General features: G+C 39.9%; 1 long non-coding RNA gene across 1 annotated transcript; it reads left to right on the top strand.

Moving 5' to 3' along the window:
* The first annotated feature begins 29,532 nt into the window (after positions 1–29,532).
* LOC138884309 (uncharacterized) lies at positions 29,533–30,538 on the top strand. The gene is made up of 2 exons (XR_011404476.1): positions 29,533–29,756; positions 29,864–30,538. It is a non-coding gene; the product is annotated as an uncharacterized lncRNA (long non-coding RNA).
* The last annotated feature ends 41,551 nt before the right edge of the window (positions 30,539–72,089 follow it).

Here is a 72,089-nt window from a genome sequence, read left to right as displayed (position 1 = left end):
CTCTTTCTTCTTCTTTCCAATTACCCCCCCCAGTTCGCTTTGAATGGCCTGGGTGGTTGCCTTAATAGTTGAATAGCTCATGATTTTGTTTGTCTTGAGCCTTTCTTCTACCATACCGCCCATCTTTACCACTTCATTGAAGGACTTGCCTATAGCTGATACCAGATGACCGTAATAAGTAGGTTCTAAGGCCTACAGAAAATAATCCACCATTTCACTTTCTTTCATTGGAGGGTCAACCCTTGCTGCCTGCTCTCTCCACCTAAAACCATACTCTCTGAAACTTTCATTGTGCTTTTTCTCAAGTTTCATCAAAGACAGACGATCCGAAATAATTTCGAGATTGTACTGGAAGTGACAAGCAAATGCCTAGGCTAGATCATCCCATGTGTACCATCTTCCGTGATCCTGCCGAGTATACCATTCCAGCGCTGATCCACTCGGACTCTGATTGAAATACGCCATTAGCAGCTCGTCTTTCCCGCCATCTCCCCTCATTTTTCTACTAAAACCTCTCAAATGCGCTACTGGATCACTGTGCCCATCATACAAATCAAACTTGGGCATCTTAAATCCTGCCGACAATTGCACATCTGGAAACAGACATAGGTCTTTGTAGGCCACACTTACTTGACCTCCCAACCCCCTCATGTCTCTGAATGACTGTTCTAGGCTTTTAACTTTCCTGAACATCTCCTCCTATTCGGGATTTTTAGATGGTTTTTCGGTTTTCGTAGGGAGGTCAAAATGAGGAGTGTATTGAAAGTGGGCTCCGAGGGGTAATATTGGTTGTCGTGAGTATGGAACAGAGGATCACTGGAGGATCTATGTAATGCAGCAGGTGGGTGCGCCACAAAAACAGGAGTGACTAGTGGAGGAGGGTACGAGACTTGTTTGGGTGGTGGAGCTTGTGATGTATGGGAAGTGGTGACGTGGCATTGTTGGTAGAGGGGAAATGCCGGAGATGAGTTCACAGTGGGAGGTTCCTGGGGCTGAACCAATGGCGGGATAAAAGCAGGGTTGGCGAGGTAAACTAGCAGTGGTGCCCTTTTGCCCATGCTTGGTACATTTCAGTCATCTACTGTTTCAGCTTATACAACTCATCTTTCAGATTGACCTACGATTCTTCCATCTCTTTTGACGGATCGACAATACTTGCCTCAAGTTCCTGGTTGGCCATGTTCAACTTGTTTTTGGACCGGGTGTTGTAGGAGTGAGTTGCCAGAATGTCAATCAAACTAACCACCTGTCTGAACTAAAATTTCATCAATAACAAACTTGTTAGCGATTAGGGCTTTAACAGATAGGCAACCGCACATTTGAGGAGTGAATGCACCTAATCAGTTAACCATTTCTATTATGCATTTGATCGGTTGCTTGCGTCATCTGGCTTTTCCTTATTTCCATTTGCAACTTCTCTTTTCTCTCCTTTTTTCTCTCTTTTTCATTCTTGCCTTTCCTTGCTTGATCTCTCTTTGTTTTTATTCTCTCATGTCTCTTTCTTGTTTTGCCATTGTTCCCTTCTCACGGATTCTTATTTTCTCTCTCTTTTCCTTTTCTTTTTTCTCTTGTTTTTCCTCTCTCTCCTTTTTTTCTTCTTTTATCTTTTTTTTCTTTCTTTTGGTTATTGTCGAATCCTATGTAGATTGCCTACATATCATGACCCTGCATGAATCAGACCGAGCGTAGTTCTTTGGGGGATAAGTGTAAAAGTAAATGATAAACACATTTTGGGATTTTTAATTTTTTCCATAAAATAAAACAGTTTTGATTAGAAAGACTCGTCCTAAAAACTAACAGACTCGATAAGGGAAATTGACAGACCCTGACTCAAAACAAGACCGACAGGCTCTGACAGAAAGGTGAAAACAACAGAATCAAAAACCAACTAGCAGACTCCAACAAAAGAAAGTACAGACTAGCAAACAAACTAACGGACTCCAATGAAAATCATGAATACATTAATGCCTCAAATGCTCCTAGGGCCCGTGGGACATCATTCGGTCTCGCCACGGGCCTATATTCAAGATCCCTTTGAAGCCTTTCCAAGTCACTCATTATCTATCGGACAAATGTCATCACTGCCGCGAAGAAGGTGATGTGAGTCATATCCTCACATGCTTGGAATTTCACAACAATGTAGTTGGCGATGGTTCTGATCCTCTCTCGAATTCTACCTTTTTCCTGAAGCAGACGCCCGACCTGCTGATTCCGGGCTTCCAACACCTGAGTGTCGTAGAGATCTTGATTTTACAGTTGTTATATTTCTTCATCCATCTGAAACATCAAATCATAACAGTGTTCCCTATCAGCTTTAAAGTCCTTGGCCTGCTTGGCTGCCTCATTCTCGAGGGTAGTCATTATTCTCTTCAGGCTGGCGATTGTCCCTTCATACTTTCTTTTCATTTGTTGCACAAACTATGCTCGCTCTTTCTCCTTATTAACCCATCGTTCCTGGACTTTTGCTAGGATATCCTCAGACTTTTCTAGGTCATCTTGACACTCAAGGGCTTTCTTTTTCAGACTACTTATAAGCCTTTCATCCGCTCGGCTTCTTTCCGGGTTTCTAGCAGCTATTATCATTTTCTGAATTTGAACTTTGAGGGCTTCATTTCACTAAGTTAACTTCTTCTTCTCACCTTCATCTGCGGCGGCTTGCAACCTATTCTCAAACTGAAGGTCCATGACTTGCTTTTACAGCCTGCTTATGATGGCTTGGTACTCATTTTCTTTGGCCAGCCAGTCCCATTGCTCTTGTGATGTCTCGACAAATTCTTGAAGATGGGGCCTTTTGGCCAGCCTTCCAAACTCAACTTCTCTTTTACACCAAGCAAGGTACCCTGGTGAAACGTCACATCTGGATAGATCACGTACTCGAGTGTTTGCCATCAAGTACTGACACTCGCTCCAAATCTGGCGAACCGCTGCTTCATGAAACTGACCATCGGGACCAATCTCGACCACATGACGACTAATGTCTTCATCCTTGGGAACCATTTGACATCTCCCTAACTGTCTCAAAACCCGATATATGGCATAAGGCTGGATACTCCTGAGACCTATCAAAAGGAAGTGAGGCCCGGTAGCTGGCATGTATATGATCTCATCTACGGGAATCCACCCAAACATCCACTCTATTTGACTTGCACTGATGGAACGGAGATGTGATACCCATTTTGTGACCCCCTCTGGTAAGCTAAACCCATCAACTCTTGTATGGAATTCCTCTATGCAGCTCTTCTCTGTCGACCCATAACTCATGAATTGAGGATGATGACATAGATTTTCAATCATCCACATCTGTAACAACAAGTTGCACCCTTCAAAGAAGTCTCCTCCAGCTTTGCAGGCTGTGAGAGCGCGGAAGATCTCAGACACTATCATGGGTGCGAGGGTACTTTTAGCCTGAGTAAGCAAAGTGCTGACAACCCTAGCTATCCGTATATCGATATTTTCGTCTTTCCAGGGAAACACCAATAAGCCCAAGAAAACTACCATAAATGCAAAACATCTGTGTTCTTCCCATTTGAGGCAGTTCCCTTTGCTACAGATTTTTTTTTCTGGATTGTTAAACCACCCTATATGACCATATCTCTTGTATATAAACTGCAGAGTACAAAAACCAGCCGCCAGATCTGGGTTGTGGACCCCTTTGCTTATCTTTAATGAATCTAGGAACCTGTGTACGGCTACGACCCTTGGAGAAATCAAGTACTGGTGTCTCAGAGGAACTTTGGGACCCCCAATATATTCGGCTATTTCTTCCAAGGTTGGGGTAAGTTCAAAATCTGAGAAATGAAATACGTTGTGGGCCAGGTCCCAGAATGTAACCAATGCCTTTATGATGTCTCCGCTAGGATTAATCTTCAGCAACCCGGTGAGGCCTCCCAAGTATAGATTGACCGTATCTTGCCCTGATTTACCCAGATCGTTCCACCACATGTGCAGCTCCAAAGGAATCTTGTTCATGACTGTTATTGGCAAATTTTGATTCGTGCTCATTCTGCACATTTATTAGGGTGGTAAAGCAAAATCATGATTCATTTGACTCCAAAAACAAAGTTAACACTTTTATTTTCATGTCAGAAATAAAAACCTGACTTTACAAATACGGCCTTTCAGCACTTCCGTGAGAAGATTTTAAGGTTGTGTTTGATAACCGGCCAAAAATTTAAAAAAGAGACCAAAGGTGGCTGTTCTTGCAAAAATAACCTTCCGGTGTCCTTTTAGAGATATTCGGCTAATTTTGACGAGAATGGCGTCACCTTGCTTGTTCACCACAAAAAACAATAAGATTTTTGGTTCTTTTGGGCGATTTTTGCAAAAGGAAAGTTGGACCCGAAGGGGGTTGCCTACGTATCCCACATCCGGTGAGAATCAAACTGGCGTAGTTCGGGCAAATAAAATAAAATCAACTATTTTTCAAAACAAAACCTTTTCTTTTTTTTTCATTTTTCTCAAAAAATTCGGCAGAGTTTCAGTACCATTTGGACATTGGTTTTTCCAAAACAGGTGATTTAACTCACTTAACCCTCACATTGCTATTCTCTTTTTTCCAACTTTCTCCCATTATTCAAAATCCAGTCAGCATGCAAATCCAAATCAAATAAATGCACAAGTAGCAAGTAAGATGCATCAGGATAGTTTCTACTTATTTTTGGTACACCTGTCCTAGACAGACCCAACCCCTGTGTTGAGTCTCCAAAGTCAAATGCACGTGATGCAAGCAAACGTTCCTACTAGGGATCCGACATGAGGTCTTGTTATACTAGATTTAAAATCTGGGTTTATTGTTCTAGACCTGGCTTACCCGAGCGAATAACTCGAGCCGGGGGGGGGGGAGGGGGGCAGCATACCAGGAATACATAAGCTTCACCAGCTTTGCAATTTATCCGAACCTCATTATAAAATTTGGGATATGACTCTAATAGAAGAGAAGTCACACGAAGTACGAAGTGCACACTCCTCCATGATTTAGAAGACTCAAAGAGAAGAAGAGTTTCGTAGCAGTTTATATACAGTTCACAAAATATCACAGTGGTAAAAGCAACACTTAGCACATTAGGCGCAAACATATAACAAAATCAGATAATTAATAAATCCAACTATAACAATTTATCTGAGCTCGAATTCTGAACCCTGAACCAAGTCCCCAGCAGAGTCGCCAGTGCTGTCCCACCTCCCTTTTTCCTACACCCGGAAGGGGTATAAGGGGAATTTTTTCGATTAAAGTGACAATCGAAACATGATTATTTTATTATAAATTCAAAGTCGCCACTTGGGGATAATTTTATGGTGTCCCAAGTCACCGGTTCAAATCCCGAATTGAGGAGAAGATTGACTCTGTATTACAGTCTGCGAACACAGAAATCCGGGTAAGAAATTCTGTTAACCCGAGAGAAGGTGTTAGGAATTCCCGAGTTCCGTGGTTCTAGTACGGTCGCTCAACTGTTATAATTGGCCTATTATCCGATTTATTACATGTTTTAAACCTATTGTGCATTTTTATTTTAAAACCGCTTTTATTTATTTTAAGGAAGATTTTAACGTCGAACATGTCTTTGGACCGCGCCACATGAAATGTACCCGCAATCCGAAACACATTTTTGTTCAACGTTAGTAAGATTTGGATTTGGGTCACATGAAATGCACACTCGAGTTTAGGAAAGTAAATTGTTAAAATAACACGCCTAAAGCAACTACGCATTTTTACCTTTGCGAGGGCCATGGAAAATTCGCTAAATGACACGCCTCGAGTTCTAAGAATTTTAAAATAAATAACTAAGCGAGGGCCACGTAATTGTCATTTTTGTTTGGCATGACGCACCTCAATTCTAATTTTAAAAGGTATTCAAACTAGATTTAGGTGGGCCATAAACTATTTTATTGTCTAATACGGCGCACCTCCAATCTACTTTATGACAGTCTAGCTTAATTAAAGAAAAAGCCTAATGGAATTCAAAAGGGTATTTTGTGTTAAAGCTTAAACCCAGAAAGCGGAATAAGTAAACAAAGTTTCCATTTCTTTTAGAACCTGAACCCAAGAACTTGCGGTGACAAATGAGCCATTGATTTCAAAAATGATTTGGGCCAATCCTCGATAGCAGGCCCAATTAGTAAACATTATAGCGGAAAAACAGAGACTCAGGATCGAATCCTTGTGAGTCCATATCAACTCACATAGAAGTTAGGTTCCCCATTATTATGCCAACTCCGAATATTCGTCAACTGATACCACACTGGAAACATTGAGATTGATTTAACAAAAAAAGAAACTTTTGTTTTTATTTTTAAAACGATCAGACCCCCAACTTTCATCAGCCACTTACATGATTTCTGATTCAACCAATTATCCAATTAACAATTTGAAAACCAGTCTTCACATATTTAGCATGACTTTCAGAAATAAACACAAGGAATTCAAACTTATACAGACCGTTTAAATGGTACTTCTAATTAAGTATAACAATACAAATCCAAATTGCAGAATAGACAATACTTCATCATAACAGCCCCTAATTTCGAGCTACAGAAAACCAAATGGCATACTCAAGCAATCTACAGCATGTTTAACAGTCCATTCACACATGAGCTTCCATTTACAATTACAGAGCCAAGAATCCAAGCATTCATTCCAAATGACCAAACAACCCTAAACCATTGAGCATGAATAAACAGACTAACATATTTGAAAGAAAAATACTGAATTATTTCAGAACATGGGAAATTAAGGACATAAAACAGCAGGAGCTAATAGAAGTTCAACATTAACCAATGCTTCTGTTCAAATTCCAACTCAAATTCTCAACTCTGTACACAGATTCAGTCTGGTTCTAACTTGTAGCACCTCATTTATAACAATGGTATGAGGAAATACCTGGAAATTGACAGAGGAAACAAAGGTGAAGAAGCAGTAACTACAGCCGAGCAAAGAGAGCATAAATCAGCAGGAAAAAGCAATAGAACAATGATTCCCAGCAAAAACCAACTCAATTCCAGAAAATAACATGCAATAATAACAAAAATCAACCAGAACTTCAGGCCAGACTCTTAAACTAACCAAAATCAAACCCTTAACCATATGAATTAGAAAATGTTTCAGGGCTTGAAAACTTCAGAAATCACAAAGAGAAAAAGAAATTTCAATGGAACAGTAAAGCTTTAGCCGTTTGCTTTTCTTTATTTTTCTATCTCTTGAAAATCCTCCCTTGAATGGCAAGGAAAAGATACCTTTATAGGCAAGGAATCTAGGGCAGCACCAGATAATCAGTTTTTCCTCTTAGGCCCTTTTCAAATTTTTGTTTTTGCTTAGAAAACCTTAGCCAATTTTGTGTTTTGCTCAAAAATCCCCAATTCAAAAGACCTAATTCACTTCAGTCCCTCAGCCAGCTTCTGAGAAGCTTTTATTTTCTGTTACAACAAAGATTCTTTAAACCAGATTCCTAAACTACCCCCATAACCCCTGAAATTACCCCCAGCCATTTACCTGGGTCAAGCTGACCCAATAGCCCAATGCAATATGAACGGGCTGCTCTTTATCAACTGAATCAGAGGTAGCCCAACTTCCAAACAATATACTCAGTTAAAAAATTTGCAAACTCTAAAATGGTTTAACAAATCAAACAACCTAAAACAACTCAATAACTAATTGACTAAACTAACGAATCTAGATTAAACCAATTAACAAACCAAGAACCAGTTAAAACACTAACCTAAAATTAACATGCATAGGAAAGCAATCCGGGAAAACAAAAATAACAGAGGGGTTGAGAAAACGAGAAGAAGTAGAAAAATAGAAAAATAAAAATGAAAGCTAGATAAAATCAAAGAGAAGAACAGAAAAATACCTACTAAATAAGAGCGATTTGAGGAAAAGAGTTTAAACCCTTGGATTCTTGAATTTTCTGGTCAGTTATGGCATTAATCATGTGTTCTTAATAAGAACACACAAATAACATCAAAGTCAACCCCAAAACTTCAAAACAGACCCAAATCGGTAGCCTTTGGGAATTAGGGTTCATCTCTTCGATCTAAGATTCGAAGGATTCGGGAGAGATTCGATAGAAGTGGGGTTGGGATTCGGAATGAGGGAAGGGAAAGGGTCCTAGGGTGTTAATTTGATGGCATTTGGGATAGGCGTCGCCGGTGGAGAACGGTGGGAATTTCTGGCGGCTCTAGGTTTTTTTTTCCGGCTCATCTCTGAGACGAGAACGAGGGAGATGAGAGATGTGGGGGTACTATATTCGGATAGTTAAATATTAAAGCCCTCCCCACTTCTCCACCGTTATATTAAATAACATAGACGGCTTGGATTAGAGACGACCAAACGAGGTCGTTTGGTCATTACCTAGTTTGGACCGGATTTTGGGCTGCTGGGGCGGGTGATTTTGGGCTTCAGGGAATTGGAGGGGAATTGGGCTTGAGAAATTAGAATTAAAGAAGACCAAAAATTGGACTCTCTTCTTCTTTTATTTTCATTTCTTTTCAATTTTTCCAAAAAATCTTTTTCTTCCAAAATTAAATTAAAATTTAAATTAATTCCTAGAACCTAATTAACCAAAAAAACACTAATTAAACCTAAATGATAATTATCACAATTAATTAAAAAGCAAATTAAAAGAAAAACTACTCAAAATCAAAGTTAAAATTAAATGTGCAAATTAAACTATTTTTGTGATTTTCCTTTTTTATAAAATAACTTAATTACTAATTAATTTTTATAATTCAAAGTTAATCCTAAATGCACATGCAACGTATTTTTTATATTTTTTATTGATTAAATAAAATAAACGTGCACAGACAAATACAAACAATTGACAAAAAAATGCCACAAAAATCCACAAAGTTGCAAACAATGGAAAAATTGTTTTTGTTTTGAATTTGTGGGAGTAATTCATGTATGGAAAAAATTACGTGCTCACAATAACTACTCTTAGAAAGGCTTGTGACATGTACCACCGATTTTGGGAATTATAATTTGTTCAGAGTAATTTAATTTAAAGTTAGTAAATATTAGCGTTATTTCAGTTTATGTTAGGCTTACCTAGTTTAGAGACTAGGTGCCATCACGACTCCTTCGGAGGGATTTTTGGGTCGTGACAAGTTGGTATCAGAGCTCTAGATTTATGGGTGCTACGATTCACAAGCAGGTTTAGTAGAGTCTTGCGGATCGGTATGGAGACGTCTATACATATCTTCGAGAGGCTACAGAACTGTTAGGAAATTCCCCTTCTTTCATTCTTTATCGTGCGATATTAATTCAGCTCGAAGTATATAACTTATGTTCCTTTACATCCACTCGTGTATAATATTATGCTCTCAGTGTTTGCCATGTGCCAGTGGTTCGTGATGCTACAGACGAGCTACAAAGGAGTCAGGGATGCTCAGGCATTGCCTCGACGTGTTGTCTAGACTGAAGATACAAAGGTATTAAGAAACTATTCAGTTGTCTACATAGAGGCGCAGTGAAAGCGTGGTGGGTGTTGATTGAGGATAGTTGGCGGTATTAGAGTACCTTGTGATTTGTGTTGTATGATCTGTGAAGGTTAGCTCTGCGGATCATCAGACGTTATTTTCTATGGCTTCGCGCCAAATGAAGGAATCCATCAACGACATTCGGATTGCATAGTCAGACTTGCGTCAGTTTCGGCCTGAGGTATATGTATGTATGGTGTTGGTAGGTTCTCAAAATTTGTATATGACTAAGGTCTGAGATCTTGCATGAGATGATGTTGGGGCTTACAGTATTTCTACGTTATTAATGGATTTACATTTCAGCATCAAGGGGAGTCGGAGGAACAACTTCAGATTTACAAAAGATCTATTTAGTATGGGCGTCGTGGGTGCGGCAGGATGGGGTGCTTCAGAGGAAATATGGTGGTTTATGAGCTTCTGGGCTACATGGTTCATGCTAGGGTTATCTTTGTATGGGGCTTTGATGGGAATTATTGCATATCGACTGTCCAAAGAAATGAGTCAGTTCAGTAGTGTTGGGTTAGCATAGCAATGGACGTAAATGGTTCTTTTGAATGGGAATTCTCTACTGGCATTTGTGGCAACACTCTTGAATTGGACGGTTTGTGCGACTCGGCTTGAGTTGGGTGTCTACTATGGGCATAAAGAATATGTTGTACATTGCAATTTCTCCTGAATCAGTATCTGAAGCTAATAGAGTGTTGGCATCATTGGCTACCATATGTGAAGAATGTGCATTTTTGGAAAGGACCTTGAGTTTTGGTTGCAGTGCGTGGCTGGTAGCATGGTGATTACTGGGTTTTGAGGCTTTTGAGGTTCAGTTTTGTTATGCGGCCGGAAATCTTATATGGGTGCTTAGACAGGATGATGGAAGGTGAGTGATGTATCAGCCATTTGATCTACATAGTTGAGTCCGGGTAGGGAATTTTTAGTATTCCTGAGGTTTTGGGACTAGGTGTCCCCATATGTGGGCTATTTCTTGTTAGTGGATTGTGAAGAAATGTTGAGAATGGGGTAATTAATAGCATGTATTATCGATATGTTGTTGTTTATTTTCAAAGAATATTTACCTAATTGGGAAGGATCAGGATTTGGTTTGGGCCTATTTGGAAGGTCAGCGAGAATATGCAATTTGTATCAGGTCGAGTTTGTGTGCTCTTGTGAATTGTCATTATGGTTATGTTATCAGGCAGAGTGAATATTGTTTGCGCCCTTAGTCTATGTTATGTGCTACTCTTCTATGATGTGTTAGGCGGTGTGGTTGTATGATTATTTCCCCTGCATGTTGTAATTCTGTTCAGGCCTTATGGCGATACGGGTGAGATAGCCCTCGTGATGTTGATTTGCTCATTGCACCTTATATGTGCTTGCTTCTCTCCTATTTTATTACTTCTATTCATTGTTCCCATAGTTATACTTGTGCACAATGCTGTGCTTGATATCAATATTCATATGATCAGTGGACCCGAGCATCTTGGCTTGAAGAGTATTTGGGAGCGGGCTGCGCGCCGCAGTGGATGTTATATGAGATACCCTTTCCTTGTGTTTATTTGGAGTTCTGTTTTTCCTCTGTAGAACAATTTGATGAAAACTATATTTTTGTTGTTGCACATGTTACACTTGTTAGAAAATTCTTCTACTTTTCTTTTCTTTGTTTGTGTTACGTAATTGAGTTATTGTTGGTTCGGTGTACGAGCTGTGTAGTGTTAGAATTTGTATGTTTCTGTGATGAGTCATCAGTTGGCTACTTGTATTGGACGATATGTGGTTCTTATACCTGAGAGTGGTACTATGGTATTGGGGGTGACGGGTGTTTGGAAGTCAACGAGTGTTTCTGCTAAGATTTGGGTAATGGTCCTGACAAGCGAGAGGTTTTCTTGACTTGTTGACTTCATAGGCGGCTATGAGTTCCCGCATGTTTCTTTATCATGGGCAGTGTTGTGGAAGTCTGGAATAAGGTTGTATTCAATGTGAAGTATATTGACGGCATCCAGTATGTTATTTGAGCAGCTATGGTAATTAGAGGTTATTGCTTTGAGTATGTGAGTTGTGTGGATTAGCATGTGATTGTATTCTAGATTGGAATTTGTGGCTCGATTCAGCTTGTTTGGTGTGTTCAGTGTGATGACGTGGAATTCGGATCCTATGATGAATTTCAGATGTTGAGGTTTGGGTACTATTCTAAGGTTATGGACTAAGGAGGAGATAAGACTTTCAATTAAGTGGCATTGTCAGTTCTGCATGGGTTGGGTGATAGGGAATCACCCCCAGGTGTATGTATGAGGAGATCATGCAGTGGTTCGATGGCTTTGGAACGAATCCGGGCACAACGTATGTTTAAGTGGAGGAGGATGTAACGACCCGACTGGTCGTTCTGAGGAATTGCGCCCAGTTCAAAAGTTTGAGGTCAAGAGCAGCTTCACATTATGTATATCGACTTGTGTGCATGGTTGGATTTAGTTTTCGAATGAATCAGAGTCAAACTAGAAAGAAGGAATATAGTTCTGGAAGTTTAAGCGGAGAGAATTGGATCGGAATTTGACTTTTGAGTAAACAGCTCCGGAATAAGTTTTGGATGATGTCAGTAGCTTTGTATGGTGATTTTGGACTTGAGTGTGTGTTCGAATTTAGGTTTGGAGGCCCATAGGGTAATTTGTGGCATTCTGGTGAAAGTTGTTAAAGTTGAAGTTTGGAAAATGGAGAGGTTTGACCCATAGTTGACTTTTATGCAATCGAGGTCGGAATGCGATTCCGAAAGTTGGAACAGCTCATTTGTGTCATTTGGGACTTACCTGCAAAATTTGGTGTCGTTTGGAGTTGATTTGATATGGTTCGGATGCTTGGTTGCAATTCTAGAGGTTCTTGAAGTTCATAGTGATTTTCATCCGTTTGGGCATCTGATTCGTGGTCTTAGCAATGTTTGAAGTGATTTGAGAGTGGGGCTAAGTTTGTATGATGTCATGAGGTGTGTTGGTACATTTGGTCGAGGTTTCGAGGGCCCCGGATGAGTTTCGGGGTGAATGTTGAGCGAGTCCGGACATTTCGGTACTCTAAGATGGTTCTGGCACTTTTGGGAGTGCGGACCGCAGAGGAGAGTGCGGACCGCGCTAAAATTTCGCGGACCGCACAATTTGGTGTGCGGCCGCACATCAAGATGTTCTGCAGGATTGCTGGTCCGACTTTGGAAGGTTATATCTTTTGATCTACAAGGAATTTTGAGATGATTCAAAAACAACAGTTGTATCCCTTCGTGTCGAGTTTCTAAAAAGGTAAAGAAATCACATTTTGGACATCTGTAGAGAAAGTTATGGCCAAAATACTAAAGCATATCGCTGCAGCCAACATTCTCCGCGGTCAGCGGTGATGGACCTGGACCGCGGTCAGCGTGGTTTTTGTGCAGTCAACAGTGATGGAAATCTGGGAGGTGCACTATAAATACGAGGTGTAGAGTTTTATTTCATATTTTGACCTAGAGAGCTCGGATCTTGGCAATGTTTCGAAGGTTTTTCAAGAAATTCATCGGGGTAAGTGATTCTAACTCGGATTTAGCTAGAATACATGAATCTATCATTGAATCCATCATTTGATTCGTGATTTGAGATGGAATTTGGGAAAAACTGTGAAATCTTTCAAAAATGTAAAATGATGATTTGAAGGACCAAATGGTATCGGAATTGGATAATTTTTGTATTGGTGAACTCGTATCGGAACAGGTATTCAATTTTTGTAAATTTTGTCGGGCTCCGAGGTGCAGGATCGGGGAGTTGACTTTTGTTGACTTTTTACAAATTGTACAAGAATCATAATTTTGTTAATTTGAATTATTTTCTCTTGCATTATTAGATGTATTCAAGTCGTTTTTGGCTAGATTGAGCCGAGCATTGATGAATTGGTAAAGGAAAAGCTAAATTTAGTATTAAATTGGCCAGATTAAGGTATGTATCTTGCCTAACCTTTTGTGGGGGACTTCCCTTTAGGAATTGAGTCTTCTATGCTAATTGTAGTCCATGCATGCGAGGTGACGAGTGTGTGCTCGGACTTATTTGTGGAAAATTTGCCTCTAGGGTTCTTAGGTCCTTATGTGGAAAGTATCTCGTTATGATTGGGTTTCCTAGTTGCTTAAATTGCCTCTATATGCTCCATATGACGTTGTTAGCTCTCCTTTAATTCTTACGTGTTACATAGACCCTTAATTGCCTTAATTGAAGTGATTGCCTTCCTTATTGTTTTGATACTTCTGGATTGTGAGTTCCTCTATGACTTCGTGCAAATATGTTACATGTCCAATTGTTGTGGTTAATGGTGTAGTTATCACGTGCTTATATGTCTTGTTGTTTGTTGAGGTTATCGTGCTTCTTGGTTTTTCCGTGACTCTTATTATGTATATATTGTTTTGCTTGCCGGGATATTGTTGTGATACTATTGTTCCTTTGCTGGGATGTTATTGTTTACGATATTGTCTCCCTTGCCGGGATGTTATTGTTTATGATATTATCTCCCTTGTCGGAATGTTGTTGTTATACTTGTCACGACCCGGATTTCCCACCCTCGAGAGTCGTGATGGTGCCTACTATTGTGAGCTAGCCAAGCCAATTATTGAACAGATTACCTTTATCCATTTTTATACCCTTTTAGCATTTATAAAGCAATAATGTGAAAAACAGTGGAAATTTCATTAAGCGAAAGAAATATAGTAAAATATCTTAATTATGAATCTAATACAACTCTTTAAGCCTTAATCACCCAGAACTGATGTCACAGTACCACAGACGATCTAAGAGTGCTAAATACAAAGTCTAAAAATAAAGATACATTGTTTCCAAATCAAAGAAATGAAACGGGAAATAAAGGATAGAGGAGATGCCAGGGCATGCGGACGCCTGCAGGTCTACCTTGGATCTCCGCGTGGACTAAGAGTAGCCACCCAAATGCTATGGTCCAAGAGTTGCTCCGGGATCTGCACATAGTGCAGAGTGTAGTATCAGCACAACCGACCCCATGTGCTGGTAAGTGCCTAGCCTAACCTTGGTGAAGTAGTGATGAAGCTAGGACCAGACTACCAAATGAACCTGTGTAGTTATATAATATACATCGGAAAATAAAATAGAAATAAACAAGTAAAGATGGGAGGGGGTAAATGCTATGGGGGTGTATCAATATCAACAGTAAATCAAGAGTAACGACATAAGGACCGCTTAGAATTCACGGCAAAACAATAAGAAACTTATGTCCAATCTATAAACACTTTGTATAAACAATTGTTGTGGCGTGCAACCCGATCCCAATATATATCAACACTGTTGCAGCATGCAACCCGATCCATATTATTTATCACTGTTGCGGCGTGCAACCCAATCCATATATATCATTATTTCGGCATGCAACCCGATCCACATATATCATTGTTGCGGCGTGCAACCCGATCCACATATAATATTATTGCGGCATGCAACCCGATCAACATATAATATTGTTTCAGCGTGCAAACTAATCCACATATAATATTGTTGCGGCTTGCAACCCGATCCACATATAATATTGTTGCGACGGGCAACCCGATCCACATATAATATTGTTGTGGTGTGCAACCCGTTCCACATATTATATTATTGCGGCGTGCCACCCAATCCACATATACAATCAACAACAATCATAACAAAAGTCCCGACAAGGGAAAAATAAAGAACTACATTATCTCGACAAGGGAATCGTCAGTATAAGTAACTACGTCCCGGCAAGGGAGAAACGGCTATAACCAAACTTGTTCCAACACCTATCTACCTCAGCTAACACCAATACTCAGTCATAAGTAATTTCCACGAGAATAACCATAATCCTTGCTCAATACAGAGAATCATCAACTTAAGCATCCGTAGTATTATTCAAGAACACAATAAATCACAATCTAAGACTCACGGTCATGCTCGACACCAACGTATAGATACTCATCACCATGCCTTACGTTGTACTCCACAAGAAACAAGTATCAAATAGGACACAACTCCTAATCCCTCAAGCTAAGGTTAGACCAAACACTTACCTCGATGCCACGAACACAATTCACGTCTCAATTATCGCTTTACCCCTTGATTCCACCACCAATTCGCTCGTATCTAGCCACAAGTTACTTAATTACATCAATAAACGCTAAATGAATCAACCCCAATGCATAAAAATGAGTTTTCCATAGTTTTACCCAAAAAGTCAAAAATCGCCCTCGGGACCACATGGTCAAACCCCAAGGTTCGAACCAAAACCCGATTACTCATTCCCCTATGAACCCAAATATATAATTTATATTGAAATCGGACCTCAAATCGAGGTCCAAATTCCCAATTTTTGAAAAACCTAGGTTCTACCGAAAACACCCAATTTCCCCCATGAAAATCATTAATTTTGAGTTGAAATCATGTGAAAAGATGTTAATGATTGAAGAAAACGAGTTAAGATTGACTTACAATCAATTTGGAAAAAGAGTTGTTCTTGAAAAATCACCCTAGGAGTTTGTGTTTTGAAAAGATGTGAAAAATGATTGATTTTCCGCTAAGTATAAAAATTGCAGGTTGTAGGTATGGGAATTGCGAACAAGGTTAGCAATTGCGAACTTCGACCTCTGATAGGTTCGCATTAGCAAAGGGAGTTCTCGCATTTGTGAGTTGGGAAATGCGAACAAGGGTTCACATTTGCGACTACTAGCTAGGAGGGGAGGCATCACATTTGTGATAGATTTTCTCGCAATTGCAAGGTAGATGGCCTGGGCCATTGATCACATTTGCGACGAGGCCTTCGCATTTGCGAACTCGCATTTACGAGCCTGCAGGCCTGCAATGCACAGCTGAAGTTTGCGATCCTCAAGTCCAAAAAGTTACCCCGTGGCCTATCCAAAACTCACCCGAGCCCTCGGGGCTCCAAACCAAACATGCATACCAACCTAAAAACATCATACGGACTCGCTCGTGCATTCAAATCACTAAAATAACATCAACAACTATGATTTTAGCATCAAAATCATGTTATTTCCTTAAGAACTACAAATTTCTAATTTTCTCAAAAATGATACGATTCACGTCATTTCAAGTCCGTTTCTTACCAAACTTCACAGACTTATCTTAAATCATATATAAGATATATACCGGGCGCCAGAACCAAAATACGGGCCCGAAACCATCAAGTTTAATCACAATTCATTTCCAAAACTCACAAAGAATTTCAGAAAATAATTTTCTTTAAAAATTTATTTCTCGGGCTTAGGACCTCGGAATTCAATTCCAGGTATATGTCCAAGTCCTATATTTTCCTATGGACCCTACGAGACCGTCAAATCACGAGTCCGGGTCCGTTTACCCAAAATATTGACCGAAGTAAAATTAATTTATTTTAAATTTAAATTCATCATTTTTTACAGATTTTAACATAATGGCTTTCCGGCTACGTGCCCGGACTGCACACGCAAATTGAGGTAAGACAGAAAGAGGTTTTTAAGGCCTCAAAATGTAGAATTCATTTTAAAAACAGGCGATGACCCAAAGGTCATCACATTCTCCACCTCTAAAACAATCGTTCTTCCTCGAACGGACAGAAGAAGGAAGTACCTCAGTCAGGGAAAAGATGGGGACAATGGCTCCGCATATCGGACTCGGACTCCTAGGTCGATGCCTCAGCAGGCTGACCTCTCCAATGAACACAAACAGAAGGAAAATTCTTCGATCTCAACTAACAAACCTGCCGGTCTAGAATAGCTAACGGCTCCTCCTCGTAAGACAAGTCCTTGTCCAACTGGACAGTGCTGAAATCTAACATGTGGGATGGATCTTCGTGATATTTGCGAAGCATGGACATATGAAACACCAGATGCACGGCTGATAAGCTCGGTGGCAATGCAAGTCTATAAGCCACCTCTCCCACTCGATCAAGAATCTCAAACGGGCCAATGAACCTAGGGCTAAGCTTGCCCTTCTTCCCAAATCTCATCACGCCTTTCATAGGCGACACTCGAAGCAATACCTGCTCACCGACCATGAATGCCAAATCACAAACCTTGCGGTCGGCATAACTCTTTTGCCTGGACTGAGCTGTACGAAGCCTATCTAGAATAATCCTGACCTTGTCCAAGGAATCTTGAACCAGATCCGTACCCAACAACCGAGCCTCCCCCGGCTCAAACCATCCAACCAGAGACTGACACTACCTACCATATAAAGCCTCATTAGGAGCCATCTGAATACTCGACTGGTAGCTATTGTTGTAGGCAAACTCTGCTAAAGGCAAAAACTGATTCCACGAGCCTCCAAAGTCAACGACACATGCTCGAAGCATATCCTCCAAAATCTGAATGGTCCGCTCAGACTGCCCGTCCTTCTGAGGATGAAACGTTGTGCTAAACTCAACCCGTGTGCCCAACTCTCTCTGAATTGCTCTCCAGAAATGGGAGGTAAACTGCGTACCTCGATCCGAAATGATAGACTCGGGCACACCATGAAGACAAACTATCTCCCGGATATAGATCTCAGCTAGCCTCTCGGAAGAATAGGAGACTGCCACAGGAATGAAATTTGCTGACTTAGTCAGCCTATCAACAATAACCCACACTGCATCAAACATCCTTTGAGTCTTTGGGAGTCCAACAACGAAGTTCATAGTGATCCGCTCCCACTTCCACTCAGGAATCTCAATCTTCTGGAACAAACCACCAGGCCTCTGATGCTCGTACTTAACCTGCTGACAGTTCAAACACTAAGCCACATATGCAACGATATCCTTCTTCATTCTTCTCCACCAATAATGCTGCCGCAAATCCTAATACATCTTAGCAGCGCCCGGATGAATAGAGTGCCCGGAACTATGGGCCTCCTCTAAAATCAACTCTCGGAGCCATCTACATTAGGCAAGCAAATTCAACCCTACAATCTCGAAACTCCATCATCACCTAAAGTAACCTGTTTGGCTCCTCTGTGTTGCACCGTCTCTCTAAGGACACACAAATGGGGATCATCATACTGCCGATCATGGATACGCTCCAATAAAAAAGAACGAGCGACCGTGCAAGCTAACAGACGATTGGGCTCAGAAACATCCAAACTCACGAACTGATTGGCCAAAGCTTGAACATCTACAGCAAGAGGTCTCTCACCGACCGGAATATAAGCAAGACTGCCCATACTGGCTGACTTCCTACTCAAGCGTCGGCCACCACATTGGCCTTTCCGTGATGATATAAGATGGTGATATCATAGTCCTTTGATAGCTCCAACCACCTCCTCTACCTCAAATTTAGCTCTTTCTGCTTGAACAAATACTGCAGACTCTTGTGATCCATGAATACCTCACATGCCATGCCATACAAATAATGCCTCCAAATCTTCAACGCATGAACAATGGCTTCCAACTCCAAACCATGAACCGGATAGTTCTTCTCATGAATCTTTAACTGCCATGAAGCATAGGTAATGACCTTGCCATCTTGCATCAATACCGCACCAAGTCCAATACGCGATGCATCACAATAAACCGTATAAGGCCCTGAACCTGTGGGTAAAACCAACACCGGTATCGTAGTCAGAGCTGCCTTGAGCTTCAGAAAGTTCGCCTCACACTCATCCGACCATCTGAACTGGGCACCCTTCTAGGTCAACCTGATCATCGGGGCTGCAGTAGATGAAAACCCCTCCACGAACCGACGATAGTAGCCTACCAATCCCAAGAAACTCCGAATCTCTGTAGCTGATACTGGTCTAGGCCAGTTCTTGACTGCCTCAATCTTCTTCAGACCAACCTGAATATCCTTTGTTTATATAACAAGACCCACAACTGAACTCAACCAGAACTCACACTTCGAAAACTTAGCATACAATTGACTATCCCTCAAGGTATAAAGAACCACTCTAAGATGATGCTCGTGCTTCTCCTGGCTGCGGGAATAGATCAAAATATCATCAATGAAGACTATCACGAATTAATCTAAATAAGGCCTGAAAACTCGGTTCATCAAATCCATAAAAGTTGTTGGGGCATTTGTCAACCCGAATGACATCACCAAGAACTCATAATGCCCATACCGAGTGCGAAAAGTTGTCTTAGGGACATCGGATGCCTTAATCCTCAATTGATGGTAGCCAGATCTCAAGTCAATCTTCGAAAATATCTTAGCACCTTGAAGCTTATCAAACAAATCATCAATCCTCGACAACAGATACTTATTCTTGATTGTAACCTTGTTTAACTGTCGGTAATCAAAACACTGGCGCACCCCAAGGCAAAACACTCAATCTAATGAAACCCTTCTCGAGCAAGTCTTGCAACTGCTCCTTCAACTCTTTCAACTCAGGCGGGGCCATACGATACGACGGGATAGAAATGGGCTGAGTGCCCTAAGCCAAATTAATGCAAAAGTCAATATCCCTGTCGGGTGGCATACCCGGCAGGTCTGAAGGAAATACCTCAGGGAACTCACGAACAACCAACACAGAATCAATAAGAGGAACCTCAACACTAGATACACGAACATATGCCAAATAGGCCAAACACCCCTTCTTGACCATACACCGAGCCTTCACATAAGAGATAACACTATGGGTAGAATGACCAGAAGTCCCTCTCCACTCTAAACGAGGTAAACCCGACAAGGCTAAGGTCACAGTCTTAACATGACAATCCAAGATAGTGTGATAAGGTGATAACCAGTCCATCCCCAATATGACATCGAAATCAACCACGTCCAGAAGCAGTATATTTACACGAGTCTCAAGACCCCCCATCACAACTATACAAGAGCGATGGACTCGATCTACCACAATAGAATCACCCACCGGTGTAGACACATATACAAGGGCGCTCAAGGAATCACTAGGCATGACCAGATACGGTGCAAAATAAGATGACACATAGGAGTATGTAGACCCTATATCAAATAAAACTGAAGCATCTCTGCCACAAACTAGAATAGTACTTGTGATAACTACATCAGAAGCCTCAACCTCAGGCCTGGCTGGAAGAGCATAACATCGGGGCTGGCCCCCACTACCTTGGACTACATCTCTGGGACGGCCTGCAGCTGGCTGGCCTCCACCTCTAGCGGTCTAAGCTCCACCTCAACCTCCACCTCTAACACCTCTACCCCTACCCCTAGCTGGCTGAGTGGGCGGAGGAACACCTGGTGCCTGAACCATAACACGGGAGCCCTGCTGCTACGATTAAGTACCCACCAATCTCGGACAAGCCCTCCGAATATGATCATACTCACCACACTCAAAACATCCAGCTGAATGTTGCGGCTGAGGAAAATAAAACTGACCCTGGCGACCTAAATGACCACCCCAAAAACTCTGGAGCGGCGGTGCACTGATAGGAGCTGGTGGTGCACTATAGGGCTGCTGATCAGAATACTACATATGAGAACCACGGCCACCCGAAGCACCATGAGAAACCTGAAGTACTGACTGAAAGGGCTTAGGAGGATGGCCTCTACCATACGAATCCCTGCCTCCAGACGAGGCAACACTGAATCTGCCTTAATGATGGGGCCTCTTGTCCGGCCCATGACCACCTCCCTACGATAGAACCATCTCAACTCTCCGGGCCACATTGGCCGCCTCCTGGAAAGATATCTCACTCCCAGCTCCCTGGCCATCTGAAGTCGAATCGGCTGAATAAGTCCATCAATGAACCTCCTCACCCTCTCTCTCTCTCTGTGGGAAGTATGATAAGAGCATGACGATCCAAGTCGATGAATCTGGTCTCCTACTAGGTAACAGTCATAGAACCCTACTGGAGACGCTCAAACTGCCTGCGATAGGCCTTTCTCTGAATGATGGGGAGAAACTTCTCTAGAAATAGCTGAGTAAACTTCTCCCAAGTCAAGGCTGGTGATCCAGCTGGTCTAGCCAAACAATAGTCTCTCCACCAAGTCTTGGCGAATCCAGACAGGCGAAAAGTAGCAAAATCGACCTCATTGGTCTCAACTATCCCCATGTTCCTGAGAACCTCATGACAGATGTCTAGATCATCCTGGGAATCCTCAGAAAATGCACCGCTGAAGGTAGTAGTGAAGAGTTTGGTGAACCTGTCCAATATCCACAAAGCATCAGTAGACATAGCTGCTCCATCACCGGTATGAGCTACCATACCCGACTGAACTACTCCAACTGGCTGAGCTGCTGGAGTCTGAAACTAGGGAGCTACCTACTCCGGAGTGCGAGTAGCAGGAGTCTGGGCTTCTCCTCCAGCCTGAGAGACGGCTGGTGCTACAGAAAGCAAGTCTGCCCGGGTGACACTCTCCATAAGGCCCACTAGACAGACCAGAGCATCTTGGTGTACTGGGGTAGCAATAAACCCCTCTGGGACCTGAGTTGGGCCCACCGGAACTGCTGGGGCCGGAACCTTATTATCAAAGTCAACCTGAGGCTCTGCCGCTGGTGATGCTGCTCTGGGATGAGCTCTGCCCCTACCTCAGCCTCTAGCACGGCGTCGACCTCGCCTTCTACCCCTCGTGGGAGTTGCTGCTGGGGGCTCGGGCTGCTGGTCAGTGGATGAGGAAGCGCGTATTCTCGCCATCTGCAAAAGAACAGAGTAAAAATTCAATCAGCATTGAGAAACCAAACCACACAACAAGAAGGAATAAATGTGAAGTTTTTCCTAACTCTGTAGCCTCTAGGAGATAAATACAGACGTCTTCGTACCGATCCCTTAGACTCTACTAAGCTTGTCTTTGAACTGTGAGACCCATGTAACCTAGAGCTCTAATAACAACTTGTCACGACCCGGATTTCCTGCCCTCAGGAGTCGTGATGGCGCCTACTAATGTGAGCTAGGCAAGCCAATTATTGAACAGATTACCTTTATTCATTTTTATACCCTTTTAACATTTATAAAGCAATAATATGAAAAACAGCGGAAATTTCATTAAGTGAAAGAAATGTAGTAAAATATCTGAAATATGAATCTAATACAACTCTTCAAGCCTTAATCACCCAAAACTAGTGTCACAGTACCACAAATGATCTAAAAGTGCTAAATACAAAGTTTGAAAATAAAGATACATTGTTTCCGAATCAAAGAAACGAAAAAGGAAATAAATGATAGAGGAGATGTCAGGGCATGCAGACGCCTGCAAGTCTACCTTGGATCTCCGCGTGGACTAAGAGAAACCACCCAAATGCTATGGTCCAAGAGTTGCTCCGGGATCTGCACATAGTGCAGAGTGTAGTATCAGCACAACCGACCTCATGTGCTGGTAAGTGCCTAGCCTAACCTTGGTGAAGTAGTGACGAAGCTAGGACCAGACTACCAAATGAACCTGTATAGTTATATAATATACATCGGAAAATAAAACAGAAATAAACAAGTAAAGATGGGAGGGGGTAAATGCTACAGGGGTGTATCAATATCAACAGTAAATCAAGAGTAACGACATAAGGACAGCTTAGAATTCACGGCAAAACAATAAGAAACTTATGTCCAATCTATAAATACTTTGTATCAACAATTATTGCAGTGCGCAACCCGATCCCAATATATATCAACACTGTTGCGGCGTGCAACCCGATCCATATCATTTATCACTGTTGCGGCGTGCAAGCCGATCCACATATATCATTGTTGCAGCATGCAAGCCGATCCACATATAATATTGTTGCATCGTGCAACCCAATCAATATATAATATTGTTGCGGCGTGCAACCCGATCCACATATAATATTGTTGCGGCGGGCAACCCGATCCACATATAATATTGTTGTGGCGTGCAACACATTCCATATATAATATTGTTGCGGAGTGCAACCGGATCCACATATACAATCAACAAAAATCATAACAAGAGTCCCGACAAGGGATCAATAAAGAACTACACTATCCCGGCAAGGGAATCGACAGTATAAGTAACTACTTCCCGGCAAGGGAGAAATAGCTATAACCAAACTTGTTCCAACACCTATCTACCTCAGCTAACATCAATACTCAGTCATAAGTAATTTCCACGAGAATAACCATAATCCTTGCTCAATACAGAGAATCATCAACTTAAGCATCCATAGTATTATTCAAGAACACAATAAATCACAATTTAAGACTCACGGTCATGCTCGACACCAACGTATAGATACTCGTCACCATGTCTATACGTCACACTCCACAAGAAACAAGTAGCAAATAGGACACAACTCCAAATCCCTCAAGCTAAGGTTAGACCAAACACTTACCTCGATGCCACGAACACAATTCACGTCTCAATTATCGCTTTACCCCTTGATTCCACCACCAATTCACTCGTATCTAGCCACAAGTTACTTAATTACATCAACAAACGCTGAATAAATCTACCCCAATGCATAAAAATGAGTTTTCTAAAGTTTTACCCAAAAAGTCAAAAATAGCCCCCGGGCCCATAGGGTCAAAACCCGAGGTTCGAACCAAAAACCGATTACCTATTCCCCCACGAACCCAAATATATAATTTGTTTTGAAATCGGACCTCAAATCGAGGTCCAAATCCCATATTTTTTAAAAACCTAGGTTCAATTCAAAACACTCAATTTTCTCATGAAAATCATTGATTTTGAGTTGAAATCATGTGAAAATATGTTAATGATTGAAGAAAACGAGTTAAAATTGACTTACAATCTATTTGGAAGAAGGGTTGTTATTGAAAAATCGCCATAGGGAGTTTGTGTTTTGAAAAGATGTGAAAAATGGTTGATTTTCGGCTAAGTATAAAAATTGCAGGTTGCAGGTATGGGAATTGCGAAAAAAAGTGCGCAATTGCGAACCCCAACCTCTGCTAGGTTCGCATTTGCGAAGGGGGTTCTCACATTTTCGAGTTGGGAAATGCGAACAAGGGATCGCATTTGCGACTACTGGCTAGGAGGGGAGGCATCGCATTTGCGATAGATTTCCTCGCAATTGCGAGGTAGCTGGCCTGGGCCTTTGATCGCATTTGTGACGAGGCCTTCACATTTACGAACTCGTATTTGCGAGCCAAACTTCACAAATGCGAAGCCTGCAAGCCTGCAATGCACAGCTGAAAGTCTGCAATCCTCAAGTCCAAAAATTTACCCCGTGGCCTATCCAAAACTCACCTGAGCCCTCGGGGCTCCAAATCAAACATGCACACCAACCTAAAAACATCATACGGACTCGCTCGTGCACTTAAATCACTAAAATAACATCAACACCTATGAATTTAGCATCAAAATCATGAAATTTCCTTAAGAACTTCAAATTTCCCATTTTCTCAAAAACGATCCGATTCACGTCGTTTCAAGTCCGTTTCTTACCAAACTTCACAGACTTATTTTAAATCACATATAAGGCTTGTACCGGGTGCCAGAACCAAGATACGGGCCCGGTACCATCAAATTTTAATCACAATTCATTTCCAAAACTCATAAACAATTTCAGAAAATAATTTTCTTTAAAAATTCATTTCTCCGGCTTGGGACCTCGAAATTCGTTTCCGGGCATACGCCCAAGTCCCATATTTTCCTATGGATCCTCCGGACAGTCAAATCACAGGTCCGAGTCTATTTACCCAAAATGTTGGCCGAAGTCAAATTAATTCATTTTAAAGTCAAAATTCATCATTTTTCACAGATTTTCACATAATGGCTTTCCGACTACGCGCCCGGACTGTGCACGCAAATCAAGGTGATTAGAAAGAAGTTTTTAAGGCCTCAGAATGCAGAATTTATTTTAAAAATAGGTGATAACCTTTTGGGTCATCACAATACTTTTGTTCCCTTACCGGGATTCTTTTATGATTGATGATGATTTGTAAATGGGAGCGGTTTGCACGCCTGCAACAAGATATGTGAAATAGGAGCGGGTTGCACGCCTGCAACGAGATATATGAAATGGGATCGGGTTGCACGCATGCAACGGGATATACAAAATGGGAGCGGGTTGCACGCCTGCAACGAGATATATGAAATGGAGCGGGTTGCACGCCTGCAACAAGATATATGAAATGGGAACGGGTTGCACGCCCGCAACGAGATATATGAAATGGGAGCAGGTTGCACGCCTGCAACGAGACATGAGAAATGGGATCGGGTTGCACGCCTGCAACGAGATATGAAATGAAAGTGAAATTCTGTGTTTGTTTTCCTTATCCTTGTCAGTAATTGGATTTTGGTGTCCCGCACCTTCGGTTTGCTATGTTTATTTGTTGTTACCAATTCAAATGTTCTAACTGTTCAGATTCCTTTACCGTTGTGATCCTTTGTGAAGGAACCCCACCATGTTTTCAATACTCTGTCGTATTTATTTACATATTTTTCAATACTTCAAATTTCAATAATTGTTTTATCTTCAATTCATTTGGTTACTCAATTAAATTTTCTTAAACCTTCTGAGGTTGTATTTTACTTAAAAATGGAATTTCTACTAAGATAAATATTAAATTTCTTGTTAAAGGTAATATTTCATTCGATGTTGTACTTTAATTGAAAACGGTACTTTCTTTATTTAAATGATTTCAAAAAAATAACTTCATCTTTTCTTGTTGAGTTCCTAATTGGTTAGAAGTTGTACTCCACTTATGTTATGTAAATCAGACTCCTTGAACACCTTAATTGCATTGGTTATAGACCCTATAAACTGAGTAACATGAGAACATTATTATGTAAATTGTGATAGAAATATGTGGGCACAAGGTGCCGGGTGTGCTAAAAGTTTGGTAATTGAGGTTATAATATGACACATCGATCTTTGAGATAGCTGGGAATTTTGCATCAGAAACGATATGAGTTATTGAGCTGGCATCGCCTTCCCTGTTTGAGTACATTTTTCTTTACTTGTCTGTGTTCCAGTTATGTTGGTGTTAATTTATTTGGTTATCTTCGTTTCTACCCGTGTTTCTCTTTATTGTTTCTAATGATTGTAGTTCGCTCTTTCCCTGCTGTTAATATTACTATGTCATTTTTAGATTGATAGTTTATTATCAAATCCTATTCAATTCATTTGACCAGTAGGTGTCTGGACTGTTCCTCGTCAATACCCCACCGAGGTTAGTCTTGATACTTACTGGGCATCGCCGTGGTGTGATCATACTACACTTCTGTATATTTTTGTGTACAGATCCAGGTATTTGATCGGTAGTAGCTGCGCGGGTCGTTGCGTTGGAGACTCAAGGTAAACCTGCTACAGCGTTCGCAGGCCTCGGAGTCACCTTCATTTGTACTTATTTCCATTTGTTCCTTTTTGGTCCGGAGCTGTGATGTATTTATTTTGTATAACTACTCTTAGAAAGGTTTGTGACTTGTACCATCGGTTTTGGAAATTGTAATTTGTTCAGAGTAATTTAATTTAAAGTTAGTAAATATCAACATTATTTCAATTTATGTTAGGCTTACCTAGTTTAGAGACTGAGTGCCATCACGACTCCTTCGGAGGGATTTTTGGGTCATGACACATGCATTGCTCATACGTCACACCAACAAAATCACATGTTAAAATAGTCAGAATTAATTAATTTCAACCTTACCTTTTCACGCTACTCAAAACGGGAAGCCTTCATACTTTGTAGTTCAAGAGTTGCATATGTGGCTCACCTCGCTAAATAAAAAGAGATGTCAAAATATCACTTTTTTAAATAATTGACGCATCTTTAAAGCTTGTTGCATTTAAGATTTCCACGACACAATTAAGTATGTTGTCATTTTTTTTGTTTTCCTCACATTATTAAAGGGAATTAATTAGGGATGGTAAAAATGGCGTAATAGCCGAACTTTTTGTTACATTTTTTTTCTTTTTAGCTCGTTAATAAAGATAAAGATGAAGATACATCTCAAACTCTCACCATATCTCATTTAATTATTGGAAATCGGAGGCAATTTTGATATTTGCGGATACCTCATATAAAATAAAATGGAGGGATACCAAATTTCAAATAGGTCACATCACAATATGAATTTTAACTTATTTCGCCGATTGAACTATCCTCTTGTTACAAATCATCTTTACACTCTTTCACACTAACAAGAAAAATATATTCATTAGTTATATGTAAACAGGAAATGTGAATAATTATTTTTTGGGGGAGCTCAATACAATTAGACTTCTATGTAACAATCATCTTATAGGACACTATTTCATTGTAACATCCAAATTTACTTTGGAACTAATTTTTTAAATTATTATATAGTATATGTTCGCTGCAACATCAGTTCATTATATCGGCCAAAAATATTGGAACAAATACTTCGGTTTAGCTCACGAAATGGTCTCTTTGTCCATGATTTCTGTGATCTTATGATTTCCACGTATCTCCCAAAATTGGCCAACTCCAAATTTCTATTTTTGTGCTTATTGATCTGCGACTCAAGGTCCTACTTTCTTCTTTAGGAAAAAATACAAGTACATCATTTAATTTCTTGTATTTTGGCCCACCCAAATAAATGTATTGGGCCTTACTCAAAAGTATACGGGAAAGTGCACGGTTGGTCACTAATAACACATATATTTATATTTAAGCCACCGTTTAAAATGTCTTTAGTCTTTAGCCACTACTTTAATAAACTTTAACTGCCGGACGAAAATACCCTTCTGCTCATGTCCTTAACTTCAGGACTTCAGGACTACATGTCCTTAACTTTTGAACTTGGAACTCTAAGTTCAGGACTTCAGAACTACATGTCCTTAACTTTTGAACTTGTAAATCTAAGTTCAGGACTACATGTCCTTAACTTTTGAACTTGGAACTCTAAGTTCAGGACTTCAAGGCTACATGTCCTTAACTTTTGAACTTGGAACTCAAATTTCAAGATCAAGCGTCCTTAACTTTTGAACTTGTAAGTCAAAGTTAAGGACCTATTGTCCTTAACTTTTGAACTTGTAACTGTAAGTTAAGGACTGCTTGTCCTTAGCTTTTGTACGTGTAACTATAAGTTAAGGACTCTCTGTCCTTAACTTTTGAACTTGGAAATCAAAGTTAAGGACCTATTGTCCTTAACTTTTGAACTTGTAACTGTAAGTTAAGGACTGCTTGTCCTTAACTTTAGAACTTGTAACTGGAAGTTAAGGACTACCTGTCTTTAACCTTTAAACTTGTGTCCTTAACTATTGAACTAAACTTTAGGACTTCAAGACTACATTTCCTTAACTTTTGAACTTGAAACTCTAAGTTCAAGACCATGTCCTTAACTTTTGAATTTAACTTTAGGACTTCAAGACTACATGTCCTTAACTTCTGGGAAGGAATTGCATTTCCTGTTTACTCATCACTCTTTTTCTTATTTTAATTAGTGAAGATGAAAAGGTAAATCTCAACCAAGTATAATAAAATCTAGATTAAATGATGCACGAGATTAATAAGGTGAATAATGCTTCCTAGTATGACGGAACCAAATGATTAAGCGTGAATATGATAACTTCAAATGTAGAAAAATATTGTAATGGATGCGATTAGCCAAGATAAAAGATGATGTATGGATCTCAGAACTGTAGTAAGCAAAGTTGTCTTTTTTTTATTCACTTTCTGATCCCCCCCCCCAAAAAAAAATGTTCCCCCTTTATTTATAAGGGACAATCCCCTTTTAAACCCTAAAAAGGTATAACATAAAGAATATTCGAAAAGCATATTTCTACTGTTTCCAGCTATGCTTACACTACTGCAGACGTCGTATGTTCGCTAACCACTATCGGTCATCACCCTTTATAACGACCAAGGGACGTTACATCGTAAGGACCTCGTTCCTTGCCGTACTCAGTAGTGGTTGTGGTCGTACATCCAAATTTGGACTTATACAGTTAGTCCCTCTGCTTGTCGACGTTGCGGCCCGGTGCGTCCTTGATAAGCGGACATCCCTATACCTGCGGAGAAATTTGGCTTGCGAATTGTGACGGTTTGGCCAACAACGGAAGAGTAGTGCACTTCACGATACCATAGGTGGTGTGTCCTATTGGGAAATGATATCACTTCCACGTGCATCATCATTACGAGTCTCCCGAGACAGAGAATGATCGTTTGTCGCTTCGGTTTTGGTTCCATTGGGAGCCTTCCGGTTCGATTTTAGCTCTACCCAACCCTATAAATAGGTGAAGGGTTTGTTTTTTCAAAAACTCTTGGCTATTTCTTCTTTGGTTATTCCTTCTCATATCTTCAGCCTTTTCTCTTCCGATTTCTTTGCTTCCTCTCTTCCATTCACCGTTCTTGGCTCTTTTTTTGTTTCATTAATACATCTTCTGCCATAGACATTCCTAGAACACATCGGTCACGTGAGGGGATTTTTGACGCCACCCCGTTATCCAAGGCGCTTCCTTCTAGTGGCGAGGACATGACGGTGGATGAAGGTGATAACTAGGGATTCTAGTATATTTTATGCTCCTTTGTGCTTGAGTTTTGGATTAAAAATGCATGCAAGTAGTCCCGAAAGCTTACATGTTGTGCTTGTTTGCAGTGTTTGGTCAAAAAGTGACAAGAAAGTCAAAACCAGCTCAAAAAGGAGTGAAACCTGCTCAAGTACCAAGAAAAAGTCAAAGCACTGCTACAACAGTAAATCCACCGCAGCAACAATAGACCCACCGCCCGCAGTGCATTTGTTGCGGTCCATGGTGGAAAAGATTAGAGAGATGCAATTTTGGAAGCTCAAGCAATGCGGCCCACGGTAGATTCTTCGTGGCCGCAGTAGCCTCATCGCGGCCGCAATCCATTTGTTGTGGTCCGCGGAGAGGGGATTCAGAGAACTGGAATTTTGGAAGTTTCAAGACATCGCGGTCCACGGTCCATTCTATGCGTTCTGCGATGAAGCCACCGCAGTCGCGGTGCATTTTATGCAGTCTGCGGTGGCTAGATTCAGAGACCAAAACTTGAAGCCAAAAAGCCTCACCGCGGTCGCAGTCCATTTCTTGCGGACCGAGGTACCTCCGTCAAGGGTAGTTTTGTCCAAAAAATTCGGCCTTGTATAAATATTTCTTTTTCAGATTTTTAGGGTATCTTTATCTTAGCAGAGCACGTGAACGACGATTTAGTCTATTTTGAGTAATATGTAGCTAGTTTAACATTGAATCTTCAAATCTTAGCTTGTAATTATATTTTATGGGTTATTCTTCATCTAAATATCTGATTTCTTCCATTATTGTGAGTAGCTTGACCCATTAGCTAGGGTTGTAGCTCAACCCTAGTGTAGGTAATTGATGGTCTTTTGTTTTAAGGCTTAGATGTTTATGAGTGGTTAATATTTGGACTGATTTGTATTTTCCATGTTGAATTAGTGGTTGCAAACACTAATTTCTGCATTTTTGGACTTGGACTCTTCTTGAGAAAGAGAGCTTGAGACTCGAAAAATCAATCCAACAAGGAATTGGGGTGTATTCAAGAGATTGATAGCCCCAATTAAAGGGTTAAACCTAGAGATGGTAATACCCAACTTGAGCCTATTTTGCTTGCACAATTTTGACACCCAATTGGTCTTGAGAAAGTCAATTAGGGCAAGGTCACTCAAGCTATCGTGATCAAAAAGATTTAAATATCTTTTGGTCGAAAAGAACTCAAAAATATGAAATTCAAATATCTTTCTTGGCCTCAATCATGAACTATTCAATACTGAAAGATCAGAATAAAAGTTCTCAAGTTGACCTATTCTGGGCAAAAGACAAAAATAAATAGCACAAGTCATAAGTGCCCTAACAATAACAAAAATATTCCACAAACAAGATTCTGTTAGGTGGTTATTCTTTGTGGAAGGATATAATAATAGTGAGTACTGTCAAGAATGACACAGGTAGTGTGGAAGCTCTCAGCTCTTCTTGTAGTAATCTCTTTGAGGAGTCCGAAACCTAAATAATGACTTTTGGAACTCAAAATACGTTTATACAATTTAAAAAAAAAAATATTTTTCTATCTAAAACGCAATATTATACTGTATTTTACTTTAACGGAAATTTAATCGTTAAAATAAAGCACAGTATAATACTGTGTTTTAGTAAATTTTAGTAAACACCTTGATAAATCTGACGTACTTGCCAAGTGATTATTGTTAGTGGGGTCTGTATACATTTAACATTTTGAGTCCAAAACCACTGCCACACGCCCATGTGTTAGAAATTAAATCGGAAAAGACAGACCTTTTTACGCTAAATCAATCAATATAAAGATTGAATTATATTGTAACTAAGCTCTCCACTCAAGGTACAAACAGAGGCAGGCTATTATATAATAATACATAAAAAATAATGTCTGGCAAGAGTTGGCAATGTCAGTTGCTGGCTTAATAGAATAGGTCCCTATTACCATCAAGATAAAATTGCTTTGGCATCCTTTAGTTGAAAAACAAGTTATATTAATTATTCCGAAATTAATTATTTCGTATATTATTCTAATCTTCCGTAAAAATAATATTAAATTTTGAGAGGTTGGGATACCTAATCTCAGGAATAGTTATATCGTGATTTTATCTTAATCAAGTATGGGGTAAACTCATCTCAAATGTAATATCAAAATTAATTATTCCTTATCCCGGATAATAAACGAGTCGTTACTCTTCTAATTGTCCAAGTGTTATTACGGGTGGTGGATGTATGAAATCCCTCCTCATTTAGTAAGAAGTTTTAAATTCGAGTGTGAAAATAAAAGAATCTTAATAAGAAGTATTTCGCCCTTAAATATATTATGTGCTTTGAAAATCCTAATTACTTGAGTTGGTAAGTTTGGGATACTAGATTTAGTAAAATCGTGAGTCCGAATCCTAAATGGCAACTTTCTCGACTCAAAACGCGTTTCTACAGTTTTAAAAAAAAGTTACTTTTCTACCAACTCGATTAATATTAGCCCTTAAATATATTATGTGCCTTTTTATAATATTAGCATAATGTATATGATCTTCTTCTACTTTATTAGAGAATCTATCTTTAATATCATTGTAAAATAGCTAATACCTCCAACAATATTACATTAAATTGTGTAAGGTATAATTATGTAGCCTGATAATACTTGTATTTAAACTGTTGAACTTTGCTTGCTTATTGTTAATTTCAAAATTTAATCTTGATATCACTGTGTGTGCCTAATTCATTTTACTTTTATTACAAATTGTTGGAAAAAAAATATTTGCTTCTTTGGAAATGAATTTCTTGTATTACTTCTACAATATTAGGTTTGTATGATGTTGTATTTTTGATAGTAATCTATTATTAAGAAAAAAGTAATTTTCTTTACTATAGTAAATATTTTGTATTATCTCCACTATATTAGGTTCGTATACTGTTATTTTCTTTACTCCAACAAAATTCACCTTAAATTGGAATGAATAATAACTTTAAATTTTAAAAGTTAACAAGGTGATCCATTTGACGAGAGAAATAGGTTTGGAATTCAAAAAACAAAAAACGAAGGCAATATGAAAAGCTTTTCAAGGAACATAGAAACGAATTTGGATTCTCGGAACATAGGAATAGAATTGAATAGGAATAAAAGGTTTGCATTTTTATGTTGGGTACGCACAGTAATGCTCCACTAGCTTGTAATTAATTTTGCTTCTATATATTATATCAATTTAACAACCAAAAAAAAACGGATACTTTTTTTAGCAGTTTATACAAAGAAAATTTTTTGTTTAGCAAGAAATTTTTATTCTTAATTTAAGTAAACTAGGGCAATTTCCTGGTCAACTTTTGTTTGTATTCTTGTGTGATCTGATTGATGTTAATCTTTAGTAAAACAGTAAGTTAACTTAGTTTGATGAAATTACTTTTAATAAATCCAAATACAATCAATGAATAACAGGATCACTTTCGAAATTGTTTGCATGAATTGCGCCATAAAAATATATGATTCTCATTTTTGGATTAATATACGAAATTTTAGTGTCTAAAATCATAAACCGAAAGGTGTAGATGGAGAATATTGGGATTAAGATGTTTAAGAAAGGTTTGCCTTCCAAACAATTGGAACTGTTGGGGGACCCACATGGTTAGGAAATTGCCATTTCAAAAAGCAGGGAAATTCACGTGGGCAGTGGTTTTGGACTCAAAATATTAAATGTGCACAGACCCCACTAACAATAATCACCTGGCAAGTACGTCAGATTTCTGAAGGTGTAAGACGTAATATAATATTGCGTTTTACTCTACGCATACTACTCTTTACTTTTAACAATTAAATTTTTATTAAAGTAAAACGTATTTTAAGACTGTGTTTTAGGTACAAAAGTAATTATTTTAAAAAATATATAAACGTATTTTAAGTCCCAAAAATCATTATTTGTGTTTCAGACTCTCTCTTGAGTGCGTCTGCCTCAACTGACAATTCATATCCAATCTGAAAGGCAGATACTACTTCATTAATTCCTTTTAGTCTGTACTAACTAGTAGTTAATAGAATCACAATTCACTCTACTTTCAGTATATAGAAGGCTAGATTTCTACTAATTAAGCAATCTTATCACCTCAAATATTTTGCAACAGAAGTTATATAAATACATTTAGCAAGTTAACAAAACTTAACCCAAAAGAACATCAGAAAGTGATGGAAGAAATAAGAATATAATAATTCTTTCAGCTCATCATTGTTCACATACTCTACTAAGAAATTGTGATATGCCTATAAAACCAAAGGTTAAAGAATTACTAAGATAAATTCGTCAGAGTAATTTAAAGGTTTAGACTTTAAAATCTATACATTATCTCGAATATTCCAATAACAATGGTGTTAGTTTGGAATCAAGCAACAACAAACAATTATTACTTTTTACCATATACTTCCTCTCAACTCCTACTTTAATCTGTGCAACCTATCATTAGTGGTAGCATAAGTCTTCAATGATTTAGCAATTACACTATTATCCAACTCTTTTCTCTAGTCAATTACCTATAACTTAGAGTATCATGAATCTTCACTATAATACATAGTTTTTTATCTCACATAAATGTATTGTTATCATATTAGACGTGGTTTACTCTTCCTAAGATCCTCCAACAAATTCTTGCTTCTAATTATTTATATCTTGGAACTAAATATACAAGAAAAATTGAAGGATATGATAGAAAAGATGGTTTATCGAGGTGTAGGCTTGCTGAAACTTAAAGGCGAGACTTGAAGTACTCAACCATCACAATAGATAATCTTGCAACTTGAAGTTTTTTATTTGTAGGAGGAAGAGATGAAGGGAAGGACTGGTCCCACTGGGTGTACGAATTTGTTTGCAACAAATTTATGCAGAGAAAAATAAAACTGCAATCACAAACAACTATAAAGAAAAAAAGATCTTATTGATAAACAGTGCAGGTTACAATTATGTTTATCCCTTGTTTCTTCCCTCCGGTTTATTCTACGTGATTCGAGGGCCTTAGAGGCGTATTTCTCGAACGTAGGACTTTTAGCAAGACATATTTGACATGTCTTTGATCTCTTAACGAATATTCCAAGAATTTCATGGAATTTCGGAGATCTCATATTTGATCTCTTTGTCACGACCCGGATTTTCTACCGTCGAAATCGTGATGGTGCCTAACTCTTGAATGTCAGGCAAGCCAATAGATACAGTTTTAACACATTAATGATTAACCAAAACAGTAATAAATGATAATTTAAAGTTAAATAGATATGGAGTGCGGAAATTTTATAATAGTTCAAAACTCTAAAACACGACTAACCCAATGATCTGGTGTCACAATCCACGAACGTCTAAAAATTTCTACAAATACTGGTTTAAAGGAAAAATACATCTATTTTTCGGAATGAAAGAAAACAGGAACTAAGACAGAGGGAAGGGGACTCCAGGGTCTGCGAACATCGGTAAATTACCCTGGTTCTCCTGTGGATTAAAGGCAACAACCTCAACTCTGATCTGTATGGTCCAGTACCGGGATCTGCACAGAAAGTGCAGAGTACAGTATCGGTACAACCAACCCCATGTACTGGTAAGTGCCAAGTCTAACCTCGGCGAAGTAGTGACGAGGCTAGGACACGACAAACAATATAAACCTGTGCAGTTAAATAATATACTAACAGAATAACAAGTAACAAATAAAAACTAAGCAGAAATGAACGGGAAGGGGCAACATGCTATGGGGGTTCCAACGCATAGAATCATAGCAGTAAAGGAATCTAAACAGCTAGTACACTTGAAGCGATAACAACAAATAAACACATCAAACAAAAATGCACGGCATCACCCTTCGTGCTTTTACTCTCAATCCTCATCATGCATTCAATAATAGAAACGTACATGTCATCACCCTTCGTGCTTTATCACTCTTCCTCACCATATGAATAATAGGATTGTGCACGACATCACCCTTCGTACTTTATCACTCTTCCTCACCATATGAATAATAGGAATATGCATAACATCACCCTTCGTGCTTTATCACTCTTCCTTACCATAAGAAACAACAGATATAATAACAACCTGGCAAGGGTATCACAATCAAACAACTTCGTTTCATCATTTAATTTCACAACAGAACTCTCAACTTGAGCCAATACTCAACCAACATCCAAAACTTAAAAAAAACATAATAAGACTTGTTTAATATGAGTAATAACTAGTTTAAGTAAGAACAATACATGTAAAGGAACACAACGGTCACAAGTATAAAATGCACTCGCATGCTATGACCCGACAAAAACGTATAGATACTCGTCACCATACGTATACGTCGTACTTAACAACTAAACAAGTAGCAAATAAGGCAACAACACCTAATCCCTCAATCTAAGGTTAGCCACAACACTTATCTCGATTTCACGGCCAAACTCAAGCCTCAAATACCGCTTTTCCTTTAGTTTCCACTTCCAATCCACCCGTATCTATTCATAATTAACTTATTATCATCAATTTGCCAAAGATACCAATTCTAATGAAAAATTATATATTTCCTAATATTCTTCCCAAAAAGTCAAAAATCGACCTCGGACCCGCTTGATCAAAACTCAAAGTTCGGACCAAAACCCGATTACCCATTCACCCCCGAGCCCGGATATACAATTAGTTACGGAATCCAATCCCAAATCGAGGTCTATATCCCCAACTTTTCCCAAAATTTCTAATTCTACCATGAAAGAACAAGATTTAGGCCTAGAAATCTAATGGGTGTTGATGGAAATTGAAGGGAATGAGTCTTAGAGCACGAACCTATGATTTGGTGTTGAATACCCACTTTAAAAATCGCCCAAGGTCGAGTTCTATGGAAGAAAATATGAAATTTTGGTCTAATACTGTCTTTGGTTCTGTTTTTAAAACACTAGACATGCTTTCTTTGCGCTCGTGGGAGGCCTTTCGCATTAGCGAAGTATTAGCTAGAAGAGCCTTCGCGTTCGTGAGATACTGCACGTGTTCGCGAAGGTATACCCCCCGACCTTCGTGTCCGCGAGCCGCTTGCCACGTTCGCGTAGAGTATTTTCTCCCCTCCCCCAGGTCCCTGTCAAAATGGCCTTCGCGTTCGCGATAGCTAGGTCGCGTTCGCGAAGGGTAATGCCCCCAGTGCTCCGCGTTTGCGACCTGTGCCTCACGTTCGCGAAGAAGGAGTTCTCCCTCAGACAAATTTACTCTTCGCATTCGCGAGAGTTCCTTCCCGAAAGTGAAGAAGGATATACTAGATGACAGCAGAAGCCCAAAACACCAGAAATTTCAAGTCTAAAACATCCCGTAGCCTATCCGAAACTCACCCGAGTCCTCGGGGCTCCAAAACAAACATGCATACAAGTCTAAAAATATCATACAGAGTTTCTTGCACGATTAAAATGCTAAAATAACACCTACAACTACGGATTTAGCATCAAAATCAATGAAATTCTTAAGAACACTTAAAGTTTCTATTTTCTTAACCGAGGGACCGAATCACGTCATATAAACTTCGTTTCTCATGAAATTTCACTGAGATGACTTAAATACCATATTAAATCTGTATCGTGCTCCAGAACCAAAATATGGGTCCAATACCAACAAGATCAAGCATTATTAAAAACTCTAAAAACCATTATATTTTCAGTTTAACTATTTTTCTTCAAAAATTCATTTCTCGGGCTAGGGACCTAGACATTCAATTCCTCGCATATGCCCAAGTCCCATATTTTACTACGGGTCCTCCGGGACCGTCAAATCACGAGTCCGGGTCCGTTTACTCAAAATTTTGATCGAAGTCAACTTAATTGATTTTTAAAGGCAAAATTTAGCATTTTCCTCAAATTTTCGCATAAAGGATATCTAGAAGCGCTCCCGGACTGTGCACGTAAATCAAGGAGAGAGAAAATGAGGTCTTGAAGGCCTCGGAAACCCGAATTGGGTTCCAAAACATGAGATGAACTTTTGGGTCATCACATTCTCTACCTCTTAAACAACCGTTCGTTCTCGAGTGGACATAAAAAAGTACCTGAGCTGGAGAAAAGATGGGGATATCTGCTCCGCATATCGGACTCTGTCACGACCTAAGTTCACCCTCCGTGAACTGTCGTGATGGCACCTAGTTTCTACAACTAGGTAAGCCTAACAAATTGCGGAAAAAGGAAACGAAATACAGAACTAGCAAAAACTATGAATAAACATAATAAAAATGTTTAAGATGTCGCTCGGCATATACAAATACACACTCTCGAAACTGAATCAACTCTCAAAACCCGGAATCTCATAAAATCACAAGCTATACATACTACATAGCTTTCTAATTCCAGAATGTCTAATCAAAAGAAAATATAGAAGGTCTATAGCTAAAAGAGAGAATAGAGAGGAACTCCTCGGTCTGCGGACACGGCAGATATACCTCAAAGTCTCTGAAGATCGCCTCGCCTCAATGAAAGTATGGCTGAGCCGAAGAACCTTGATCTGCACACGAAAAACATGTGCAGGAAAGGGCATGAGTACACCACAGCGGTACCCAGTAAGTGCCAAGCCTAACCTCGGTTGAGTAGTGACGAGGAAGGTCAGGGCCCTACTGGTTATATATATAATATATATATATATATGTATATATATATATAAGGTAAAATAGTATGAAATGTGACAGTATAATTAGAGACACTAACAGTTGATAAAGAGTAAAATCACAGACAGGATATGCTCAGTACACAGAGATAGTAATAGGGGATTTCACAAGATATTGTCCCATAGTCCCAAACGTAAAGGTACATCGGATCTCCCGGGATATCGTCCCGTAGTCCGAATCATAAATATTCAGGGGAAACTCCCAGAATACCAATCTATAGTCCCAAAGTAAATATCCAATACATGGAAATCTCCCGGGTGTCGACCCGTAGTCCCAAACGTAAAAGTGCAGGGGGATCTCCTGGAATACCGATCCGTAGTCCCAAATTAAACACACAGGGGGATCTCTGGGTAAACCGTCCCGTAGTCCCCAAGCAAACACACAACAGTCTCAAGAAAAGAATCTACAGTTCAATCCGAGAATAAACAGAAATTCTACTCTAAACATGCTGCACGAAATACAAGTAAGTAGTTAAAGCAGGTAATACAATTAAATCACATAAGCATGCTTTTCCTAAGCTAAACGGGAGTTTTCAAGTACAAGTATGTCTTAATTACAAGAAAAATACATATATATACATAATGAAAATGGGTTTTTCAACAACTAGCACGTGTACGCACTCGTCACCTCATGTATACGGCACTCATATAACAACAATACCAAATCCTAAGGGGAGTTACCCCACACAAGGTTAGGCAAGCCACTTACCTCGAACCAGCTTAAAATCTATTCGAAATCACGCTCTTGCCACGAGATCTAACTCCGGGTGGCCTTAATCTAATCAAATTAATACCATAACGTAAATACTACTACAAACAACTATTTTAGCTAATGAAATCGAAGCTAAGACGAGAAAATAAAAATGGCCCAAAAATCCTCCCCAGGCCCACGTCTCGGAATCGGGTAAAAGTTACGGATTATGAACACTCATTCACTCACGAGCACACTCAAATGAAAATCATCAAAATTCAATGCCAAAATCTCCCTCAAAACTCAGATTTTAGTTTGGGGAACTTTTCTCCCATTTTGAAATTCTTATCTCCCAAAATCCATAATTAGAAGAGGAAAACAATAATATATTACAGCTCTAAGATCAAAATTAAGTTAGAAATCGTTACCTAATGATTCTCCTTCAAAGATCCTCAAAAAATCGTGTCCCACCGAGCTTCAATTTGATTTTTGTGTTATGAAATCTCAAACCCTCGAATTTTCTATATCTGCCCAGCGATTTCTGCTTCTGCGGTCATGGGACCGCACTTATGGTCCTGCTTCTGTGGCAAAAACTCGCACCTGCGATATGTTATTAAACGTCCAAAATCCCGCACCTGCGCCCAACTACTCGCAGATGCGGTCCGCTTCTGCGGTCCTTGGGCCGTATCTGCGACCAACTCCACTCAAGCCTTAGACCGCACTTGCGGTTCCCAAACCGCTTCTGTGGTGCCACACCTGAGGTCCCACACACGCAGGTGCGATTATGACAGGTTCAGCAACTTCAGATTTTTGCCTAAGTCCAAATTCCAATCCGTTAGCATCTGAAACTCATCCGAGGCCCCCAGGACCTCAATAAAACATGCCAACCAATCCTAAAACATCATACGAACTCATTCCAACCCTCAAATCACATCAAACAACGCTAAAGCCATGAATCACCCTCCAATCCAAATCTAGAGAACTTGAAACTTCAAGAAACCTACAACCGATGCCGAAACTAACCAAACTGAGTCTGATTGACCACAAATTTTGCACACAAGTCACATTCAATGCTACGGAGTTGTTCCACCTTTTGGAATTGGATTCCAACCCTGATATCAAAATCTCACTATCAATCCGGAAACTTTAAAAATTCGACTTTCGACATTTCAAGCCTAAATAAGCTACGGACCTCTAAAACACAATCCGAACGCACCCCTAAGCTCGAAATCATCCAACAGAGCTAACGGAACCGACAGAATTCCATTCCGAGGCCATCTTTACACTACTCCGACTACGGTCTAAATTCCAAAGCTTAAACTCTCATTTGGGGACTAAGTATCCCAAAACACTCCGAAACTCACAACGAATCATCCCGGCAAATCAAAATGGTAGAAACAAACACAGGAAAAGCAGTTAATAGGGGATCGGGGTAAAAATTCTAAAAACAATCGGCCGGGTCATTACATCGTCCCCCTCTTAAAACATTTGTGCGACCTTGGACGAGCATAGAGACATACCTGAAGTAGTTAAAAGATGAGGGTAATGGCTGCGCATATCCTGCTCGGTCTCCCAGGTCGCCTCCTCGACCGGCTAACCCCGCCACTGAACCTTTTCCGATGCAATGTTCTTTGACCTCAGCTTTCGAACCTGCCTGTCCAATATCACTACTGGCACGTCAACATAAGATAGATCCTTGTCCAACTGGACTGAACTGAAATCCAACACGTGTGATGGATCACCGTTATACTTCCGGAGCATCGAAACATAAAATACCGAATGAAGTCCTGCTAAGCTGGGAGATAAGGCAAGCTCATAAGCAACCTCCCCAACACGTCGCAATATCTCAAAAGGGCCAATGAACCGCGAACTCAATTTCTCTTTCTTCCCAAATCTCATAACGCCCTTCATAGGCGACACCCAAAGCAAGACCCACTCTCAAACCATTTAGGAAACATCACGAACATTCCGGTCCGCATAACTCTTATGTCTGGACTGGGCTGGGCAAAGTTTATCCTGAATCACCTTAACCTTCTCCAAGGCGTCCTAAACCAAGTCTGTGCCCAATAATCTAGCCTTACCCAACTCAAACCAACCCACCGGGGATCTACACCGCCTACCATACAAAGCCTCATACGGTGCCATCTGAATGTTGTGCCATAACTGTTGTTGTAGGCAAACTCAGCCAGAGGCAAGAATGGATCCCAAGAACCTCCAAACTCCATCATACACGCACAAAGCATATCCTCAAGAATCTGAATAGTGCACTCGGACTGTCTGTCCGTTTGGGGGTGAAATGATGTACTCAACTCCACCCAAGTACCCAACTCATACTGTACGGCCCTCTAGAACCGTGATGTGAACTGAGTACCTCTGTCTGAAATGATGAAAACTGGAATACCATACAGACGAACAATCTTCCAAATATAAATCTCCGCCAACCGCTCCGAAGAATAAGTAGTACACACAAGGATGAAGTGCGCTGACTTGGTCAGCCGATTCACAATCACCCACATGGCATCGAACTTCTTCAAAGTCTGTGGGAGTCATAATACGAAGTCCATGGTGATCCGCTCCCACTTTCACTCCGGAATCTCTATCTGCTGAAGCAACCCACCCGGTCTCTGGTGCTCATACTTTACTTGCTGACAATTGAGGCACCGAGCAACAAACCCAACTATATCCTTCTTCATCCGCCTCCACCAACAGTGTCGTCTCAAGTCTTGTACATCTTTGTGGCACACGGATGGATGGAATACCGCAAACTATGGGCCTCCTCTAGAATCGACTCCTGAAACCCATCAACATTGGGTACACATATCCGACCCTGCATCCTTAATACCCCGTCATCAACAATAGTCACATCTCTGGCATCACCACGTATAATCTTGTCCTTAAGGATGAGCAAATGAGGGTCATCATACTGACGCTCTCCGATACGATCAAATAAGGAAGACCGAGAAATCACGCAAGCTAGAACCCGACTAGGATCCGAAAGATCTAATCTAACAAACTGGCTTTCTAAGGCATGAACATCCATCACTGTGGGCCGCTCTACTGGTGGTCAATAAGCCAATCTCCCCAAACTCTCCGCCTAGTGACTCAAAGCATCGGCCACCACATTGGCCTTACCCTGGTGATACAAGATAGTGATATCATAGTCCTTCAGCAGCTGTAACCACCTCCTCCCGCGCAAATTAAGGTCCTTCTGCTTGACAGATGCTGCAAACTCCAGTGATCAGTATAAATCTCACAAGGAACATCGTACAAATAATGACGCCAGATCTTCAAGGCGTGAACAATAGCAACTAACTCGAGATCATGGACATGATAATTCTTCTCATGTACCTTCAACTGTCTGGACGCGTAGGCAATCACCCTACCATCCTGCATCAATACCGCTCCAAGGCCAATCCTCGAGGCATCACAATAGACAGTATAAGACCCCGAACCTGTAGGCAATATCAAGACTAGGGCTGTAGTCAAAGCTGTCTTGAGTGTTACATCCCGTACTTTAATATTAGATTGAGTCGTAGTAATTCATATGAGCTTGAAGGGATTAAGACCATTCATGAGGTTATAGAGGATTCGTGACTATGTTATTATAAGACCCCGTGAGTTTAACAACACTAATACCGTCAGATACATTTTGATGTAGTATTTATTTAGAGTGGAACATTTATTGTAGAAAAAAAAGTTTGAAAAATATGATTTTATATAGTTATTAATATTACTACTTTCGAATATGCTTTAAATTAGACACATAATATGAGAAAGTTTATGAGATTTTCTTTATTGTAAAGATAGAAATTATTTTCTCACAAAAAAAAGGTTATCTTTTTACCATTTTAAGAATAAAGCATACGAGAATTTTTATTCTTTATATGAGATTAAGAAAATTATAAATTGAGAAAATATATGTATTTTTACATGGATATTTTAATAAAATAATAGTGTATGTATTAATTTTATATGATACCACATGACCATGATAGTAAAGTATATTATAGTAAGGCATAAAAAGTGAGTAGTAATTTTAGTAATTTAAACATAATTCTTAATTATGTGAATAATTGGTTTATTATTGATTTAAGTGGATAAGTATAAGATTGCCTTGTCGATGGGACCATGACAACTAAAGCAAGGTGTGACTACTATGTGCATTATACCGGTGTCATCTTTTGGGGATATGCACGCAAGCAGTTGTATATTGCGTTGGCATCCCTATGTTCAAGTCCATCTACAAGACAGTGTTGCAAGCCTGTGTCAAAAAATAAAGAACTTGCATTTTGTATCCTCTTCTCCGTATTCTCAATAAAGGGATAGGCGTTGGTTTCCAATCCTTTATTGGTATTCCTGGTCTTTCTTCCCGTATAAATGGAATGGAAATTTGTTGTCTCTCTCTTAGTGGTGGAATTCCCAGTAGGGTTGTTTTCTGCCATTGGAGCAGTGAATATTGTCATAGCCATTTTCGTTTATGGCTAAGCAAACAACATACATGATACATATATAGCAAAAGGTAAGTGGGTTAGAGACGTTTGCAACTAAACCTACATGCCAACCGCACCATTTCAGCCAAGAATAATTAGGCAAACGTATTGTCTGTTATAGATAATAAAGGGCATATTCTACAGTATCATCATGTAGAAAAGTACACCAGTCATCAGAATGCTTGCTAAGCATTGAAATTTATAAGTGGGGGATCCTTATTTAGGTGACTTTTTTGGAAACAATCTAAGGATATAAATTATACAACAAGATACCCTTATGCACAATGAAAAGCAACAATAAAAGTACATGAGCAATTCATATATTTTCCATCTTTGAAAGGGGAGGGCAATGGTGGAGGTATACTAGTTCTTGGTGACATTTTGAATCCGAGCATCGTTATAGCCCCATTGTTCTGTCACAGTACGTATTATATTCTTAATTACTATATGATGAACTCTTTTATTCTAGACTATAATGCTTACAAAATAAAAAGTTTCGTATGTGCAGTGTGCCTTATGTTATACGATAACCATTGTGTTCTAAATAGTTTGTGATTACAGGCAGCGCATGAAAAAAAAATGTCTAAGAAAAGATCCGCCGTTACGTGTTTTTTTTCCGCAAAAGACATTGGTTAGAGAGATTGTTAAGAAAATCGGCTCAGCTATGTTAAGGCTATCCCTTCTCTCTTTTGGCATGATCTATACGTCACGAGGAAATGCACAATTTTTAAATCACTCGAAATACTAGGGGTGTCCATATTCTTGATTCTCTATGTGAATTATTATTATATCATATGTTCATGGTCTAAGAAAAATATGTATTTGATAAAGTTTATCCGAAAGGCATATTGAGTTTTATGGCATTCCGAGAAAATCTTATTAACGTATTTCTTATGCATTTCATGCATTGCATTCATTTACACTGACCTATGACCAGATGGCGTTATATACGCGTAAATATGGGATATGAGAAAAGGTTACAGCGTTATATACGCACTACCACCTGATCAGCTGGTATATGTTGATGATTTGCCCACAGTGGCCGAAATGATATGATGGGATGCCCTCAGAGGCGTGATGATGTTATGGTGTTATATACGCATATATATATATATATATATATATATATATATATATATATATATATATATATGAGATATGTGAAAGGTCATGGCGTTATATACGCACCACCACCTGGTCAGCTGGTATACGATGATGATTTTGCCCACAGTGGCTAAGATGATATGATGGGATGCCCTCAGAGGCTTTATGATGTTACGTATGTACAGACCTATGCATTACATGACATTCATACGCATATGCATGACACTATAAGTATTTTATGATTTACAGAGTCATTCAGACTTACAGGTATATGCAATCAGTTTGACGATCCCTCACAGAAGACGAGGTTTGCATTCTTCGGAGTGCAGCTGAGTATATGGGTCATCGTGTCACAGTTTTTTCTAGAAACTTATCGGTAGGCAGGTACCCTATCCCATATATATTCATGTTTTAAGAAAAATGGTTCAGTGATACAGTATTTTTCACTTACAATTTTATATTATGAGTTGTGGCCATGTTGGCCCATGCTAGTTATAAAAAAATGAATGAGTTACAGAGTGGTTCGCTCGGGCCACTACGGCACCGAGTGCCAGCCACGCTTCCCCAGGTTCGGGGTGTGACATTGAGCTTTTGGAAGCTCGTCTCACACTCTTCCATCCACTGGAACGGAGCACCCTTCTAGGTCAGCCTGGTCATAGGTGCTGCAACAGATGAAACACCCTCAACAAATCGACGGTAATAACCCGCCAAGCCAACATAATTGCGGATATAACTGCTTCCACTTTATTCGGATCCACCTTCATCCCCTCACTCAATACTACGTGACCCAAGAATGCCACGAAATCTAACCAGAACTCACATTTCGAGAACTTTGCATATAACTTCTTTTCTCTCAAAGTCTGAAACATTGTCCTCACGTGTTGCTCATGATCTTCCCGACTCCGGGAGTATACTAGAATGTCATCAATAAAGACAATGACGAGCCGGGAGTATACCAGAATATCATCAATAAAGACAATGACGAAAGAGTTAAGATATGCCCGGAACACACTGTGCATCAAATGCATGAAGGCTACTGGGGTATTGGTCAGCCCAAATGGCATAACAAGGAACTCGTAATGACCATACCGAGTTCTGAAAGCAGTCTTCGAGATATTTGGCTCCCGAATCTTCAACTGATGGTAACCTGAACACAAGTCAATCTTAGAAAACATACGTGCACCTTGTAACTGGTAAAACAAATCATCAATACAAGGAAAAGGATACCGGTTCTTCACCGTAACTTTGTTCAACTGGTGATAATCAATGCACATACGCATAGAACCGTCCTTTTTCTTCACAAACAAGATAGAAGCACCCCAAAGCGATACACTAGGCCGAATAAAACCCTTATCAAGCAATTCCTGTAACTGATCCTTCAACTCCTTCAACTCAGGAGGGGCCATACGATACGGAGGAATAGAAATGGGCTGAGTGCCCGGCAACAAATCAATGCCGAAATCAATATCTCTGTCGGGAAGCATACCCGGAAGGTCAGCTGGAAACACATCAGGGAAGTCCCGTACTACTAGAACTGAATCAACTGTAGGGTTATCAATACTGACATCTCTCACATAGGCTAGATACATATCACACCCCTTTTCAACCATTCACTGAGCCTTAAGGAAAGAAATAACTCTACTGGAAGTGTGATCTAAAGTACCCCTACACTCTACTCGTGGTACACCTAGCATAGCCAGCATCACGGTTTTGGCGTGACAATCAAGAATAGCATAATGGGGCGACAACCAGTCCATGCCCAAGATAACATCAAAATCTACCATGCTGAGCAATAATAAATCGACACTAGTCTCAAAACTACTAAGAGCAACCAAACACGACCGATAAACGCGGTCCACAACAAGAGAATCTCCCACATCAGTAGAAACATAAACATGAGAACTTAAAAAATCCCTAGATACGCCCAAATATGGGGCAAAATAAGAGGACACATAAGAATAAGTAGAGCCTGTATCGAATAAAACTGATGCATCGCTATGACAAACCAGGACAATACCTATGATGACAGAATCAGAGGTGGCCGCCTCGGTACGGGTAGGAAGGGCATAATATCTGGCCTGGCCTCCCCCTCTAGGGCGACCTCTACCTCTCCGACCTCCACCTCTAGCTGGCTGAGCAGGTGGGGTGGCAACTGGTGCTGTAATCATAGCCTGAGAACTCTGCGGGGCATGTTGTGGCTGAGACATCTGTGGAGGTGCACTCCTCCTAAGTTTAGGGCAATACCTCACCATATGGCGTGTGTCGCCACACTCAAAACAAGCTCTGGGAGGACGTGGCGGTTGTGACTGGCTCGGGCCAGGTTTGCTGGATTGACCATTGAAAGCACCCCGCACAGGCGGCGCACTAGATACTGGAGGTGCATAATAAGGCTCCTGAGGTCTAGGAGGAGCTGGAATACCATTGGCTGCTGGAAGAGCTGAATGAACGGGGTGACTCATATAACCCCTACCATGACGAACTGTAGCTGGGGCACGGGCACCAGAATAATGGCCCGACTCTTGAAACCTCTTGGCCTCCCTCTCCTCTCTATCTTGAGAATGCATACCCTCTACTCTCCTAGCAATTCTCACTACTTGCTGATAAGAAATATCCATCTCCAACTCCCGAGCCATGCTAGACCTAATGCTAGGAATGATCCCCTCAATAAACCGACAAACTCTCTCACGAATTGTAGAAACCAATGCTAGTGCATGCTTATCCAAGTCAGTGAAATGGACAACATACTCCGAAATAGTCTTAGTGTCTTGGCGCAAATGCTCAAACTCTGCGCATCATGCGTCCCTGAGGCTCTGAGGGACAAACTCTCTCAGGAACATATCAGAAAATTGAGTTCAAGTAAGGGAAGCTGCCTCAACTGGACTGTCCAACTCAAAAGTACGCCACCACTGATAGGCTGATCCTCGAAGCTGGAAGGTAGTGAAAGAAACCTCACTCGATCCTGATATACCCATAGTGCGGAGGATACAGTAGCACTCCTCCAGAAATCCAGAGCATCATCTGATGCTAGACCACTGAATACATGAGGCTTGTACTTCTTGAACGTCTCAAGCCTCCGTTGCTCATACTCAGAAGCTGTTGCCCTATCCTCGGGCTGAATTGGGGCTACAAGTGGTACCAGTATAACCTCTTGGATTGGATCAACCCGGACCTACTGCTCAAGAGTGTTGGCGGCGGGAGTCTATGCTCCTCCCCCGGCCAGGAATGTGGCTGCAGCAAGAGGAATCAACACTGCTTGAGCTAGGGTGGTGTACATGCTTATGAACTGTGCAAGGGTCTCCTGAAGAGCTGGAATTGTAGCGGCAATAGGCGTATCAGGTGCCTGGTCTCCGGCTAGAGCTGTCGGTGGTTCCTCGGTAGTAGCTCGCACAGGTGCTCTGGCTGCACCACGTACGTGTCCTCAGCCCCTACCCAGCCCCGACCTCTGACGGTTATAGCAGAGGGCGCGGGTACCTGGTCATCTCCGGTAGCACGTGTCCTCACCATCTGTGAAAGAATAGAAGATAGAAGTTTAGAATTTCGATATCAAACTCTTGCACGACAAGGAATTCAAATGAAGTGGAATTTTCCTAACAGTTATATAGACTCTCGTAGATAAGTACAGACGTCTCCATACCGATCCGCGAGATTCTAATGAACCGGCTTGTGATTCATGACTCCTATGAACCTAGAGCTTTGATACCAACTTGTCATGACCCAAGTTCACCCTCCGTTAACTGCCGTGATGACACCTAGTCTCTACGACTAGGTAAGCCTAACAAATTGCGGAAAAAGGAAACGAAATACAGAACTAGCAAAAACTGCGATTAACCATAATAAAAACATTTAAGATGCCGCTTTGCATATACAAATACACACTCTCAAAACTGAATCAACTCCTAAAACCCGAAATCTCATGAAATCACAAGCTGTAGATACTACATAACGTTCTAACTCCAGAATGTCTAATCAAAAGAAAATACATAAGGTCTATAGCTAAAAGAGAGAATACAGAGGGACTCCTCGGTCTGCGGACACGGCAGATATACCTCAAAGTCTCTGAAGATCGCCTCGCCTAAATGAAAGTATGGCTGAGCCGAAGAACCTCGATCTGCACACGAAAAACATGTGCAACAAAGGGCATGAGTACACCACAACGGTACCCAGTAAGTGTCAAGCCTAACCTCGGTCGAGTAGTGACAAGGAAGATCAGGGCCCTACTGGTTATATATATATATATATATATATATATAAATGAGGTAAAACAGTATGAAGTGTGATAGTATAACTAAAGACACTAACAATTGATAAAGAGTAAAACCACAGACAGGATATGCTCAGTACACATAGATAGTAACAGGGGATCTCCCAGTATATAGTCCCATAGTCCCAAATGTAAAGGTACGTAGGATCTTCCGGGATATCGTCCCATAGTTAGAATCATAAATATGTAGGGGAACTCCCGGAATACCAATCCGTAGTTCCAAAGTAAATATCCAATATAGGGGAATCTCCCGGGTGTCGTCCCGTAGTCCCAAACGTAAAAGTGTAGGGGGTTTTCCCGGAATACTGATCCGTAGTCCCAAAGTAAACACGCAGGGGGATCTCCCGGGAAACAGTCCCGTAGTCCCCAAGTAAACACACAACAGTCTCAAGAAAAGAATCTACAGTTCTATCCGAGAATAAACAAGAATTCTACTCTAAACATACTGCAACGAATACAAGTAAGCAGTTAAAGCAAGTAAGACAATTAAATCACATAAGCATGCTTTTCCTAAGCTAAACAGGAGTTTTCAAGTACAAGTATTGCTTAGTTACAAGAAAAATATAGATATTTACGTAATCAAAATGGGTTTTCAACGACTATCATGTGTACGCACTCGTCAGCTCACGTACACGACACTCATATAACAACAGTACCAAATCCTAAGGGGAGTTTTCCCACAAAAGGTTAGACAAGCCACTTACCTCAAACCAGTTCAAAATCAATCTAAGATCACGCTCTTGCCACGAGTATCCAACTCCGGGTGGCCCAAATCTAATCAAATTAATATCATAACGTAAATACAACTACAAAAAACTAATTTAGCTAATGAAATTGAAGCTAAGACGTAAAATAGAAAAATGCCCAAAAATCCTCGGAATCGGGTAAAAGTTATGGATTATGAACACTCATTCACTCACGAGCACACTCAAATGAAATCATCAAAATTCGACGATAAAATCTCCCTCAAAACAAAGATTTTAGGTTGGGGAACTTTTCTCCCATTTTGAAATTTTTATCCCCCAAATTCCTTAATTAGAAGAGGAAAACAACAATAGATTATAGTTCTAAGATCAAAATTAAGTTAGAAATTATTACCCAATGATTCTCCTTCAAAGACCCTCGAAAAATCGTCTCCCACCGAGCTCCAATTAGATTTTTGAGTTATGAAATCTCAAACCCTCAAATTTTCTATATTTGCCCAGCGATTTCCGCTTCTGCGGTCATGGAACCGCACATGCGGCAAAAACTCACACCTGCGATATTTCATTAAATGTCCAAAATCCTGCACCTGCGCCCAACTATTCACAGATGCGGTCTGCTTCTGCGGTCCTTGGGCCGCATCTGCGACCAACTCCACTCAAGCCTTAGACCGCACCTGCGGTTCCCGAACCACTTCTATAGTGTCGCACCTGCAGTCCCACACACGCATGTGCGGTTATGAAAGGTTCAGCAACTTCAAATTTTTGCCCAAGTCCAAATTCCAATCCGTTAAGCATCCGAAACTCATCTGAGGCTCTTGGGACCTCAACCAAATTGCCAATCAATCTTAAGACATCATACGAACTCATTCCAACCCTCAAATCATGTCAACAACGTTAAAACCACAAATCACCCTCCAATCCAAACCTAGAGAACTTGAAACTTCAAGAAACCTACAACCGATGCCGAAACTAATCAAACCGAGTCCGATTGACCCCAAATTTTGCACACAAGTCACATTCAATGCTACGAAGCTGTTTCAACTTTCGGAATCGGATGCCGACCCTGATATCAAAATCTCACTATCAATCCGGAAACTTCAAAAATTAGACTTTCGGCATTTCAAGCCTAAATAAGCTACGGACCTCCAAAACACAATCCGAACACACCCCTAAGCCCGAAATCATCCAACGGAACTAACGGAATCGGCGGAATTCCATTCCAAGGCTATCTTCACACTGCTCCAACTACGGTCCAAATTCTAAAGCTTAAACTCTCATTTGGGGACTAAGTATCCCGAAACACTCCAAAACTCACAACGAATCATCCCGACAAATCAAAATAGTAGAAACAAACATGGGAAAAGCAATTAATAGGGGATCGAGACTTAAATTCTTAAAACAACTGGCCTGGTCGTTACAGACTCGGACTCCCAGGTAGCTGCCACAACCGGCTGACCTTTCCACTGCACACGAACTGAGGGGTAACTCTTCAATCTCAACTAACGAACTTGCCAGTCTAGAATAGCTACTGGCTTCTCCTCATAGGTCAAATCCTTGTCTAACTGGACAGTGCTGATGTCCAACACATGGGATGGATCGCCGTGATACTTTTGAAGCATGGACACAAGAAACACTAGATGCACCACTGATAAACCCGGTGGCAACGCAAGTCTGTAAGCCACCTACCCCACTTGATCAAGGATCTCAAAAGGCCCAATGAATCTAGGGCTTAACTTGCCCTTCTTCCCAAATCTCATCACGCCTTTCATGGGCGACACCCAAAGCAACACTCGTTCTCCGATCATGAATGCCACATCACGAAATTTACAGTCGGCATAACTCTTCTGCCTGGACTGAGTTGTGCGAAGTCTATCCTGAATGACCTTAACCTTATCTAAGGCATCCTGTACCAAATCTGTACCCAACAACCGAGCCTCTCCCGGCTCAAACTACCCAACCGGCGACCGACACCGCCTACTATATAACGCCTCATAGGGAGCCATCTAGATGCTCGACAGATAACTGTTGTTGTAGGAAAAGTTTGCTAATGGCAAGAACTGATCCCAAGTACCTCCAAAGTCAATAACACAGGCGCGAAGCATATACTCCAAAATCTGAATAGTACGCTCGGACTGTCTGTCCGTCTGAGGATGAAATGTTATGCTCAATTCGACCCGCATACCTAACTCACATTATACTGCCCTCAGGAAATGTGAGGGTAAATGTGTACCTCGATCAGAAATGTTAGACACAGGCATACCATGGAGAAGAACAATCTCACAGATATAAATCTCTACCAACCGCTCAGAAGAATAGGAAACTGTCACAGGGATGAAATGTGCTGACTTGGTCAGCCTATCCACAATAACCCATACTGCATCGAACTTCCTCTGAGTCCGCGAGAGTCCAACAACGAAGTCCATAGTAATACGCTCCCACTTCCACTCAGGAATCTCAATCTGCTGAAGCAAACCACCAGGTCTCACGAAGTCCATCCATATTAGGCACACACACACGACCCTCTATCCTCAAAACTCCATCATCTCCAACTGTAACCTGCTTGGAACCTCCGTGTCGCACTGTGTCCCTAAGGACAAGCAAATGAGTATCATTAAATTGCCAATCTCTGATACGCTCAAATAATGAAGATCAAGTGACTGTACAAGCTAGAACACGACTGGGCTTAGAAACATCCAACCTCACGAACTAATTGGGTAAAGCCTGAACATCCAAAGCAAGCGGTCTCTCATCAACCGAAATATACACAAGGCTGCCTATACTGGCTGACTTCCTACTCAAAGCATCAGCCACCACATTGGCCTTCCCAGGATGATACAAGATGGTGATATCATAGTCTTTCAATAGCTCCAACCACCTCTTTTGCCTCAAATTTAGCTCCTTCTGCTTGAACAAGTATTGCAAACTCTTTTGATCCGTAAACACCTCACACGACATGCCATATAAATAATGCCTCCAAATCTTCAGCGCCTGAACAATGGTTGCTAGCTCCAAATCATGAATAGGATAATTCTTCTCATCAATCTTCAACTATCGCGAAGCATATGCAATAACCTTGCTATTCTGCATCAACACCGCACCAAAGCCACTATGAGATGTATCACAATATACTGTATATGGCCCTGAACCTATGGGCAATACCAACACCAGCGTTGTAGTCAAAGCTGTCTTGAGCTTTTGAAAGCTTGCCTCACACTCGTTCGACCACCTGAATGGGGCACCCTTCTGGGTCAACCTGGTCATCAGGGCTGCTATAGATAAAATCCCCTCCAGAAACTGATAGTAATAACCCGCCAAGCCCAAGAAACTCCGGATCTCTATAGCTGATATGGGTCTAAGTCAGTCCTTGACTGCCTTAATCTTCATAGGATCCACCTGAATACCCTCTGCTGATACAACATGACCCAAGAACACCACTGAACTTAAACAAAACTCACATTTCAAAAATTTAGCATATAACTGGCTGTTTCTCAGAGTCTCAAGAATAATCCGAAGATGCTTCTCGTGCTCCTCTCGAACACGGGAGTATATCAAGATATCATCAATGAAAACAATCACAAAGGAATCCAGATAGGGCTTGAACACCATGTTCATCAAATTCATAAATGTTGCTGGGGCATTTGTCAACCCAAATGACATCACTAAAAACTTATAATGCCTGTACCGAGTGCGAAAAGTTGTCTTAGGGACATCAGATGCCATAATCCTCAACTGATGGTAGCCAGACCTTAAAGCAATCTTCGAAAACACCCTGGCACCCTGAAGCTAATCAAATAAATCATCAATCCTCCACAATGGATACTTGTTCTTGATGGTGACTTTGTTCAACTATCGATAATCTATACACATCCTCATCGATCCATCCTTCTTTTTAACAAACAACACCGGTGCACCCTAGGGCGAGACACTAGGTCTGATAAAGACCTTATCAAGCAAGTCTTGCAACTATTTATTCAATTCTTTCAACATTGGCGGGGCCATACGATATGGCGGAATAGTAATAGGCTGAGTGCCCAGAGCCAAATCAAAGCAAAAGTCGATATCCTTGTTGGGAGGCATCCCTGGCAGGTTTGCAGGAAATACCTCGGGAAACGCCCGAACAACTGGCACAGAATCTATAGAAGGGACCTCAACATTAGAATCACGAACATAAGCCAAATAAGACAAACACCCCTTCGCGGCCATACGTCGCGCCTTCATATAAGAGATAACCATGTTGATAGAAGTACCAAGAGTCCCTCTCCATTCTAATCGAGGCAACCCTGGCCAGTCTTAGGTCACGGTCTTGGCGTGACAATCCAATATGGCGTGATAAGGTGACAGCCAATCCATCCCCAAAATGATATAAAAATCCACCATATCGAGAAGTAGGAGATCTACACTAGTCTCAAGACCCCCAATAACAACCACACACGAATGATAGACATGATCTACAATAATAGAATCACCCACCAGCATGGACACATATATAAGAGCACTCAAAGAATCACAAGGCACAACCAAATACGAAGCAAAATAAGATGACATAGGAGTATGTAGACCCTGGATCAAACAGAACTGAATCATCTCTGCTACAAACCAGAACATCACCTGTGATAACTGCATCGGAGGACTCAGCCTCAGGCCTAGTTGGGAAAGCATAACATCGGGGCTGGGCCCCACCACTCTGAACTATATCCCTGGGACGGCCTCTTACTGGCTGACCTCCACCTCTAGCGGCCTGACCTCCACCTCTAACACCTCGACCTCCAACTCTAGCTTCCTGACCCCTACCTCTAGTTGGCTTAGCGGATGGTGGAACACCCGGTGCCAGAACCATGACACGAGAACCCTGATACTGAGAACTGCTCGAGGCTCGAGGGAAAAATCTAGCAATATGCCTCGGATCGCCACAAGTATAACAAGACTTCGGCTGTTGACCCTGAAACTGACCCTGACGGCCTGAGTAACCACCCTGAAAACTCTTGAGCGGAGGAGCACTGATAGGAGTTGGTGGTGCACTGTAGGATAGCTGATCAAAATACTACATATGAGGGCCACGACCACCTGGAGCACCGTGAGAAGCCTGAAGTGCTGAATGAAACAGCCTGGGAGGAAGGCCTCTACAAAAGAATCTCTGCCTCCAGACGAGGCACCACTGAACCTGCCAGAATAACGAGGCCTCTTGTCAGACCCCTGACCACTCCCCTGAACTAACACCATATCAACTCGCCTGGTCACATTGGCCGCATCCTGAAAAGAAATCTCGTTCCCGGTCTCCTTAGCCATCTACAATCTAATAGGTTGAGCAAGTCCCTCAATAAACCTCCTTACCCTCTCTCTCTCTCTCTCTCTCTCTCTCGGTAGGGAGTATAAGAAGAGTGTGGCTAGCCAAATCAATAGACCTCGTCTCGTACTGAGTGACAGTTATAGAACCCTGCTAAAGATGCTCGAACTGCCTGTGGTACTCCTCTCTCTAAGTGACGAGAAGGAACTTATCGAGAAATAGCTGAGAGAACTAGTCCCAAGTCAAAGCAGGCGACCCAACTGGTCTGGCCAAACAATAATCCCTTCACCATTTCTTGGTGGAACCTGACGGACGAAAAGCAGCAAAGTCGACCCCATTGGTCTCCATAATCCCCATTTCCGTAGAACCTCATTACAACTGTCCAAATAGTCCTGGGGATCCTCTGAAGATGTACCGCCATAGGTAGTAGTGAAAACCTTGGTAAACCTGTCCAATCTCCATAAAGCATCAGAAGACATAGCTGATCTGTCACCGGTCTGTGCCACAACACCCGGTGGGACTACCCTAACTAGCTGAGCTGCTGGAGTCAGAAACTGGGGAGCCATCTGCTCCGGAGTACGAGTAGCAGGAGTTTGTGCTCCTCCCCAGCCCGAGAGATGGCTGGTACTACAGGAAGTATGCCGGCCAGAGTAACACTCTCCATAAGGTGCACCAGACGGACCAAAGCATCTTGAAGTACCGGAGTAGCGATGAACCCTCTGGAACCTGAGCTGGCTCTGCTGGAACGGCCTGGGCCTGAACCTCGTCATCAAACTCTACCTGAGGCTCCGACACTAGTGCTGCTTCTCTGGGCTAAGCCCTGCCCCTGCCTCAGCATCTAGCATGGCCTCGGCCTCGGCCTCTATCCCTCGTAGAAGCTGCCGTTGTAGCCTTTGGGGGATAAGCACAAATGTCTCCTACCGATCCCTCAGACTCTACCTAGATTGTTCGTGAATTGTGAGACCTAGGAAACCTAGTGCTCTAATACCAACTTGTCACGACCCGAATTTCCCACCATTAGGATAGTGATGACACCTAACACTTAAATGCCAAGCAAGCCAATAGATATAGTTTTAACACATTAATGATTAACCAAAACAGTAATAAACAATAATTTAAAGCTAAACAGATGGAGTACGGAAATTTTATAACAGTTCAAAACTCTAAAACACGACTACCCCAATGATCTGGTGTCACAATCTACGAACGTCTAAGAATTTCTACAAATACTGGTTTAAAGTAAAAATACATCAGTTTTTTGGAATGAAAGAAAACAGGAACTAAGATAAAGGGAAGGGGACTCCAGGGTCAGCGAACGCTGGCAGATCTACCTTGGGTCTCCAGTGGACTGAAGGCAGCAACCTCAACTCTGATCAGTATGGTCCAGTATCGGGATCTGCACAGAAAGTATAGAGTGCAGTATCAGTACAACCAACCCCATATACTGGTAAGTGTCGAGCCTAACCTTGACGAAGTAGTGACGAGGCTAGGATACGACAAACAATATAAACCTGTGCAGTTAAACAATATACTAACAAAATAACAAGTAGCAAATAAAAACTAAGCAGAAATAAACGGGAAGGGGAAACATGCTATGGGGGTTCCAACGCATAGAATCACAGCAGTAAAGGAATCTAAACAACTAGTACACTTGAATCGATAACAACAAATAAACACAGGAAACAGAAAATGCACGGCATCACCCTTCGTGTTTTTACTCTCAATCCTCACCATGCATTCAATAATAGAAACGTACACGGCATCACCCTTCGTGCTTTATCACTCTTCATCACCATATGAATAATAGATATGCGCACGGTATCATCCTTCGTGCTTTATCGCTCTTCCTCACCATATGAATAATAGAATGTGCACGGCATCACCCTTTGTGCTTTATCACTCTTCCTCACCATATGAATAATAGAAATGTGCATGGCATCACCCTTCGTGGTTTATCACTCTTCCTCACTATAAGAATCAACAAAAGCAATAACAACCCGGCAAGGGTATCACAATCAAACAACTTCGTTTCATCATTTAATTTCACAACAAAACTCTCAACTTGAGTCAATACTCAACCAACATCCAAAACCAGAAAAAATAATTAAGACTTTTTTAACATGTGTAATAACTAGTTTAGGCAGGAACAATACGTGTAAAGGAACACAACAGTCATAAGAATAAGACGCACTCGCATGCTATGACCCGACAACAACATATAAATACTCGTCACCACGCCTATATGTCGTACTTAACAACTAAACAAGTAGCAAATAAGGCAACAACACCTAATCCCTCAAGCTAAGGTTAGCCACAACACTTACATCGATTCCACGACCAAACTCAAGCCTCAAATACCCCTTTTCCTTTAGTTTCCACTTCCAATCCGCCCATATCTATTCATAATTAACTTATTATCATCAATTAATGCCAAAGATACCAATTCTAATAAAAAAATTATAGATTTCCCAACATTCTTCCCAAAAAGTCAAAAATAGACCCTGGGCCCGCTTGGTCAAAACTCAAAGTTCGGACCAAAACCCGATTACCCATTCACCCCCACAATTAGTTTCGGAATCGGACCCCAAATTGAGGTCTAAATTCCCAAATTAGCAAAATCCCCAATTTTTCCCAAAATCCCTAATTCTACCATGAAAGAACAAGATTTAGGCCTAGAAATCAATGGGTGTTGATGGAAATTGAAAGAAATGACTCTTAGAGCACGAACCTATGATTTGGTGTTGAATCCCCACTTCAAAAATCGCCCAAGGTCGAGCTCTATAAAATAAAATATGAAATTTTGGTCTAATCCTGTCTTTGGTTCTGTTTTTAAAACATTGGACAAGCCTTCTTCGCCTTCGCGGGAGGCCTTCGCGTTTGCGAAGCATTGGGCAGAAGGGCCTTCGCGTTCGCGATACGCTTGCCACGTTTGCGTAGAGTATTTTCTCCCCTCCCCCAGGTCCCTGCCAAAATAGCCTTTGCGTTCGCGAAGGGTAATGCCCCAAACGCTCTGCGTTCGCGACCTGTGCCTCGTGTTCGCGTAGAAGGAGTTCTCTCTCTGACAAATTTACTCTTCGCGTTCGCGAGAGTTCCTTTGCGAACACGAAGAAGGATATACCAGATGACAACAGTAGCCCAAAACACCAGAAATTTCAAGTCTAAAACATCACATAACCTATTCGAAACTCACCCGAGCCCTCGGGACTCCAGACCAAACATGCATACAAGTCTAAAATCATCATACAGACTTGTTCGCACGATCAAATCGCTAAAATAACACCTACAACTACAGATTTAGCATCAAAATCAATGAAATTCTCAAGAACACTTAAAATTTCTATTTTCTCACCCGAGGGTCCGAATCACGTCATATAAATGCCATTTCTCACCAAATTTCACAGAGATGACTTAAATACCATATTAAATTTATACCGGACTCCGAAACCAAAATACGGGCCCGATACTAACAAGATTGAGCATTATTAAAAATTCCAAAAACCATTATATTTTCAATTTAACAATTTTTCTTCAAAAATTAATTTCTCGGGTTAGGGACCTCGGAATTGAACTCCGCGCATATTTTACTACGAGACCTTCAAATCACGGGTCCGGGTCCGTTTACTCAAAATATTGACCGAAGTCGACTTAATTCAATTTTAAAGGCAAAATTTAGTATTTTCTCAAATTTTCACATAAAGGCTTTCCAGAAGCGCGTCCGGACTGCGCACGCAAATCGAGAAGAGAGAAAATGAGGTCTTGAAGGCCTCGGAACCTCGAATTGGGTTCTAAAATACGAGATGACCTTTTGGGTCATCACACTCTTTGTGCATATTCCGAGAGTTTATGGAATTATTGAGATCCTTTTTGAAGGATATATGTAGCCTTATTTATATGCATAAATTAGGGTTTGAGTGGAGTAGTTACCAAATAATCCTAATAGACTTCTAATATTTTAAGAATTGTCTTAAATTTAGGATTTCTCTTGACCTGTTAAAATTTTGGTGTACTTCATCTTGTAATGTCCTCCCCGTTTTTCCTTTCGGTCCCCCTATCTATAAAATATTTTAAAAGAATTTAACCAAACCTTTGTTTCCTTCGCACCTGGAGAGAATATTTTCTCTCTCTCCTTTGTTTTCCTTCTACTGTCCAAAAAGAAAAAAGAACAAGAAAGAGACGCAAATTTAATAATTAGCAACAGATGATGAGATGAGATTAAATTTTATGGGAATATATGGACCAACGATGAGGCTTTATGCGTGGGATGTTAGGAATCATAAAACTCAATGGACATTAAACCATTTTCGTGGCGTCATTCGTCACGAATTTGTCAATGAATTTCTTTTACTCTCGTTCGTGTTTGCAATCATGCATGAATTAATTCTCCCGTTTAGCCATAAGTTTTTTTTAATTTTTTTTTCAAAAATATTTTGAAAATATTGTTAGGTTATAAGAAGTGATTAGATTTTGGCAGTTTTTTAAGATGAGTTTTTCAAGTTTCAAAAAGTAGTATAGACCAATTTTTCAAGTTCTTGATGTTCTCTATTCACAAAACTCAACTTCTTTTAGAAAAAAAAAAAAAATACATGACCAAACACAATTTCAACTTGTAAAAATTCATTATTCACCTCACCTTCAAAAGCTCTTTTTTCAAGTTTCAATCAAATTTATGTCCACACTCTAGCATATTCTTCCATGTCACAATCCACGGGCCAAGAAGTGCTAATTCACACAATTACATGCATAAATCGGTTATATGTAAAAATTAATCAATAATTTTACATCTCCGAATTTTTATAAAGATTTAGCTTTAAGTTACCAATCTTATTCAGCTATTCATAAATGTGTTAAAATGCCGGTAATTTCTTATCAGTGTTATTTAGATAGATATTTCCTACTCTCCCATACTTCTCTGAAAGAAAAAGAGAGTAAGTACGACAATTGATTAGATGGTGGTATAGGCTCTTTGTTTAAAGTGATAACTGAATTCTTTCCTTATTGACTGGGAAAGTAGGTAAAGTATACAACAAGAATGATGGTAACAAGTCCGAATAGCATCAATATGTAGAGTGCTTAATTTAATTATGCCTACCAAAATATTTAGTATCATTTTGTACATTGTTTGGTTGGCTTTTGATTTTTGGTAGTAGTTTTAAGTTATCCAGCATGAGATAACCTATACCATGAGATTTGGTGTACGTGATGAAAAACAGGTATAAACAGCGGAAGCAAATAGCCAGAATCTTTTGCATATAATATAGACCACATAATCACATAATCTTTATACTTATAAAAATCGATGATTTAATCTTCCGTGTATAAAGTAATCTCTGTACACTAAATCATCTACTATATATAAGAAACGGACACAAACGAATATATGATCTATTTAAAACTTTGTTAAACTTAAATAAATAATTATTCCATAATAAATACTATATCCAAACCAAAAGCCATGGTTAATAGTATATATCCCAACAATCTCCCACTTAGACTTTTAACCATGACAATTATTAGAATATACTATATCTAAATGCATGGTTAATAGTATGTGCCCTAACAATCTCCCATTTAGACTCATAACCATGTATCTATAATTTTCGCAGCTATCCTTTTGCACGACTATTAAAAGTCTCTGCCAATAAGCTTTTGCTAAAAGGAACTTGCCAAGTTATTTTCAAATGTAATCTTTGTCTAGTAGTGCTTTATCGTAACTAACTAGTTTGGTATTAAACTCTTCACGGATCTTGTTATTAAAACTATCCCAAGAGTGTACACCGAACTATGATTTTCTTTAACATTCTCCCACTACGACGAAGTACTACTAATATTACCTTTATTATTTTATGGCATTGAAGTATTAATAACTTCTTACTATAGTGTTTACTGTTTAAACATCACTCCCACTCGATAAAGGAATATTATGTCTATTAATGTTCTCCCACTACTTAAATGCAATGGAACGTCAATTCCGACTTGTGGGTTTTGATATTCTGAACATCTAGTTATTTCTTTGTCCAATTCCTGTAAAAAATAGTTTACTTCTAGGAACATAGTTTATTAAACAGTCCTTATCTAGAAAAATGAATTTGTTTTAACAATTGCCTTACTTTCTTTAGGACAATAAAATAAAACTCCATTCGTTTTCTTGGATATTCAATAAACATGTATCCATTCTTAGTTCCAACTTACATATCCGTTTTCCCTTTCAGCACATATGCAGGACAATCCTATATCTGAACATGTCATAGACTGAGCTTACATTCAGTCCATTATTCTATAGATGTCCCAGGTACTAACTTAGAAGGAACTAACTTCAGAATGTAATTTGCAATTTTCAGGAAATAGTCCAAAAACAAATAAGGTAAATCTGAATAACACGTCATTAATCTATCCATGTCCAAAATATACTTATTTCTTCTTTCTACTACACCACTCTATTATGGAATTTACCGTGTAGTCAAATTGAGATGTAATCCCTAATTCTAATAAGTAACAAAAGAACTCTTTTAGAGAGGTGCTCGCCACTACAATCAAACTGCATTAACTTAATATATTTCCTTGGTGCTTCTCTGTTTCAAGTCTTAAAAATCTTGAATTACTTAATTCATTAAGACTTACGGTGCATCAAATAAATATATTAATATTTTGAGTAATCATTTATGAACATCACAAAAATACTCAAAACTATCTCTTACCAGTATGTTCATTTAACCATACAAATCAGAAGGGATTCATTCTAGCTTATCACTAGCTTTATTTCCTTTTGAAGGGAAACAACCTTTAGTCAAATTTCCTTCTAAACAGGATCTACAAGTTGGTAGTGCCTCTACTTTCAATGAACCTTAAGGTCCATCTTTGACCAACTTGAAATCTTATCCAGATTAATATGACTTAGACAAAAGTGCACAAATAAGTTTTACTCAATTTTGAAGAACATATTCTCTTATGAGGTAGACTAATATTATTCTGTTCAGGAGAGACATTAATATACAATAACAAGGTCATGCATTCATGTACCACAAGAGATAAAATATTTATCAAGCTCAATAACTCAAGAGTTATTTGAAAAATAAAACAAATATCCATCTCTTATTTTGACCAGAAACCGGAATTAAATTCCTTCTAACAAAAAGTACATATATTGCATTCTTTAAATTAATCTTATCACTAAAAGAAAATTTTAACAAGTAATACGACAAATTGCATAAAGTCATTGTGGAGTTGAGATAAAAATATTAAATAGATCATAATAAGTCAAAACACTGAATAGTAAGATTCAGACTGCATTCAATATTTATATACATACATGCATCTCGAATAATAAATTTTGATGGGAAAAGAATCATTCATGCAAAGTATACTATATAATGCAAGAATTATACAATCCAAAAATAAATAGAACCAACTCAGATGGAGAGTATATTACAATTTTCAGTCAATTGTATATAACCTTTTAGTACGAAAATTTTAAACACTATACACATATATATCATGCATCTTGAATAGCAATTTCGATGGGAAAAGAACTACTCATGCAACATACATATGTAATGCCATATTATTCACTCAAATAAATTAAACAGACTCAACTCATATGGAGAGTATACTGTCAATTTAAGTCAAGTAAACATCATAATTAATAGCTCTAGTTCCATTTACCCAACATGTATACTCAGATAGAGAGTAAGTACATGATTTCAATAACTAGTATTTCACTTAGTGAGCTTAAGATAAATTTATCCGATATGGAGGAAGACCTAAAGTCAACACATAAATTTACACTCACTTGAAATTAATGGTGGAAGACCATAAAAATATATTTATGTCACCATTTAATCATGGTTGCATTATAATTACAAAATTGATTCAACGTATAAACTCAGATGGAGAGTTAATACATGTTATCAACTACTAGTAATTATACTCAGTAAGTTCACAATAAATTTATCCGATATGGAGGAAGATCTAAAGTCGACACATAAATTTACACTTACTTGAAATTAATGGTGGAAGACCATAAAAATATATTTCTGTCACCACTTAATCATGGTTGCATTATAATTACAAAATTGATTCAATGTGTAAACTCAGATGGAGAGTCAATACATGTTATCAACTACTAGTAGTTATACTCAGTAAGTTCATAATAAATTCATCCGATATGGAGGAAGACCTAAAGTCGACACATAAATTTATTATCTTACTATAAATAAATAGTGGAGACCATAGGGGTTAATTCATATCACCACTTGATCACAACCACAAAATTTTCTCTAAGGATTAATTCCAAAATTCACAAAATGCTCAAAAAACATATCTAAACAGTCATGAAGTACTAAATCAATGTTATCCACTGCATACAACAAGTATTATTTACTAGGGTTTTTCGATAGACTTACCAAATTGCAGGTCAATTGGAGATCATAAAAGTCATGATCTTCAAAACAACAACCAAATTTGAAAAGCTACCATCTAAGGATTTTTAGGAATTTAAAATATGGCATACATTCCAACCATATATCAGTTCATGTAAAATAAACATGCGTCATCATGTTTCATAATTAACAAAATAAGACCGACATAAAAGGAATGACTTTTCATCTGCAAATTATATTTTAATCCGTCAAACCTCCAAAAAACTCATCTAAACGGTCTCGAATCATCAAAATACGATGTGATTCACCGCATAGCAGTGAGTTCTTCTTAACTGATCGTTTCCGATGATCCTGCCGAATTTCAGGTCATTCAGAGATCGTGAAATTCACGATCGCCAAAAACTAGACCAAATTCGAATAAATTATTTTTGGCGTATTTAGGATTAAATCCATGTGATTGTATTCTTGTTATATATCATATCAAGTTAAATCATCATGTTTCAAATTTAACAAATATAGCTGATAAATAAAGAATAAATTTTCTATTTATAACAAATTCAATTTAACAAACTGCTTGAAAAACCATATAAACAACCTCAAAATGCCGAAAAAGCAGCATGATTCACTGCATTGCAGTGAGTTTTTCTCACTAGATTGTTTTCGATGAACCTACCAAGTTTCAGGTCAATCGGAGTTCGTCAAATTCATGACCACCACCTTGTAACCAAACTCGGAGAATAACCTTTTATGCAGTTTCATGAATTAAAATAAATATGATATTGATTTCCATTCTCCTTATAATTATTTCATGAGCACATGACATTGATTATGTCCTTTCTTTTGTGTAAAGTGCATAATATTTCCTCTTACATCAAATTGTCCTCCCGTTTTATACACATAAGAATTCAAGATATTACTTTTTATCATATTTGGTGGAAACCTCAATATCTTTTCTCATGAATTAGTTTAATGTCACTAGTATCAAGAGGTAAACCTCTTTTGTGTAGATGAAAACTCTACTACTAGCGTAAACTTATCAATGACAATTAATTTTCACATGGTACATTGAGCATTTATTCATGACTCAAATAAATAGACTATTTTAGTAGATCCTATTTATTAATCATAACTCTCAATCTATGTACTAACATAATCACACATGTATAAAATTATTAAGAATTTTCAATGTCTTAAATAAATAAATCACCTTGGGGATAACCATTTATTAATCATAAATTCTTAACTCATGTATGATATTATTTCAGGTGTATAAAGTACTCAAGAATTTTCAATGATTCCAAATAAGTGAATCACCTTAGTGATAACTATTATTTATTCACATATTCTTATTTATACACTCTATACACTGAGAAAAATAATATGCTCATATTATTATACAAACACTATCCAAATATTTGATTCAGTGTGTGACCATAGATTATTCCGAATAGACAACAATGAATCCAAAATTGGATTCAAAACTTCTTGGCAAGTAAATTGCCTCGTTACCAGACGCCACAAGTCCACGCAATCAAATGTAATGGGTGTTTTTTTTTCCCAAAAAAAATAAAAAAATTAATTTGCCAAATATTAGTAGGGTTCACTTTACAAGACATATTGTCATTACTGCCGTCACCCACCAATTCCTTTGGTCTCAATCACTTTCTTTTTATTTTCTTATTCAGTGCTCAATCACATAAGAAAATAACAGAACAATAAACGAATAATTGCATTCAAAAGCAATCATCATAGAACGGGAGCCGCGACACCACCTCATGACAGCGTACCAGTTCGTTAAAACAGTACCACAACAATGGGCTAAAATCCATTATGTCAGACAAACCTAGGTTCTCGCCAGAGTCTCCGCGCAACAACAAGCTTTTGAATTTTACACATGATTTTCCGCAAAATCATGAAGGATATATAATCATACATATATATCATCTTGGTTATCTATTTAGATACAAGCAGGCTCTCATACCAATAGATGAAAAACAGGTATAAACAGCAGAAGCAAATAGCCAGGATCACTTGCATGTAATATAGACAACATATAATCATAGATTTTAATCAACCATAAGATTGATACTTATCTCTTGAAGCGTGATAGCGATCGCGAAAAGAGCCTCCAAGCAAGAGCGAAAATATCTACGAGATCATCTTCTAGTTCCACAACCTTCTGCTGTGTGACCCGAAAAATGACCGGAATAAGCGAAACTCGTGTGGGCAAGTTTCTCCTAGGAAAACTGTATAGTAAAACCATAGCCTCCTTATGGAATAAGATTTCCTAAACTTGTTGGGTCTTACTTTTTCCACCAAGAAATATAATTACATTTAATTCCTAATTATGCGGTCACAGCAGGGACCGCAATATTAAATTAACGAGGCTTCCTATTATGGACTTAATTCGAAATATCCGAATTAATACTACCATAATAAATTACGAATTGTTCCACTAAAAATTCGTAACTGCACTCCTCAGTTCAATTCGAAATTCTTCCATTAAACATAATTTAACTCCCCATGTTAAGATTCAGATACTAATCGAATAAATTAAATTACTGACAATTTAATTCATTGATTATTTCCTTTAGATCTTTGCTTAACTTATTTCATGTGACGGATACAAAATCCACCTGCAGGGTTTACACATGAAAACTTATAAGCTTTTATAAAGGTGTATCATCAATCTCTAGATCGAGACATGGATTCCATCAATTAATTATTATTTCGCCAATGTATATATCATTGTCCAATTTACCAGTCATATTGATCCATAAAATAATCTTGCCTTTTAGTAAATCAAAATAATAAATAATATACACAACTAATAATAATTATATCAAGATTAAGAGTATAAGTACATTTAATGGCTAGAGAATTTATTTTATTAAGTCAGTATAAAATACTTATCTCTACTTGGTTCGTTTAATACATACAAAATGTACTAGCACAAGAAGTCAGAATTAAACCATTCTCATAATCAAGATAAATTATATTTAATCTTGTGCTACAATCATTTCTAATGGTTTGTCCAATTCCATCACTAGATTGTGAACATGATCTTTATACTTATAAGAACCGATGGTTTAATCTTCCGTGTATAAGCTAAACTCTATACACTAAATCATCTACTATATGAGTAACGGACACAAACGAATATATGATCTATTTACAACTTTGTTAAACTTAAATAAATAATTATTCCATAATAAATACTATATCCAAACCAAAAGCCATGGTTAATAGTATATATCCCAACAGTACGAGGATAAAATACGTAAATGATCAAGATAGTTTTGTTTCCATTTTTTTATTTTTTATTTTTTATTTTCTTTAAAATAACAGTAAAATTATAAATTTTTATATTGTATGGCATATTTTTTATGTAATGAATCAAACATTCAATATATATATATATATATACTAAGTTATATATATATGAATCAAACATAAATTTGGCCAACCAATTGACCCTAGCAATATATATGTCGAAGTCTCTCCAAAGTGACCTAGCATGTCACGATCCAAAATTCCACTACAGACGTTGTGATGACACTTATTGACTAAGACTAGGTAAGCTGATTAAAATTACAATTCAAACTATTTTTTTAAATAGAATTTGACACAAGTGTCGAAACTAAAAGCGGAAACAATTATAACAACTTCCCAAGACTGGTAATAGTGAGTCATGAACTCTAACTGACTACATGAAATTTATCTCAAGGATCGAATATATAATATTGTTCGAATAATAGTTGACAGTACAATAAAATAGAAAGACTCCAAGGGACTGTGACGACCAAACAGCTCTACCTTAATCCTTGCGATCAACACACTAACTTTGTCCGAATCCGATATCTCTGGTACCTGGCTCTGCACAAAAATATGCATAATGTAGTATGGGTACACCACAATCGATCCCCAATAAGTATCAAGACTAACCTTGGTAAAATAGTGACGAAGTACAATCAAAAAACTCACTAATCCATTATTATGTGCTTCCGAGACCTTGAAAACCTCATTTAGAGTCGCTTCAAGTTGCGTGCGCAGTCCGGGCGCATAGCTGGAAAGCTTAAATATGAAATTTGTGAAAAATGCTAAGTTTTGATGTTAAAATGAATAAATTTGACTTCGGTCAATATTTTGGGTAAACGGACCCGGACCCATGATTTGACGGTGACAGAAGGTCCGTAGGAAAATATGGGACTTGGGTGTATGCCCGGAATCGAATTCCGAGGTCCCAAGCCCGAGAAATGAATTTTCGAGTAAAATTGTTTTTCTGAAATTGACAAGGAAAATTAAAATGAAAATTGATTAGAACGTGTTGGTATCGGGCCCGTATTTTAGTTCCGGCGCTCGGTACAGGTCTTTTATGTGATTTAAAAGGTTTCTGTAAAGTTTGGTTAAATCGGACGTCGTTTGACGTATTTCGGACTTGAAATCTTAAATTTGAACTTGATGAAGTTTTTGGAAAAACTCTTGATTTTGAGGTTTGATTCATTGTTTTTGAGGTTAGTTTGGCAATTTGATCGCACGGATAAGTTCGTACGATGTTGATTGAGTTAGTGTATGTGTTTGGTTAGGAGCCTCGTGGGCTCGGGAGTGTTTCAGAGGTATTTCGGAATGGTTTTAGCCTTATAAAAGTTGCAGGTTCAGGAAGTTGCAGGTTTCTGAACCCTTTAGTGCGGTCCGCGAGAAATCGCGTGCAACCGCGACCGCGGTCGCCTTTGTGCGGGGCGTGGTGGAGGCTGTGCGGCCGCAGTCGCCTTTGTGCGGTCCGCACAGGGTGCTGAACTGCAGGTCTTCAGGGAGGCCTGTGCGGCCGCAGTCCGTTTAATGCGGTCCGCGATGGAGCTCCGCGGCCGCGGTCCTTTTTATGCGGTCCGCGGTGAGGGTCTGAGAGGGGTATAAATAGACGGATTTTCAGTTATTTTTCACTTTTCAAAAGCCCAAAAACATAAGAGGCAATTTTTCAAATAACCTTTCTTCTCCAAATCAATTGTAAGTCATTTTTAACTAGTTTTTTTCAATCATTAACATCTTTTAACATGGTTTCAACTTAAAATCAAAGATTTTCATGGGGGAAATTGAGTGTTTTGGGTAGAACCTAGGTTTTCCAAAAATTGGGGATTTGGACCTAAATTTGAGGTCCGATTTCAAAACAAATTATACATTTGGATTCGTGGGGGAATACGTAGTCGAGTTTTGGTCCGAACCTCGGTTTCGACCACGTGGGCCTGCAGGTGATTTTTGACTTTTTGGGCAAAACTTTGGGAAAACTCATTTTCATGCATTGGAGTTGATTCATTTAGCACTTATTGATGTAATTAAGTAACTTGTGACTATATTCGAGCGGATTGGTGGTGGAATCAAGGGGGTAAAGCTATAATTGAGACTTGTGCGGTGTTCAAAGCTTCGAGGTAAGTGTTTGGTCTAACCTTAGCTTGAGGGATTAGGAGTTGAGTCTTATTTGCTACGTGTTAATTATCGAGTACGACGTATAGGCATGATGACGAGTATCTATACGTTGGTGTCTAGCATGACCGTGAGTCTTCATATTGCGGATATCCTGATCTTGTTGTATCTTTCATGCCTAAATGATGATTTCTATATGTTGTAAAAAAAAAGCATGTGAAAGAAATTGTGATCTTTGAGCTTAGAGAGGCATTGGCTCGAGTGGTAATACGAATTGTGAAAGTATATGAGATAAATGAAACCCTTTGGAGCATTGACTCGAGTGGTAAAGTGAGTTATAAAGTAAGAAGTGGAAGAAAGAGAAAGAGTTATTGAATTGTTCCCTTGCCGGGACTTAGCTGTTTAATTGTGTTCCCTTGCCGGGATTTATATTATTATTATTTTTTAATCCCTTGACCTTGTTTGTGATTATTTTTTAGGTGAGGAAGAGAGATAAGCACGAAGGGTGATGTCGTGCATTGTTTTCTATTGTGAGGAAAGAGTGTAAAGCACGAAGGGTGATGCCGTGCCGTACGATGTACCATTCCATACTGATATTTATTGATTATATGGTGAGGAAAGAGTGTAAAGCACGATGGGTGATGTCGTGCCATACGATGTACCATTCTGTACCAATTTTTTTGATTATATGGTGAGGAAAGAGAGTAAAAGCGCGAAGGGTGATGACGTGTATTTGTTAATTTCTGATTTTCTTATTGATATTCGAGTTATGTTGTTTCTCTCATTACTTGCTGTTATTTGATTATTTAGAGGTATTAAATTTCCTTATCCTATTTGCCTTGTGATTGTTGTTTGAGTGAAGAAGAGCGTAAAGCACGAAGGGTGATGCCATGCAAAATGTTGATTTCTGCTTTCTTGTTGGTATTCTAGTTATGTTGTTTCCTTCCTTACTTGATGCCTTTCCATTCGGAACTATATTCACCCCCACCACATGTTTCCCCTACCCACATTGACTGGTTATTCCTGTATCTTTTTTTCCCACTATATATATATATTTGTGTGTGTATATATATATATATGAACTGCCTAGGTTTATTTGGAGTCTGGTCCTAGCCTCGTCATTACTTTGCCGAGGTTAGGCTGGACACTTACCAGCTCATGGGGTCGGTTGTGCTGATACTACATTCTGTGCTCTTTTGCACAGATCCAAGTCTTGGACAACAGCAGTAGCGCGGGAGCCAACCTTCAGTTCAGTGAGACACCGAGGTAGCCTTGCAGGTGTCCGCAGGCCCGGCGTCTCCTCTCTTTTACTTCAGTCTGTTATCTCATGTTTCCGAGACAAACAGTTTATATTTTTCCTTCAAACGGTTGTATTTAGTACTCTTAGAAGTTCGTGAGTAATGTGACACCAGTTCTTGGGTAGAGACATATGTTAATTTCCGCATTATTGTTCAGTTTCTTTTATTTACGTCTTCCGCATATTTATTTAAATCCGTTGTTTCCATGATATTACTGATAATTGTCAAAAGAAGTAATTTGTTGATAAAGTAGCAGTTAAGAATTGGCTTGCCTAGCTCACATTAGTAGGCGCCATCACGACTCCCGAGGGTGGGAAATTCGGGTCCTGACAAGTTGGTATCAGAGCTCTACGTTACATAGGTCTCACAACTCATGGACAAGCTCAGTAGAGTCTGAGGGATCGGTACGGAGACGTCTGTACTTATCCCCTAGAGGCTATAGAGTAAGGAAAATTTTACACTTGTTCTTTCTTGTCGTGCGGATTTGTTCCTCAAATGCTAATTGGATTTCTACTCTTTTCTATCGCAGATGGCGAGAACGCGCGCTTCCTCATCTACCGCTCAGCAGCCCGAGCCCCCAGCAGCAGTTTCAACTAGGGGCAGAGGGCGAGGCCGAGGCCGTGCTAGAGGCCGAGGTAGGGGCAGAGCTCAGCCCCGAGTAGTAGCACTAGTGGCGGAGCCTCAAGTTGATTTTGAGGAGGAGGTTCCGACCCTAGCAGTTCCGGTGGGCCCAACTCAGGTCTTAGAGGGGTTCATTGCCACCCCAGTTCTTCAGGATGCTCTGGTCCGATTGGTGGGCCTCATGGAGAGTGTCACCCGAGCGGGTTTGCTTCCCATAGCACCAGCCACTTCTCAGGCTGGAGGAGGGGCTCAGACTCCTACTACGCGTACTCCAAAGCAGGTAGCTCCCCAGGTTTAGGTTCCAGCGGTTCAACCAGCTGTGGCAGTTCAGCCGGGTGTAGTAGCTCATACCGGCGTTGGAGCGGCTATATCCGCTGATGCTTTGTGGAGGCTAGATAGGTTCACCAAGCTCTTCACTTTTACATTTAGCGGTGCATCTACTGAGGATCCCCAGGATTATCTGGATAGTTGTCACGAGGTTCTTTGGAACATGGGGATCGTTGAGACCAATGGAGTTGATTTTGCTACCTTTCGTCTGTCTGGATCCGCCAAGACTTGGTGGAGGGATTATTGCTTAGCTAGACTAGCCGGTTCGCCATCTTTGACTTGGGAACAATTCACAGTGTTGTTTTTGGAGAAGTTTCTCCCCATGACTCAGAGAGAGGCCTTTCAGAGGCAATTTGAGCGCCTCCAGCAGGGTTCTATGATAGTCACCTAGTATGAGACCAGGTTCATCGATCTAGCTCGCCATGCTCTTGTCATACTTCCCACCGAGAGAGAGAGGGTGAAGAGTTTTATTGATGGTCTTATTCAGCCGATTCGTCTTCAGTTGGCCAAGGAGGCCGGGAGTGAGATCACTTTCTAGGAAGTGGCCAATGTGGCCCGCAGAGTTAAGATGGTTCTGTCATAGGGAGGTGGTTATGGGTCGGATAAGAGGCCCCGTCATTCAGGCAGATTCAGTGGTACCTCGTCTGGAGGTAGAGATTCATATGGTAGAGGCCATCCTCCTAAGCCCTTTCAGTCAGCTCTCCAGGTCTCTCATGGTACTTCAAGTGGTCGTGGTTCTCAGACGCACTATTCTGATCAACAGCCTTACAGTGCACCACCAGCTCCCATTAGTGCACCGCTGCTTCAGAGTTTCTGAGGTGGTCATTCAAGTCAATAGGGCCAGCAGTTTTAGCAGCCGAGGGCTTGTTACACTTATGGTGATCCTAGTCACATTGCCAAGTTTTTCCCTCGAGCACCAGGTAGTTCTCACCATCAGGGTTCTTGTGTTATGGTACAGGCACCAGGCGTTCCACACCCCGCCCAACCAGTTAGAGGTGGGGGTAGAGGTGCTAGAGGGGGAGGTAGAGGTCCTAGAGGTGGAGCTCAGGCCGCCAGAGGTGGAGGCCAGCCAGCAGCAGGCCGTCCTAGAGAGGTAGTTTAGGGTGGTGGGGCACAACCCCGATGTTACGCCC

This window comes from Nicotiana sylvestris, chromosome 12 (genome assembly GCF_000393655.2).
Source record: "Nicotiana sylvestris chromosome 12, ASM39365v2, whole genome shotgun sequence".
Taxonomy (NCBI): Eukaryota; Viridiplantae; Streptophyta; class Magnoliopsida; order Solanales; family Solanaceae; genus Nicotiana; species Nicotiana sylvestris.
This window is presented reverse-complemented; position numbering and strand designations above follow the sequence as displayed.